The 72089-nt window shown below is 44.2% G+C and overlaps 2 protein-coding genes across 4 annotated transcripts in view; one reads left to right on the top strand and one right to left on the bottom strand.

The window, feature by feature from the left end:
- Wnt4 (Wnt family member 4) overlaps positions 1–3661 on the top strand; it is a 19570-nt gene extending 15909 nt beyond the window's left edge. Inside the window, exons 3-5 of the mRNA XM_038334581.2 lie at positions 2144–2275; positions 2363–2505; positions 3098–3661. Of these exons, the coding sequence (XP_038190509.1) occupies positions 2144–2275; positions 2363–2505; positions 3098–3565 (743 nt within the window). The 3' untranslated portion in view covers positions 3566–3661. The remainder of the gene's footprint in view (positions 1–2143; positions 2276–2362; positions 2506–3097) is intronic.
- A 22608-nt stretch (positions 3662–26269) lies between these two features.
- Cdc42 (cell division cycle 42) lies at positions 26270–64470 on the bottom strand. 3 transcript variants are annotated; one of them, XM_038333216.1, is made up of 6 exons: positions 64367–64470; positions 41056–41210; positions 38119–38191; positions 35318–35427; positions 35018–35215; positions 26270–27755 (listed from the first exon to the last, which is right to left on the bottom strand). In XM_038333216.1, exons 2-6 carry the CDS (start codon positions 41158–41160, stop codon positions 27666–27668), a joined length of 576 nt encoding a protein of 191 aa, XP_038189144.1. In that variant the 5' UTR covers positions 41161–41210; positions 64367–64470; the 3' UTR covers positions 26270–27665. The 3 variants fall into 3 exon arrangements, with proteins under 3 accessions (XP_038189144.1, XP_038189145.1, XP_038189146.1); XM_038333217.1 differs by lacking the exon at positions 64367–64470 and adding an exon at positions 54395–54436; XM_038333218.1 differs by lacking the exon at positions 64367–64470 and adding an exon at positions 42373–42476.
- Positions 64471–72089: the final 7619 nt, after the last annotated feature.

Below are 72089 nucleotides of genomic sequence, written 5' to 3'. Positions count from 1 at the left end.
CCACAGCACTCCCAGACCCACCTCAATGCACTTTTGAGGAAATTAGGCCCTGCAATGTCTTCCTCCAGAAACCGAGGCTCCAGCCTGGGTACCTGGAAAGCTATACACACTACTAGAGTCAAATGGCTGGAACCCAGGGTCAGTAAGAAAAGGATGAGTTCAAATTCTGGCTACTCCACATCCTAGCTGGGTAACACTGTGGGCTCAGGGCCTCGTTTCCCTGTGTAAGGTGAGGACGCATATCCATTCCTATCGAATTGGGGAAAAAACACCTCAGACGAGGCCTGCACACAGTAGACTGTCTGTGAGCTAGAGCTTTGGTTATTATGGTCTTGGAGAGCCTCTTCCTCAGTCACTCAGAAAATGAAGACATTATGGTGACCTCAGTCCAAGCCAACAGATGTTTAGAGACTGAGGCAGTGGTCTTTTGAGCAACCCCACAGGGAGACTAGTAACCCCAAGACTACTGGCACTAGGTGGCAGAGGTAAACGGGAGCCAGAAGTGGGCAAGGACTTCCCGAGCAGCTAAAGGAGCATAGGACCTCCAAGGGCAGATGGTTAAAGCCGCCCACCCGTCCCATCAGCCCTACCTCCTGGGACTTCCCTTCCCCCTTGGTCTTTGGGGCAAAGATTTGTGCTGGTTCAGGCCTGGAAATACCAGAAATACCAGAAACTGAAGTTGTCTCTCTTTGGGCGGCCACAGCATAAAACCAACCAACATGAGCCTGCTATTAACCTCAATTAGCTTGGAGAAGATTCCATCCCAGACTGTCGAGACTCCATTGCTCCAGCCAAGCCCCCTCTGTGCAGGCCCAAAATGGCCAAGCAGAGAGTGGGCAATGGAAAGGAACGGTGGGTGGTACTCCCTGCCTAAGGACTGCACCGAGAACAGGGTGTCCTGGGGGCTGAACTGCCTCCTACTCCAGAGCCCAGGCTGGGCTGCCTCTGTCCACAGACGAGCACAGTGGAGGGGACTGTTCTCATCTGACCATGGTGACTGCTCCCCAGGGCAGCTGGGAGCACAAGCCTGGGTGTCGCAGAGGTAATTGCCAACCATGGGGCCAAAGCCTGCCCCCACCACTCTTGTGGACACAGACCCTACATCAAGAGACAGAAGGACAGTCACAGCACACAGAGGCCTTCACAGGGTCTCGGACAGGAGCAAGACCCGCTGTCTGGTCACACACCCAGCCAGCATGCGCGCTCTGCTCACACACTGCCCCAGCTCACCCTGAGAAAGAGACTCTATAGAAGCTACACCCCCAGGCACAGTTCCTAGGAGGATAAAAACATCCATTCAGGCAAGGGAGGAGGGCAGGCACCAAAATAGAATTGCTGAGCAGCCGTGGGCAGGAGATACAACCACTGTAGAGGCTGGCAGACCTGTGTTGCAGAGGCCTGCTTCCATCACCTCCCGGCTGTGGGACGGGGCCGAAAAACTTCCCCTCCAGGAACCTGCTGGCGAGTCTCTAGACACTGGGGACAGATCAAGCTGGCAGGGGCAGAGGACTTGTGTGCAACCCACTGTAACCCCCACTCCCAGTCAGCAGGAGGGGCTCAGTGCTAGGAGCTGCCAATACTATAGTTCGTTCTTCAAGTCTCAAGGAAGCAGGAGACATTGTGAGCTGCAGGCCCCACCTCAGAGAAAGAGCTCAGTCAGGGTCACAAGTGGGGGAACTTAAAGCCCGGTGAATAATTGAAGCAGCAGGCAGAGCTGCGGTGTGGCTGTGCCCTTGGCGGCACTGTAGCCATCACTTCCCCAGACTGCCACAGGATTACACGACTATCGCTTGCCTTCTGGAGGAGGTTGTGAGAACAGCTGAACGATTGGGCCCTGAAGCCAGGCTGTCTGCTGGTTCTGCCACGTGCTGTGTGACAAGCTGGCAAGCCTCTGTAAAATGGGGATGACCATAGCTCCTGCCTCACTGGGCCTCTGGGAGTATGCACTGGTCCTCGTGTGTGAAGGGGGTTCAGTGACTGGCGACAAGAACCTACTGTGTGCTTGGCATGTAGGCTTTCCACCTGCCTTGCCCCTCCTTGGCATCCAGCATTCGGCAGCCGTCTTATACCTCATTCTTTATGCAAAGAAAGTGCAGACGTGGTGCCCTAGGGCCTAGCCCTTCTCTCCCTCTGCCTCACACAGGGACTCGGGAGGCGGCCTTTGTGTACGCCATCTCTTCAGCAGGTGTGGCCTTTGCGGTAACAAGGGCGTGCAGCAGTGGAGAGCTGGAAAAGTGTGGCTGTGACCGGACAGTGCATGGGGTCAGTCCACAGGGTAAGCACAGATGTTCCAAGGGGAGAGCAGGGGCCTAAGCCCAGGCCCACACTCACCCCAGCACTCTCTATGCCCTCCGCATACCAGGCTTCCAGTGGTCAGGATGCTCGGACAACATCGCCTACGGCGTAGCTTTCTCACAGTCCTTTGTGGACGTGCGGGAGAGAAGCAAGGGGGCCTCTTCCAGCAGGGCGCTCATGAACCTTCACAACAACGAGGCCGGCAGGAAGGTAGAGTGGCACCCATCCCATTGGCACTGGGGTAGGACTGCATGGGCAGAGTCCCTAAAATAGCCCTACAGCTACTCTGTTGGGAAGGCTCACGTCACCAGGCACCTCTGTAGGCCAAGGGCTGGGAGTGGGGGGAGCAGGTGTCATACAGCAGTGTAAGTGGCCTTGCCCATACCTATCTGCGTGAACCCCGTCCTGCCTCGGGACTGGACCCTCACGCCCACCCACACACCTGACACCAGCTGACTTCCTGATGTCTACTCCCAAAGGCTCTGGAGACTTAGCACAGCTCTGTGCTCCCATCATGTCTCCTGTCACTCAAATGCTTCCTAGAACACTGCCCTTTACTGTGGCCTTCAGCAACTCCAGCTGCCTCAAGTACAGGGACACCTCCTTGGTCTGTCCTCAGCACTGCTTGCCAACTCAGTGCAGCACCCAGCAGGTGTTTATACAAAGGAGCCACAGCAGTGAATCCCTTGATTCTGCAGCAGCCTTGGGGTCCTGGTATGGAGTATGTCCATATATTAGTCCCTAGAGGTTCCCCCACCACCTCTACTGTCCCTGACCATCCCTTTTGCCTCCTCCCTGACAGGCCATCTTGACACACATGCGTGTGGAGTGCAAGTGCCACGGGGTGTCGGGCTCCTGTGAGGTAAAGACGTGCTGGCGAGCTGTGCCGCCCTTCCGCCAGGTGGGCCACGCACTAAAGGAGAAGTTTGATGGTGCCACAGAGGTGGAGCCACGTCGTGTGGGCTCCTCCCGGGCACTGGTGCCACGAAATGCACAGTTCAAGCCACATACGGATGAGGACCTGGTGTACCTGGAGCCCAGTCCAGACTTCTGTGAGCAGGACATGCGCAGTGGTGTGCTGGGCACGAGAGGCCGCACGTGCAACAAGACATCCAAGGCCATTGATGGCTGCGAGCTGCTGTGTTGCGGCCGTGGCTTCCATACAGCACAGGTGGAGTTGGCCGAGCGCTGCGGCTGCAGGTTCCACTGGTGCTGCTTCGTCAAGTGCCGACAGTGCCAGCGGCTCGTGGAGATGCACACGTGCCGGTGATGTGCCCAGCAGTGTCCAGCACCACCTGCGCGGCCGGGGGAAGGCCAATAATTTAAACAGTCTCCCACCACCTACCCCAAGAGATACTGGTTGTAATTTTTTTTTGTTTGGTTTGGTTTTCGGGTCCTCAAGTTATTTATTGCCAAAAATAGGCAGGCAACCCCAAGGGCACCACCAAGGGGCTCCCCAAGCCTGAGCCTTTGTGTGTGGCTGCCACTGACCAAAGGGACTTTGTTTATGCCTCGGGCTGTCCACACTGACCACTGCTGACTACTCAGCTGTTGTGTCTATTTTTCTACATGTAGACTAAAAAGTGGGTAACAAGGAGTGACTGTGGACCCACTATCCAGGGAAACAGGTGGCCCTATGGCAGGGATAACAGGTTCCATCTTGGTGGATTTCTATCACCAGCAATAAAGGAACTTGAACCTCTGCACCCCACACATACATGGGGACCGCTGGTAATCTGAGCCTGGGAACCCTGACTCTTAAAATCCCTAGAAAGGGAATGGACAGGTACCAGGTCCAAGGCTAAAGGCTCCTCTCAGCCCTCCCATGAGCAGCTAGATTCCAGGTAGACACACACGTGAAGTGGGAAAAGAAGCCCACCCGAGGCTCTCCTCCTCAGGCTCCTCCTTGGAAAGGAAAACTACTCCTCCTAGGCCCTCCTAGGCAGGACAGGGCTGTCATCTTGGATCAGATCCTAGCTTGGGCCTAGCAAGTCATATCCCCATGCGAGTCACCCTCACAGTGCTATCCTCTGTGATGCTGAGAATGGAAATGTCACACAGAGACAGGGAAGGGCTGTGCAGAGATCCCACCCTGCGGTATCTCACTCACTTAACAAAATTTACTGAGCAAACACTATGCACCAGGCAGGCCCTGTCCTGGGGTATCTATCTCCCTTGGTGACCACAGCTATCCTGGGAACAAATACAGAGGCACATGCCCTCCTTACAGCAGGTAGTCATGCCTGTCAGCCTCAGCCTCACAAGACCTTAGCAGAGGCAGAGCCAGTCCTTGTATCCAAAGACAAGAGATATGACAGGTCTCCTTGGCCTGAGCAATGGGTACAGGGAGGCAGTAGGAGCCAGAGACCACAGGCTGGGCTGAAACCCACATGGTTGAAGAGGGCTAGGTGGCTGAGGCAAGAAGGGGAACAGTTGAGGCTGATTAGTGAGTTCTCAGAATCTGAGGCACCCCCACATCCAAGACCTCATGTCTCGGAAGCCTTGAATACGGAGGACAAAAGATTCCCAAGGGACATCAGCAGCTGGTGCCTGACTCAATGCACTAGTCAAACTGTCAAGAACCTACCAAGTATTCAGTACACAGGACACACACAGACCCAACTCCTTCTCAGTTGGGTGACCAATACTCAGAGGAACTCCCCAGCATGGTCTCCAAGTTGCTCCCATGTCCAGGACTCCAGGTTTGATGTCTTCAGCTCTGAGATCCCCTTAGGGACTCTGAAATCCCAAGCCCTTTGCTATTGGGTGGTGTGAATGCAAAATCCAGGCTTCCGAATATGGGCTCGGGCCTGCACAAACTCTCCTCTGGGCCTGTGGTTTGTGCCTCCTGGCATTGGCTCCCTCACGAAGAGGGTCAACACCCTTGGCCCCCATCCAAGCTCTCTGCTCACTGTCCATCTGAAGAGGCAGCCAAAACCAAGTGAGATGCTGGAACCACATTCAAATGCAGGGATAATCTTGGGCAGGCTGTCTCTGATGTGGACGAAAGCTGAGCTGACCAAGGGTCCCCACAGCTGCCCAGCTGGGCCCACTGCTCCTCTGGTAGACTTAGTTCAGAACCAGGGAAGATATGGCCCCCTCCAAGGCCCGGCCCAGACAAAGAAAGCAGGGGAGCTGTCCCTTCAGAGAATGCTGAGCCAGGAACTCCATCCAGGGGCAATTGGGTCCAGACTGCTTACTCGTTTGATGGACACTATCCCAAGAAGGAGGGTATCTAGCTCCCCTAAGATGATCCTCCCAGGGTTCTGCAGGCTGTTACCAGGTGAATCAGACCACAGGCTCGAACCACTGCCAAGGCCAAAGGATTCCACAGCCACAGAAAAAGAGCTTCGTTGGACTTGTCCAGCTCCAAACTGTCTCAAATACAAAGAGCTGGCAGAGGGCTGACATAGCTCAATACACTTGGGCCACAAAGGACCCAGGAAACTAGCCAGAAGGTCCGCATCCTACCTGAACCACCCTCCACTGTTCTTGTCACAAGGCAAAAGTGGTATTCCTCCAAGGCCAGGGCTGGATAAACCAGCTCTGGATGCTGCTACCCTACTCTGCTGCCCCACCCCATCCTCCAGTTTTTATATGAGGCTCCTTGGCATTGTGACATCCCCATGGCGTAGTCTAAGATGCACGATAAAATGGTTATTTCTTTATCTGGCAATTGTAGCTGTGACTTTTTTTTAATAGAATAGGGAGAAGAGAGAGACTTCGAGAAGGACATGGATAAAGCAGGTATTGTTGCTAAGTAAGTACTTATAAGGTGAATTCTAGGTATGGGAATATCCCACCCTTGCCTTTTTGCTTTGGAAGAAGTGGTCTGAGGCCTACACCAGGAGCTATCTATATGCTATCTGAAACCAGTCATCAACGGCAGACACACATCCACATCCTCAGCTGAGGAACCCCACAGGTCTGGTAAATTCCTCACCTTTCGCCAGCTTGTCCCCACTCACATGAAACGTAGGTGAAGAAGCCTGGGCACAGTTAGGCTATGTGTCTGCCTTTCTAAATACCTGCTGACAGTAGAGGCTGAAGGAGTGTTTTCTGGGTGGCAGGGACAACATGCATTTGTGACCAACAGGCAAGATGACATCAGGGACAGGGACAGAGAGAAAAGGACAAATCAGATCCTAAGGCAAGTAGGACTGGAGTTGTGAGGAACTGGGATGGGAGTCACTTCCTAGAACTCACTGTGTGGCCAGATCCTTAGCTGATTCACTGTCCTCTTTGGGGTTCATTTCCTTGTAATAGGAGCTTCTCACAATACACACTTCATATGGGTTATATAACAGAACTTAAAGTTAAATGAAGGGCAACTCCTAAGGAGTGTGCCCATTATCTATTTCTCAGGAACATAGGCAGTTAAGGTAGACAGATGAAGAAGGCTGAGGCAGGGGTGTGGAACAGGTGAGGGGCTGAGGCAAGCATTCTAGCCTCGGCATCCTTCCAAGGCTCAGAAACATGCCCATCTCCCAGAGTTGAGACAGGCGGGGAGCAGAGAATCCCAGACACCTGGGCAGCAGCTAGCAAGCTGAGAGCACTGAGCAGCTTAGGGACTGCTAGGAGTCACCCCACTCCACAGTGGTCAAGAAGCAGGGCCAAAGAGTATGGTGAGAAGTGGAAGTGGGAGCATCAGCACTGCAGAGTGGACAAGTGGTGGGCCCTGAAGCTCTCGGCCCTGGGCTGGGTCACATCCTAGGAACTCGGGCTCTATGGTCTCTGGGGAAGAGTATGAAAACGCCTTGAGAATAAGTCCTCCCCAGAAGTATGAAGACACCAGAGGCAGATCTGATCAATTCTGTCACACAAGGCTGAGGACACGGGACCTGTGAAAGCAGAAGGGAGAGAGGGAAATAGATGGCTGAGGGTACTAAGTTGGGCTAGAAACTGGGTGAGGAAATGGCGGGGGGGGGGGGGAGGACACAAGGGAGGAAGAAAAGCGTGAGATGGTACTGAGACCCAATGGGTGGTGGCTGAGCTAAAGCCAGCAGGTTCTTAGGTCAGAGGAGAAAGCACTGAGCTTCAGCGTTGATCATGGTGGGGTGGAGGTGTCTAAGAATGCAGGAGAGAAGGGTGAGGACTGTGGCCTGGCCTTGTCCAGGCGATGATTTCACAGACAACCCCCATTTCTTCTTGAGTTGATACTGATGACCCCCTACCCATATCTCAAGGGTCTAGGCCAAGCAGGCGTTGACAGGGGAGGAGAGAAGAGCCCTTCTGGGCCAGACCCCCAAGGTTGGCACGGTGCCTGCTTAGGGAGGAGGGGACTAAAGGCCCGGCCCTTGTCAGCATCCCGGCCGGCACTTCGGAGGCAATTAGCAGCCCAGCTGAGCTAATCCCCCGCCTGGCAGGGCCAACACAAACAGGCCCAGGCCGGGTGCACACTCGCCTCCCTGTTTGCTGAGGGGCCCGGTGGTCCGCCAAGAACAACATCAGTAACCCAGGGCCTTCTCTAGGTTAAAAGCAGGACCCGGCCTTGCTGAAGGGTTGACAGTGCCCAACAGAGCATGCTCTGGCCAGATGCCCTAGCTGCCCCAGAAAGACAGTCACTGTTCCCAAGCTTTGGGCCAGCAGGGAAGAGGAAGCTAGACATAGGGAGCCATGCATTCTGATTCAGTACACTCCTCCACCCATGCCACCTGTGAGGGAGAAGGCCTGTGCCATCTTGGCCAACCCAACAACCGAGGCCAACAGGAGCAGGACACTTTGGTCTGGCCAAAGGATGCAGGCTCCTGAAGAACTTGGGAGCCAAAAGGCAAGTCAGACCAGGCCCTTGCCTTCAAAGAGTTGTCACCGGTCTAGTGAAGGGACAGACTGGATCCTGGAGCACAGCCAAAACCTAGCCCCATCAGCTTCCTCATGACCTGGTAGGCTTAAAGGTGACTACCCAACACAAAGGGAAGGGCAATGCTAGTACATGAGAAAAAAAACAAGCAGAGACCCAAAAACTGACAAATGGAGGAGATGGTGCCAAGGAGGACAGCCACAAACTGGCCTAGACCAGGGGTGGGGGTAAGGTAGGGGTATTCTGTCAGTTTAGACAGCTCAGACAAGGTCCTCTCAGACCCCACTTGTTGATTCCAAACAAGTTCCACCTTCATCAGTCCTACAAAGCCTGGGATGTCTTCTTGGCGCCAAGCCCTCTACTTTCAATTTGGTTCCTTACCTACTCAAAGACCCTCCCGTCCCTCACCCACTGAGTCCTCATAGGGCTCCTGTGAGAGACAGAGGCTACAGATAAACTCTGGAGGACAAGAGCTCCTTGGAGCTTCCATCTGGGAAAATAGCAGCCATGCTTGAGTAGACCAGGTCCCCTGGGGTCACTGAGTGGATCACCAAGTGCTCAACACTGCAATCTTCAGAGCACCTCATCTACTGTGGATCAGGCCCATTCGAAAACCACCTACCAGCATCTGTCACAGACACAGGCTAAACATAAGGATTTCCTGTCAGACAGGCCAGCTCGGAGGCATGTATGATTTATGTGCATGTTAAAGCTGAGGAATGAGGCACCAAAAAGGAAGACACTTGCTTAAGGATAGCTTTGGCTTTCTGGTCAGATGCCAATGTGTCAGCAGGGGCCCTGCCCAGTCCCAGCAGTCTCTCCAGTAACAGCCAATGCCCTACACTTGTTTCTGTCACTTCCTAGCCAGAGGGCCACAAAGCCTGGAGTCCACCTCCTCCCCATAACACAGCAGTGTCTATGGCTATGTAGAACTTGATTGTCTCCACAAGGGAACCTGCAGTTTTCTCCTCAAGGCAGAGAGGGAAGAAGCTGGAGCAGCCCAGAGCAGCCCACAGCAGCCCACAGCAGCCCTCCGTAGTCTCTGCCCAGATGGCAGGGCAGACTATAAGCCCTGCTGCAAGCCTGCCAGATGGACTCCCAGGTTCATGCCGGCAGGATGCAGGCACTGACACCCACCATGCAATCCTCTTTGGGCTACACAACACCTGGATCCAAAACAGTAGTTTTCAACCTGTGGGTCACAATCCCTCTCACAGGGGTCACCTGAAACCATTGGAAAGTGCACACAATTACATTACAATTCATAATAGTAGCAAAATTACAGTTACGAAGTAGCAACAAAAATATGGCTGAGGGTCACTACAATATGAGAAACTGTATTAAAGGATCACAGCATTAGGAAGGCTGAGAACCACTGCTCTAGAACATTCAAGAATAAAGTCTAAGAGATGAGTCCTTTCCCCGACAGTTCATGCAAAGAAGGAGGTCGCTTTCACAACAGATCTTTCACTGGGAAACTGAAAAACTAACTATGTAAGCACATATAAACAAGCAGATCCCTCAACAGGACTGGCTTCAGCTAGCACCTAACTAGAGTTGTGGAGACAGGCTGTCTGTCCGACAGCTCCTCGGCCAGCAGCCTGCAGAACCTGAAGCAATTCAGTAACCTCTGGCTCCCTCCTGAAAACGAGAAGACCACAGAGCCAGGGCCAGAACTGGGTCTTCCAAAGTTTGTGTCTATATGCCCACTCTCCACTTTTCTAATATGAGAAGACCAAGTCAGGCTATGGTAGAGTCTTCACACGGATTGGGAAGGGCCCTAAAGGGTCCAGATGACAGTCATCAGCCAGTAAGTATCCTGACCCTTTCCTCAGGAGTCAGAAGTGTGTGGTGGGACAGGAGGGGTGTCACTGTAAGGCCTGTTCCCACAGGCTCAGCAGACACTAGGACCCACTGGGTCTTCCCTCTCTGAACCCCCTCATCCCTCCTCCTACCTTCCAGCACCTCTTACAACATGTACTCCTTCCCACATCCCTTTCTTGGAGAGAGGTAGAGCCACCTGCGATGCTTCAGGAATGGCTGATGAGTATCACAGTGGGGCAGGGCGGGTAGCTACCCGGATCACCGTGGGGCTGCAGGAGGTCTAGAGAAGTGATGCGATGAAGTGGACTGATCAAGAAGAGGCTGAGCAGAGGAGCAGTTCAGTCATTCAAATCAGAAGGGGAAAGAAGAGGGAACCTGACTCACCCTTCACCAAAAACAAAAACAAAAAACAAAAAACAAAAAAAAAAACAACCCTACAGGCTAAGAGTAGTAGAAGCAGCCTGGGAGCCTCTGCTGCAGAGATGTGAGTGTGCACCCCTTCTAGCCTATCCCCACCCTGGCCAAGTGACCTCAGACAGGTTAGCTCCTGTTGAGTCTTAGTCTTCCCATTGGGAGAACTGAAAAGCAGAGGTCGGTATCCAGTAAGTAGTTCTCTTTTTCCCTGAGCCATACATTCTTCCTTCCACCCAGGGCAGAGGGCATAGCCAGACAATGATGGTGGCACTCCACACACAGATCCTAATAGTCTCTGAGAATCTGAGATATACTCAATATACCCCAGTTTAAGTAGAGTTCCAGCATAAGGAGGATGAGAAGAAACCCCCATCCAATTCCCTCTTAGAAGCCAGAGTTCTGCAGAGCTCCCCTGCTGGAGCAAGAGGATCTGGACCTAGGAGACAAATAAACAAGTTTCCAAGTGGATATTTTAAGCTGTATATCCCTTCTGGCCATCAACTATGCTGTCACTCCCCCTCAGGGCTGTCTAGTGGGAAAGAGCTTAGGAATCAGCAAACCCCAATTCTACAACTCCCTAGCTGTGGACCTTGAAGATAAACTGTAGGAAGGATGCCCACACTGAAGATAAAAGCAAGCTAACACATCACCCGGGACACATGGGGACATGACACACTTTATTGTTTATATATTTGTACCATGCAATCCTTCAGAGTAAGATACGGTGCCTGAGTTCCATGGAGGGGAGCACTGAATAAAGATCAGATGAGCTGAGGCATGAAGCTGGGGAAAGACTGCCCAGTCAAGTGGAGCAGGACACAGGTGCAAGGCAGACTGAGCTGACAAGGGAAAGCAGGGGAGTGGGCTCTGGTCTGGCACAGTTCTGCAGTGCAACAGCCTGTCACTCTAGACCTCTCAACCTTCCTAATGCTGCGACCCTTTAAAACAGACCCTCATGTTGTGATGACCCCAGCCATAAAATTATTTCGTTGCTACTTCCTAACTGTAATTTTGCTGTTATAAATTATAATGTAAATGTCTGATATGCAGGATATTTGATATCTGACCCCCCAAAGGGGTTTCAACCTATAGGCTGAGAACCACTGCTCTAGACCTTCTTCCTCCAGAATATAAGAATCCACTCATCACTCTCCCTGAAGCCCAGGACCCCATAATTCCCCCTTCAGGGCCCCAGAAGAGAACCTTGGCCTGGGTGGTGACCCCTGGTCCCTGTGTAAGGCCTCCCTGGAGGGCCAGTCCACATGGCTTTATTATAAATGACGCCCTGAATGGCCATCTGACCCATCTTGTCTCTGGGCCTCCTCATCTCCAAGTCCCTGAAGCCTCAGCCAAAGACAACAGTGTGGGCTTGTTTCTTTGGGGCCTAGAATAGAAGGCTCCTCAGCACCTGGGAGCAGCTGGACATTGGAACTCAAGAACTATGGCTGGTCTCCTTGTCCTATGCCAAGTGCATCTGTAAACATGGCTTTTCAGTGGCTCCCTGCAGCTGCTCCCAAGGGGTCAAAAAGGGGGAGAAACAGACTAGAGTCAGGGCAGCCTATAGCTTACAAGTGAGAACTGAGCTGGCAGGGTCTGGCCTTAAAGGGGACCCTGGGTTCAATGAGGCTTTTCACTGCTGGCCTTGTGCCTATAGCCTCAGATGGGTTCACCAGTGCCCAGGACTGCTGTCTCGTGCCAAGCTGCTGGGACCCCATGAGCCATGGAGCCTGTGTCACTGCTGTAGGTCCCACTGTTTTACAAGTTGGCGGGGAGAACTAGCTTGCTAGGGTGGAGATGCCTGGATGCTGGGCTGTTGTGCGTGATCCCGTTTGCTATAAAACAGCCAGACATTCCTAGGACCTGGAATCACGCCGAGGCCATGGAGCTAGTCTTCCCGGCCATATATCTCCAGGAGGGGGGACAGGCCTGAGACATCTGAGATAATAAAGACATGACTGTCTCAGCCCTGGGGCTTGTCTCCCCTTTGTCCCAGGGTTCAGCAGCCAGCAAGTTTAAAGACATCCTCCCCCTTCTCCTGGGAAAGTACAGTTTCATCAGATTCTACAGCCCAAGGGGTTAGCTTCCCAAGAGCCAGGCCTGGGCTGGACTCCTGTTCCCAGCTCAGCAGAGCACGAGGTGATCAAAGACCCAGCCTTTAGCAATGCACAGGAAAGGGTGGCTAACTAGGCAGTGACCACTCATACCACAACTGTGGCATGACAACCATTCTCTGCACACTAGTCTCTAGCTCTCAACTGCCCTATAACTTTTAGGATAGAAAACAAAACCCCCAGGAGGTGGACAGGCTTTTCCAAAGTCATACCTACTGGACGGCAGATACCTAACACTATTCTGCAGTAAGTTTTGAAGCTATGGAATCATTCTTCCCATGTCTGTAACTCAGAAGCCTGGGACTCCTGAAGTAACTCTGATGCTGTTTTCTCTTCTTCCCAATGCTCTCTCTTCCCTAACTTCCAATGTCTCAACCCCAGTGGGAAGGGAGGCTCTCCTTTAACATCTGAAGGAGAAAATTAATACGAGAGAGGCAAATCTAGAAGCCAAAGCCTGGTTGCCCATGACTCATTTCCACCTCAATCTGACCAAGTAATGGCAACAGCATGTCACTAGGGTGAGTGACGAGTTCGTGAAGGGAACACGGGGCCATGAGAGGAACTAAGGATGAAGTTGGCACACTGCAGGTGAAAAGTTATGCCCGACCTTTCTAACCTCAGAGGCTGGAAAGTGGCATCACACATACATATAAGCAGAGGAAGCATTGGGCACAGAACCTACAGGCCCAGATTCAACCTGTGAAATCCTGTAAAGCTCAATTCTTAAACCAGTTTTCTCATTTGCAAAATAAACACCTGTTCCATTGGCCGTATCGGCCCTTGCAAAGATGAACATGAAAACGGCCTGTGACAGCTTCATAAACAGATGACATCACAGCCCACATGTGCTTTTTCCTTGGTTTTCTTTTGCATTCCTGGTGTCCCCCTCTCCCTTCTTTTCTTCTTGTCAAACATCTGAACTCACTATGTTCAATATCACATTAGCTCAACATGCACAAAAACCTGGGAATGATCCTCCTTCTCTACAGCCATTAAAAAAAAAAGTGCCAAGGAGACGCTCAAACACCTGCTAAGACAACAGACATAGCACACAGCATGAGCCCAGAGCCAGCTGGTTCCTGGTGCACTGCAGGAACAGACCTGCTGAGGCACAAAAAGGGCCAAGATCTGTCTACTTCTGTCAGTCTAAGCTCCAGGCCTGCCCAGACACTCTCAGTTCACATGACAGCTGAGCCTCAGCGGGAGAGATTTAGTGTCTCCCTAATCCAATCCTTCTTCATGGGACCACTGATATCTCGAGGCTGCTTCCAGCTGCAGAGCTAGCAATCTAGTCATCCCTGCTCTCCTCAACCTCTATCTATAGTGCTTTGCAAACTAGGGAACGTCCACTCTATTAGGTATACAACTGCCCTCCTTGAGAGCAGAAGGCCACTAAGAGAAAACAAACTAGGAAATCCTGGGTGGCCCAAGAAAATGCTAAGCATTTTCCTTATTTCCCCATTCTGGCTTTGAACCACATGAGAACATGGAGGCTGTTAGCTCCAAGGATCCGAATGTATGCTCTCAAGAGTCCTGCTTGCACATTCTGACCAGCTGTGAAATAAACCAATTCCTCCTAAATCCCCACCTACATTTCATTATTCCTCTGTCTACAACAGAAGCTGTCTCAGGCAAAAAGCTCCCCAGAGGCAGTCAAAATCAAAAACTTAGCACGACTCAATTAAAAAAAAGATGAACCTGGTTGAAGGTTACCTAAAAGGCAAACAAATTCACAAAAATCAAGCAGACTGGGGACTACGGGATTGGCAAGATATGTTTGAGAACTGGAAACAGGATCTTTGGTTTAGGGGGCTAGTGGAGCTTCTCAGAATGCAGGTGACATGGCTGTGAGCTGGGAGCTGTTTTCAGAGCAGTTTTGGAGTGTGTGCTCTCATCGGAAATGAGAAAAACAAACTTAAGTCCTAGGCATCAACTGCCAGCCTTTTCTTATTGTTTCTCTGCCACCTAGTGGATATTCTGCATCATAGCAGAGCTACTTCAAGGCCACTTTCTTTGGTCCCTGCTGCCATTCAGACAGGAACACTGAGGGATGTTTGACTTCATTACTTCACAACACTGCAAGGCAGGCAAATATCCTTTTTCAGTTAAGGTAGTGGCTCTCAATAGTCCTGCAACCTCTTAATAGTTCCTCATGTTGTGGTGAACCCCAACCATAAAATTATTTTTGTTGTTACTTCGTAACTGTAATTTTGCTACTGTTATGAATTATAATGTAATCTGATATGTGACCCCAAAGGGGTCTCTACCCATAGATTGAGAATGGCTGAGTTGGGAAAAAGAAGCCATCCCAGGCTGTATAAGACAGCAGAAAACACATGGCCAAAGTCCCTCAGGCAATACAATTTTTTCTGATGAGACAGAAGGCTCCAAACTCAAAGCAACTTCAGCTTGTCTCCAAGTCTCTACATGTTGAATGCTCCCTCTGGCCAGTTACCAGCCAAAGCAAACAGATGGCACCAGTCTCCTCAAGCCCCAGACAGACATATGTTCATCGCCCCACTCAATTTCCCGACATTTGAAAACTACAAGGCCGTACAAAAATGTGTACTTGGGTTTACTGAAGGTATAACAGGTAGAAACAGTATTACCAACTCATGGTCAATAAGCAAAATGTGACAGTCACAGGACAGACATAAAGTATGAAGCAAGCAGGGGCCAGGGCTTAGTAGTCACACGTTACAATACACAAGGTCCTTGCAAACATGTTAAAGGAAAGAAGCCACACACAAAATACTACATAATATATCACTCTGTATACATAAAACTGAGAAAATTTACAGTGAGAGACAGCCCAGTGGCTGTTTAGGACTAGAAAGAAGGGGCAGGGGCTTCAAATGGAACAGCTCAGGGGCTTGGGAGTTTCTTTATGAGGTACAGTGTTCTGGAATACTTGTGGGCTCCAGAAGAAAAAAGAGAGCAGAAGTTGAGGCTTGCTGCCAGTTGATTCCTTTAAAGACAGGCTGTTGAGGCTCCAAAGGCAATGGGGTAGACTGGGGGATGTTTCTCATGATTATATGATTTTATAATTACTACAAATTTTTGAACACTAGCAGATTAAACTGTTTATTTCCCCTGGTCTTTCACTTTCTTGAAGGTGTGTTCAGAAGTACTGTGTACCAGTGGAGATAATATCTGAATGCATTACGTCAGGCCAGAGTGAGCCATTAGAAATAGCCTCAGCACTCAGAACAATAGCAGTCCCAGCTCCTGATTCTCCTCTTATCTCAGTCTTCCAAGGACTTGGGTGGAATCTAGCTGGCCTGCACTGTCAGGGAAAGTTCCCCAGAGTTTCTGTTTCCTGTGATATATTTAAATTCTATTAAGTTCTTCTTCAATAGCAAAACTTCCTTCAGGAGAACCTGCTGTCCTGTCCCCTAACCAGGGCTGTATGAACCAGGTTAAGTTAGTCCTAAATGAGCATTATTCAAATTCAAGCTGTCCTCTCAGAAACAGAGGAACCAAAGGTAAGCCTGGATCTCTTCTAAGTGTATAAAACCTTCCCTAACAGCTGTGGTTGTATTCTCTCTCTCTCTCTCTCTCTCTCTCTCTCTCTCTCTCTCTCTCTCTCTCTCTCTCTCTCTCTCTCTCTCTCTCTCTCTCTCTCTCTCTCTCTCTCTCACACACACACACCCAGACACACACACCCAGAGTGGTGGGAAATGCAGGTCAGCTAGTTTAAGTATGTGCTTCTCTGGCATGTAGCAAGCCCTAGGCTTGGCTCCCAGCACTGTATAAACCGAGCATGGTAGGACCCTCCTGCTTAGAAGTAGATGTATCAGTGTCAGAAGTTATCTATCCACAACTAGCAAATATTTCTTAGGGCTTCTGGGAATGGTGATTCTTTCCTTTAATCCCACCATTTGGAAAGCAGAGATAATTTGAACTCTGCAAGTTCAAAACCAGCCTTCTCTGCAGAGTGAGTTCCAGACTAGCCCAAGCTATTAAAAGAGAGGTTGGGGGTAGCTAAGCAGCTAGAGTAAAGCCTACACAATGTTAAGTCTAGTTGCAACATGCACAGGAGCACACAGCTCAATTTGGCTGGAGCAGTAGTGCAGAGCAAAACTGCTGAGGAGCTGCTTCACACTAGCTTTTGTTTCTATAATAGGGCTCTACCACACAAATCAAATACCCCAAATAGAACCTGGGTCTCCAACTCCCAGAGCGTTTTCCAGTAGTACTATCAGGACAGTGGGAGAAGTGAAAGGAACATAAAAAACCATGCAGCAGAAAGTACACCAGGGCTCAAGGCCCACAGGGGACTTGGAATAATCTGGCAGCCAAGACAGAGTCCTTACAGCAGCAAAAGCAATGAGTGCAGACTCAGCTACTGGCAGTAGTTCCCACCAGAGGCCAAACAAGTTCTGTACACTATTCAGGTAGAGGGATAGCTCTAACTCCAGTACCCCTATGCCCTTAGCTATCAAAGAGAACACTTCCTTTTTGAAGTGTTCCAGAAAGGAAGCGCCAAATCCCCTCCATTCAGACCAGGACAGGGCAGTCCTCTGATGTTACACAAAGGTCAGATGGCTGCCATCAGGGCTCCAGGGTAAGTCTAGAGCTTCAAGCACATTCCCCACACCTTCAGAACTGGCTAGAGATAGGATGGGAGGGAGGGAAAGAGGGAGGGACGGACGGACAGACGGACGGAGACAGAGACAGACAGAACATGGAGGTCCCCTCATTCAGGGAGTAGTCAATCAAGAGATCTCTTTGGCTCTGCTTGACAATGACAAGAAAAATGATAGTGCTACCCACCCTTTCCAGCCTTACATACAGCAATTCTCTACTCTCAGCAAAACATGACTACTTCCACTTCGCACAGGGAGATGTTTACTTGCCTCAGAATAAGATCGGGGGAGTGATAAAGCCAAACTCGAGCCCCAAGCCTCTATGTGCAATCTGCACAGTACTACAATCCAAGTTGTCTGACTTCACTCTCACCAACTATCCCTGCCTCTCTCCTCAGGGATGTGACATAGTCAAGCAACCCCCAAAATGGCTGAGACCCTTGTTGGGAAAGATGCAGCTAAGTTCAACTGCCAACCTAATCTGGAGGGGGGGGGGGGTAGGGAAGCAGAATTTAGGGCCACATTTCCATTCCCAGCCTTGGGCACTCACCTAGGCCCAGCCTGCTCTTGCCCCTAACTCACAAATGCTAGGATTACATGTCTGTACCAAAGTCACCTCAGGATGCCAAAAAATTGAAAACTCGCCCTCCCCCCCCCCCCCAGTGCTGAATCAAACCCAGAGCCTTGGGTAGGCTGGGCAGCTGCTTTCCACTCAGCTACACCCTCTGCCCTTTCAAGATCCTCTTGTAGGGGTTCTCAACCTTCCTAACACTACAACCCTTTAATACAGTTCATGTTGTGGTGACGCCCAACCATAAAATTATTTTCCTAGTAACTGCGCTACTGTTATGAACTGTAATTACTTTGAAGACAGGTTTGTCAAGGAGGTCACTACTCCAAGTCATGCGAGGGGTACCTGACTCTAGTGCTGGCCCTAAAGCTTTTTCTAAAATGCTGCTTCCCTTTTTCAGTACTGTTGGCCCTAACCACTGAGTTACTCAGTCTACAATGTTCAGCTGTGTGATTAGTCACACAGATTTTATTTCCACAGAATATTAGTCAAACCCACAGGTTCCAAATCAGAAAGATCTAACTGGCTGCAGTCATGAGGAATTATGAATCAGAGTCCCTCTCCAGCCAATGACTGTATTATCAACTATTACTCCAACAGCAAACAGGTGCTGTTTCTTTTATGATCCTGAGTGTGAAACGCCACCCCCCCCCCCCCCCCCCGCGCTTAATGGCCTTTGAGAGCCAGCTCTTCCCACTACACAGACCTGTCCTCACACTGTGGTGGAGCAAGACTCTTGGCTACCCCTCAACATGCGCAGGCTCCCATATTTATAGTCTCCCACCCAGAAATTTTCAGCTCTGCACCTAACTCATACACATACACACTCACACATCACATTATTTCTGCATGTCAATTAATTAAAAGAACAACTAAATGTCATTGTTGGGAGCAGTGGCACAAGCAACAACTCTATCTCCAGCCCTGACACTTTGGTTTTTTGCAGAAGCCTTTCCTGGTTTATCTTACCCCCCCCCCCTTCCTGTGTATCCACAACTATAATGTCTTCTGCAGTGGTCAGTAACTCCCCACTTACTTTCATCCTCTCTATGACAGCTTTCATCCCGGTTTCTATCTCAAAGATGACCTCTCAGCAATTTTTTAAAGTGAAAATTGTTTCTACACATAAGCCATTTGGGATATGTGCGGTTTTAAGCATTTCTTATTCCTTCTAGTAGGATCCTTGTGATAGCCAACCTGAGGACAATCCTTACCATTCTGAGACAGAAAGCCACAGAGCCTGTCTTATCTTCAGACATTAATTATCCAGGGACATCAAAAAGGACAGAAGCCATTTCAGAGAGCAAGATCTCGTTAGCTCTCAGGAACTAAATACTGTGCACATTAAGTACTTCTATGAAATTAAAGAGCTGGCGAGAAATATCACCTCTCATCAGGTTCTTCCTAAAGGAAGTGGAACTTCTTGTACTACTAACATTCTTCTCAAAAAAAAAAAAAAAAATACTGAGGGTGTAGCTCAGTTGGCAGAGTGCTTGCCTACCATGTTCAAGCCCCCATGTTTGACCTCCAGCACTGTAAACAATGTGGCAGTCTATGTCTGTAATCACAGCATGCAGGCAAGCAAGGTCTTTCTCGGCTATATAGAAAGCTCAAGGTTAGCATAGGATACAAGAGATCCTGCCTGGAGTTCATGAGCTTCTGTCTCAAAGGAGAACAAGCAAGTGACTCTATAGCTGGCTAGAGAAAATATGAAATCTCTAACACACACCACAGTGGCGCCAGTCAAAACTTCACACACCATGTTTTCCTTGCAATGCAAATCTACAAACTGTTAACACTGCGCAGCAAGGGCTATGATCTTATTCAGTCCTCACACTCAGGTGCAGATTCAACCATTATTTCCAACCTACTGAAGTATGGGGGCATTCATACACTGTCCCAAGACTGCACAGCACAGTCAAGGCTCTGAAGTTTCCCGAAGTTAGAAATTCCGTGGATTTTACATTTTGATTGCCTATGAAATTTCTAGACTTTTTTGTTTTTCGAGACAGGGTTTCTCTGTGTAACAACCCTAGCTGTTCTGGAACTGACTTTGTAGACCAGGCTGGTCTCGAACTTACAGAGATCCGCCTGCCTCTGCCTCCCAGAAATGGGATTAAAGGTGTGCATCACCACCACCCAGCTAGACTAACTCTTGACCTCTTGAACAATTCACTAGTCTTTCCAGTCCAGCAGGGTACTAAAGTCAGCGCTATTACTTTCTGTCACTGATTGGAGGGAGGGAGGGAGGGAGGGAGGGAGGGAGGGAGGGAACTCACTCTGGGGTCAGAGCCAAAAGTTTCTCTTCGAATCATTATATAAAGAACTAGACAGGTTAGTGTTAACATAGGCCTGCCTGCCTTCCTAAAGCTGCTCCAAAGCTCACAATCAGAACTAGCTCAGTAATATCCTCCAGTTCTGCCTCCAAGACTGGCCAGATAACCTAAGTTACAGTTCACCACAAGTCAAGACAGAACAACCAAGACTCTGCCATAATCAATATTGATTGATTGATTGTCAAAATAATCCACAAAAGCAGGCACTACCTGCTCAATCCTTTACAGCTAAAAATCAACCCTAGCTGAGGTGGCACACACCTTTAATCCCAGCACTAAGGAGGCAGAGGCAGGAGGATCTCTGAATTCAAGACCAGCCTGGCCTACTGAGCAGAGTTCCAGGACAGCCAGGGCTACAGAGAAACAATGTCTCGAAAAAACAAACAAACAAAAATCAACCCTAAATAAATAATCAGAAAAAAAGTCAATCCACTTACACTTTCCCACCAACTGGTAGAACAGGGAGCAGCAGTAACATTGGCCTGACACTGTGCCAAGGTGAAGTGAGACAGATAACAGAGGTGAGGATATCTTTAAACAAAGGAACCACTGTTTCTATACATTTCCTAGAAGCCCAACTCAGCCTATGAGAACAGCTTTAGTTCACATTTATTTCCAACACTAATTCACACAACCTGGAATCAGCTACTGTGTTCCCTCTGGGAAATATTCCTGAGGAGAAAACACACCAACTTTCATGAAAACTCATACAGCACACTGTCAGGTACTAGAAAGTGTTTTTGCTTAGAGCACTTAATTCACACTTAACTAAAACAGGACAGAAGTCTGCTTGCCTTCGGCTGTTCGAGTTTCTAGGTCAAAGTGATACTCTGCTACAGACATTAAATCACTGACCTGCCAGCATACCTATCTCACTCTCCTTTGAGGCTAAAGACACAAAAATAAGAGTAATTGAGGCACCTCACTGTCAGCTTTTAGTGTCCAGGTTCCAGATCCCCATTAAAGGTACCTGGAAGACTTCAGTGCTGCTGTCTTAAACCTGCAGTTACCTTGGATTCAGACCATCAAAGCCCCCAAACAGATCACACCAGATGACCTCACTCTCAGCAGTAGCTGTAATCTCCTGGGAACCAGAATAGAGCCACAAGCAGTAATTTCACCAAATCACCCTGCAGAACCTGAGCTGATTCACTGACCAAACAGACCACACCTTGATCATGGTTTAATTATACACGCCTCTAGACCCTGCCCAATTCTTCCTCTATTTTATAAAGCTTAAGTCATTACCCCCAAAGATGGACTTCAAGTCAATATATCCCTTTTTCAGTACTCACCAACATGGCCTTGCTAGCTAAATCTCCTAACTTGGCTATTGGCACTATTCACACCTTTTACTTGGTATACTGGGGGTGAGTAGCTAAGATTAGCATGTTGAGGCTCCTGGTACCTGATGGTATACGCCAGTAAAAGTAGCAGAATAAGCAAAGAGCCCAGGCCAGGAACTCAGAAGTCAGACAGCAGCTCAACAGGATCAACACAATAGCTTTATTACAAGGGATACTAGTCTGCCTGTGGGTCAATGATTCCTACAGAGAGCAGACTGTGGCCAGGGCCCAGAGTTCAGAGAACGCTGCTAGACAGAATGTGACAGAGCAGCCAGGGATGTTTCTGATGTGTATTCTAATAGGTAACAGAGTACTACACTCACCTTTATCTTCAAAACCTGTCCCTTTTACTTCCGAAAAAGATTACAATGAGAACACCATGACACCACAAGCTACAGAGCTTTCTTTATAGCCTGGCCTCACTAATCTGCACAATTATTTTAAGCCTCCCCTTTAGACATATATTTCACTCTTCCTGCAACCCAAGACGCTAATATACCTTTAATAGTATCCACTGTCACAAAGTTTAACAATTCTGTCAATAGCTAGCACTACTGACCACATTACCCAAAGGCACCAAGATAGTAGAAAAAAAGTCTAGAAAAAAAAAGCAGAGATGGAAAGCAGTGCTCAGTGCTAGGATGGGGCCTTATCACTCAAACCTGGGGCTAATAAATTGTAGGCAAACACTTTTAAGTGAAAGCCAGGGATGTGGGCCCAGCTTTCATACAGCTGTGTAGGAAAAAGATGTCTAAATTGCCTCATTTTCTTCACCACACAGAATTAAGGGATTATATGAACAACTCTCAATTTTGTGATTACAAAACACAAGGACTATGAAAGGACCACAAAACTATTTGTTTGCCCACCCAGCTGTCTTAGCTTGTTTTAAATTCTCCTACCTAAATTTGACAAAGTAACAAACCACTTCAGCAAGGTAGAGCACTGCTCAGCACTAGCTACCCCTCCAGGAAACCCAGGTTCATTTCCCATCACCCACATGGTGGTGCACAATCACCCTTTCCTCCAGTCGCAGGGGATCTGACCCCCTCTTCTGGCCTCCCCAGGCACGTGCAGGTGGTGCAAAAACACGTGTAGGTAAAACACACAAACACATAAAAATATAATGAAAAGTTGAATGTGGTTGTGCACATCTTTAATCTCAGTACTTGGGAAGCAGAAGGCAGATTTCTTGAGTTAAAGCCAGCCTGGTCTACAAAGCAAGTTCCAGGCCAGCCAGAACTATATAATGAAAACCTTGTTTCAAAAAAAGAAAGAGAAAAATACTGCTAGTTACCCAATGTCTTTTTGGGGGGAGGAGGGAGGTTCGAGACAGGGTTTTTCTGTAGCTTTGGAGTCTGTCAGGCTGGCCTCGAACTCAAGAGATCCGCCAGCCTCCTCCTCCCGAGTGCTGGGATTAAAGGCATGTACCACCACCACCTGGCAAAAATTTGGTTTTTTGTCTTTCAAAGTCTTATGGCAGGTTGATAGGGTGCCACATAACAATTATGGCCTCCAGAGTCCTATGGGTACTGAAGCACATGTACAGCAAAGAGTGAACAGAGCAACCTACTGGGAACTGAGATCTTTACCCTGCCTGCTTACATAGGCACCACTTGACACTCTTCTCTAGTATCTCCAGTTCCCCACGAGACACATCCTCACTAATACTGGGAAATGAATGTGTCATGGTATGCACACAGTCAAGCCTTTGACTGTCTTGGGAGCAGTTCAAAGTAGGATGTGACCACACAGTTATTCAAGAAGGGGCAGCTGTCAAAACCATAAGGGAAAGAAACTTCCAACTGGATGGCAGGTGTTAGCTACTTGATTCTCTGTTATATTCTCCAGTGTATTAAGTGTTTTTCATTTTTTTAAAGACAAAGTCTATATAGCCCTGGCTGTCCTGAAACTCTGTGTAGACCAGGCTGGCCTCATACAGAGAAAGTCTCCTGGGTGGTAGGATTAAAGGTATGCACCATTACACCAAGCTTTCATGAAGTGCTTTTAAATATACTCGTTATTAAATTTACCAATGACGGCTAAGAATGAATCATAGCACTTTTTGAGCTGGTTTGGCTCATGCCATCCTCCAAGCAACAGAATGAGAACATTTCAATGTTCTTAAATGTGGCCCCCTCCACTCCCACATGCAGCCCATGAGAAGTCATTCATAGGTAGTCACTGCTCTCTAGAGCTAGGTTCTGGAATAAGAAATACAGAGCCCAACTGAGTACAACCTGAAACTGGAGGTGTGTGCAAATGATCCAACTCAAGAAAGGAAATACTACAGTTATCCACTGTTCTTGTGGTTTACAGCACACTATCATGGCATGGCTACTAAATTGAGGCTTTAGCAAGAGGTGAGGGCACTTCTAAGAAACTCACAGCAACACCTCAAATGGTAGTGGCAAGAAAAGAACACACTTGGTGAGGTCTTCAGTTTCTCTGTGTAATTCTGTCATTATGCTCTGAAGTTGGTGGACACAGGGAATGATTTACAGAGAACAAGAAAAGCTAACAGAGATTGTGATTGGAAGCCCTTTTCCTCCTACTCAGGGATAGTTTTTCATTCCTGAAAGATTACAGTTGTCATTACCAAGATGGTACCTTTCCAATTTATGTCAGACTTCCATCTGAAAGCCAGGACCAGCAAGGATCAAATTTCAAATTGTTTTTTGTTTATTTATTTGGGTATGGGAGGCTTAAGGTGTAGTCCGGGCAGGAGTGAGACCTCACAGCCTCATGTTGCCCAAATGTTGCCCTCAACTTCATATATAACCAAGGATGATCCTGAACTTCTGATCCTCCTGCCTCTACCTCCCAGGTGCTTAGATTACAGGCATGTGCTATCATTCTTAATTTTCAATCTTTAAGTAGGGCCACCGTATACAGAATATTTGTTTTTGAGATGTCTCAAGTAACCCAGGCTAACCTGGAACTCGCTATAGATAGGTGAAGATGACCTTGAACACATCTTCTGACCTCTACCTCCCATGATGGAGATAGAAAACAGGGTTTCATGCATACAAAGTAAGCACTCCAATCGAACTACATCCCCAGCCCTAGTAACCTGCTCTTTAGAACACCAGTGATGTGTTAATATTGTAAACTCTACAACAAGCTAAGTCTGCTAATATGTATCCCAGGGTATCTATGAATTTGGCCAACATATTTGTAGATGATCAAGCCATACTGTCAAAAGATTGAGCATTGGCTGGAAAGGTGACTCAGTGGTTAAAACAGAGTACTGTTCTTACAGAAGAACAGAGTTCAATTCCCTAAGCCCGTGTTAGGTAGCTCATAACTACCTGTAACCCTAGCTCCAGGGAATCTAATGCCCTCTTCTGGCCTAAAGAGGTATCTGCACTCTGCACGTATAGCCCTACAGAGACAGACACAGTCAGACACACACACACACACACACACACACAAATTTAAATTGTCTTTAGGGTTGAAAACACCTGAGTCTAACCCACACACACTACAGAGCAGTATCACTAACCTAACAAGTCAAGACTATAAGCAAATTTCTTGAGTCAAAGAAAACAGTATTTAAGTAAAAAACCACATTACCTCCATCCATTTGCTACCCATGTAGGTCTTCTGCTACGAAGAAGTAGTAAGAATGAAAAATATTTAAACTTAACTTCAATTACCAGTCACCCTTCTTCTTGTGTATAAATACACCATCACTGCCAAGAGTGATGGTATACACCTTTAATCTCAACACCCGGGAGTCAGAGACAGATGGATCTCATTATATATCTCTGAGACCAATGACAGCCTGGTCTATATAGCAAGTTCCAGGACAGCTGGGTCCATATAGCAATACCCTGTCTCAAAAAAGGAAACCAGGAAAAAAAAAAAATGCTGAGATGATAACATGGCCTGCTTTTATGTATTCACTCTTAAAATCATGTGCTTAATTCAATAACTATTCTCAGCCAAATGTTGGGCTAAGCACTGTTCTAAGACAGGCATAGAGCCACTAAGATGTTGGGACACACATCTCTGCTCTCCAAAATATCATGGCAAGATCCAGTTGCCTCTCCCTAGAATGGTCAAAAAGCAAGATGCACTGGTTAAAACATGTAAAGCAAGGAGCCAACAAGATAGCAGCTCAAGGCTCAACTGTTTAAGGTACTTAGTGCCAAACCTGACAACCTGAGGTTGGTCATAGGTTCCACCTGCTGAAGGAGAAACAAGCACATGTGCCATGGCATGCTCATACAAACACTCACAAAATACTAAAATTGTAATTAAAAACAAAAACCAGTAGAGCTTGACTGTGCTTCTTTCAAACTCCTTCCTACCCAGCCCTGCTTAGTTCTAACAATACAATCATGCCAAACTTAAATCCCTATGGAAAAGTGAGCCTACACTGAACTAGACTAAGTTTGAAGCTTCTCAAACACATTGGTATAATGCAATTAAGTAAATATATCATTCTTGCTGATCAAAGAAAATGAATCATATTGACAAAACAAAATTTTGTAATGTGAGAGGAACGACTGACTACCTTGGATCTCAAACTTGGGTGCTTTTTAGAAATGCCTGGGAACTATTTGTAGATTTTGCTATGCAAACTGCACTTTTTTTAAGTATTCAAATTTGAAAGTCACCAATGCAGACAGGCTGGGACAAGGGGTCTACTTTCTCAGTGTACTATAGGAGTATGCTAATGTTGCCTTCCAACAACATGAGACGGGAGCTTCATAAATACATCTGCACTAATAACTGCTCTGACCTACTCAGCATACAAAGTAAGAAATTTCTGAGCTAGCTTTCAAATTTAGGAGGAAAGACATAAACCTGAACATATGGACAACAACACAAGCTTACTGCCAGAAAACAAAAAAAAAGTTTTAAAATTTTATCCCAAAATTTGTTAGATACTGATGTCATGTAGTAGTCATGTCCTCAGTTCTAAATACCTGAAAAGTAAAGAGACGAAGGGAAAACAACGACCTTCAGGCTGGCTTGTGAAGGGTTTTGTTTGTTTAATACATCTGAAAAGAATTCATCTACAAAGAACTGAGACACAAGGAAGCATTGGTTCAGCACTGACGAATCCACAAGATTAGGACTGGGAAAGTAGAAGATTACCTAAACATTTTTTTAAGACTAGAACCTGCAAACAAAATAATCTGATAAAATCTATTAACACTTATGACAATTCGTGAGACTCTTGACATTTTTCTTGAATGAGAGAGCTTCAGTCCGTGGTTCAAAAGTTCCTCACAGGCATGGAAGAAAAAAAGGGGATAGCCCTGACTGGTCCCCATGTTGGTTAAGTATGCTCCCCTCCCCACATGCTCACAGCTTCTTAATGAAGCTTCTTAAATGGCCTGTAACCTCATCATCACCTGAAAGGAGATGGCAAGCATCAGTAACCATTGTCTTCTAGCACCATCCCTTAAGGATGCCTATGTACCAGGTCTTAAGCTGAATCTAGGAAAACTACAGTGAGTTATAAAATACTAAGCATATAAGAAAATGACAGGGGCAAAAGAACTTTCTTTAATTAGGAACTCAATCCATTTGGTGTATTTCAAAAGGTTCAATACTTTTTTTTTTTTTTAATCAATGAAAGAGTTAGAAATTATCCCCCCTCCCCAAATCAGCAAATGGAAAACAAATACCCTTGAAAGTCACAGTCACATACAGAGTGCATCCTAGAAAGAGGGGTAAGACAGCTTCCATCCACCTTCATGAGTTTCATCAAAGACTAGATCCACTCAAGGGTAGAGAGAAAAGGCAACTTTCAAGAAGGAGCATGTTATTAAACGAGGCATTTCTACACTCCTTCCTAAGAGCACCAGGTGGGGACACATTTGCTAAACTACACCTGGGGAGTGGAATGTGGAAATAATCTGTCCTCCTCCCTAAGGGCTGTCCACTGGCTAACAAATTTTTAAAAAACAAGACTAAGAAACAACCCCACACACACCCCAAAAGGAGAGAAGGGCTGGGGGTAGGGAAACACAAAATGCCCCAGATTACTCTCCAAAATGGAACCAGGGAGCAGCTTTGACAATTTGAATTAGTCTGTTACAAAGTCATCACAAGCATGCCTTGCTTTAAAAAAAAAAAAAAAAAAGTGGGTGGGGATTTTGTTGTTGTTTTTTAAAACAAGGAAACAAAAACTAGCACTCATCACTTTTCAGACAATACACAATTATTCAAAATTAACTGTTACTGGAAGGGCAGGGAGCATACCAATGGGCCTTATCTCACATGAATGCATGTAGGTAGGTGCAGGGCATCTGTCATTATTGCAGAAACGAATTTTAATTTTTAATCTTTAGTTTGATTTAAACATTGCTTTTAGTATGATGACAACACCAGCTGTGCAGAAAGGGCTCTGGAGAGACGTTCATAGCAGCACACACCTGCGGCTCTTCTTCGGTTCTGGAGGCTCCAGGGCAGCCAATATTGCTTCATCAAACACATTCTTTAGGCCTTTCTGAAAAGGGGTAAGAAAGAAAAAAATGGGCAATCTGATTTTCAGTATAACAACAGAGCTGGAGTTCATGTTTACAACAGTTAAGCCCCAAAGACAGTGGGCAAACAAAGAAACATTAATAACCCTACAACTTGACCTAACAATCTTGCCTCACCCAACTGTCTCTTCAGGGTACAGGAGAGATTCAGCAATGCTGGCACAGGAGCAGATACTTGTGAGTAGTTCTCTGAGGTAAGTTTTGCAAATATACACATACACACACACACACACACACACACACACACACACATGCACAAGCACACACATATATCACAAGAAGCAAACAAGCACATATCATAGGATCATTCGATGAGTTTTGTGATGTAATGCTAGAATAGTGTATGTAGGAACAAGGAAAACAGCTCTGCATTCAAATGGAGCAGCAGCATGTAAACAGAGAATACATTTGGGCAGTGGCATCCATGTTATATAGAAGGCAGGGGGTAGGCAACAAGGGTATGGCAGCTATAAATATATTCACTCTGAACTCCCTTTATTCCACTAATTAATTAGACAGAGCCAAGGAGATTCAAGGAAGCAGACAGAGGTGAGTACCTGATAGAAAAGTGAAGTTAGAGCCAGTCAATGTAATAGGAATAAGGCTTCACCAGGCATTTATACAAACAATTGTATATTTTTAATTTCAAAATGTAAAGATAACCACAATTGTATGTTTCCCTCACAACAATAAAATCAAAAGCAGGAAAATATAAAGGCAGTAGCTATACATTTCAACATCAGCAAACCTTAAGTTAATTGTTAAATGGATGCTAGGCTTAGGAGATAATGTATAACAACAATAAACTCATAAAGCAGTAGCAGATACATGAATACCTTCCCCATCCCAGAATGACAAACACCACCTACAGCACAAACAGCCAAAGCAAGAGCAGCACAATGTTTCACTGCACACAGAAAAACCATAGGAAAATCCTCCCTTCCCCAATACACTCTACTAGCAAGTCGACCTTTTCATAGTTTGTCATGCAATTACAATTAACAATCAGTAATTACTGAGTAAAACGATGTTTAGCAATACTTTCTCCATCTAGAACTAACATCTAGAAGTGTTAAAACTCTTATTTTCTCCAAGACATCATTCTTAATGCCAGACCACATTCCTTTTTGCAGTAATAATTCAAAACAAAAGCTCTGAGCATCAGGCAACTCAAGCAGCAGAAAATTAAACAAGTCTAATGTGACAACTGATCACAAAAAATATTCTAAGATTTTGCATTCATGATCAAAAACGAATACAGAGTTTGCGCTAATGTGTTGAGTAAGAAGACGCAGAGGCTTTCAAACAGGATGGTTTTATTCCTTTGTTTTAAATGATCTTTCTACAGTAGTGGGACAGGAAGCAGCAGCAAAGAGGGGAAGGAGAAAACAGTTTAGAATATACAGCACTTCCTTTTGGGTTGAGTTTCCGGAGGCTCGAGGGCAGCTAGGATAGCCTCATCAAACACATTCTTCAGACCTCTCTACAAGACAGAGGGGAGGAGAGAGAATAGCAGCCAGGTTAGAGGATTAGAGACTAGCAGATATAACAGCAGTCTGGGTTAAAAGAGCTGAATTCACAGAAGCAACATGCTCAAGGAAAGGAGACACTAGAATGCTCATTCGTAAGTGAGAGAATACTGAGAGGGTAGATAACTGGACAGAAATTTCACCTCAAAAAAGTTAACTAAGCAAGAAAAAAAACTAATGAAAAATGCAGTATATTAACGTCTAAAGAATCACATACTGAAATCTAGTACTACATTTTGGTATAAAATCCCAAAAAGAAAAAAAAATAGCTATGTAAACACAAGATAGATGTGTTAGAAAATGCAAGATTCCCCCAACATTACTACTAATGCTGACGACATATTTTGGAAATAAACCTATTAGAATTCCAGGCTTTTGTGAATTCAGCCCTGAATAACTGAAGGACACAAACAGCAACTAACAGGCATGCTACATGTTTCGATGGGATAAATCGAGATTTAGCAAGTCAGTTTCCCAGGCACTAGGATCCCTGTGCAACATTAGCAGCAACTATAGGAATTTATAAAGAATCTACCCCAGAAACAGCATGCACTTCATGTACTCAGCAATGTTATTAGAGCAAGGAACCACCACCCAGGTCATAAGGAAACAAAGAATGGGGTCTCAGAATGATGGTCAGCAAGCAATTCAATGCTTTCAGATTGTCTGCATGGGTCCAGCGCATGTAGCATGGAATGAAAACAGAACATCCTCACATCTAAAGGGACTAGACTACAAATACACTTACAGCTCTGCCAGAAACTCCAAGGATACTACAATTGGCAGCAGAGGACTTCTCAAGCCCAGACAACTCACCTACCCTTGAGGTCACAGGTTTACCACCCAGAGCAGTTTCACATGTTTTTTAGGTCAGTTTGATCTTAAGTAGAAAATGTCTCAAAACTTCCAGAACATAGATAGCCCCAGTGGTGTCATCCACTGGACTACCCCAGGCATTGCCCTCCTTATACCCTACATACCCCCAAAGGAACCATACCCACACGATCCATCTGATACAAAATAAATGAGAGCAATCAAAAATTGAGATTTAAAAGTTTTCTTCTTTTACATCCTTTTTCCCCAGCAGAAATATTATGTGAACACTAAAGTACCTCTGTAATCTGTCCATATATCTGTATAAACACTCACAGGCAAATAAGAAGAAATGAGAGAGTAGGAGGGAAATACTTTGCAAGGACTATAAACAGAGGAAGAGGACTGCTAGAAATAGGGTATATAACCCACTGAAGAAGGAACTAGCCAGGTGAGGTGATTTAATCCCAACACTCAGGAAGGAGACTCTTAGCTGGGCTACAGACTGAAAATTGTCTCAAAAAAATAATTTTTTGTTGTTTTTGTTGTTGTTGTTTGGTGGTTTGGTTCAGTTTTTCAAGACAAGGTTTCTCTGTGTAACAGCCCTGGAACTAGTTCTCTATCCTGCCATATTTCTCAAGGGATAGTACTAGAACACTATTTGGTTATTGTCTCAGTCTGTGCTATGTGAAAAGGTTAAGTTCTTGTGAATTTTTAAATACTTGCTTCTACAATGAGAGCAACTGCTAAACTGGGCTAGGGGATGTGAAACTAAGAAACTGTGCCTTAAGTTATCCTACAGAAATCTGGTTAAGTACAAAAGCTTTCATACACAACAAAGCAAAAAACTAGGAGTTTAAATTATGCATCTGATCCTACATACACTAAATACCTCATAAAAATCTCACTATGTATAATTATACATATATCACTGACATACATTGGATCAAGAACCTAACATATGAAAAAATGAACAATAACTGAAAAGTAAAATAAATATAAAATAATAAAATAAATAAAAAATAAATATAATTGGATTTAACATATTAGTGACCTCTATTTTAATTAGGTATGTAGATCAGTGAGTCCAATGCTAATTATTTCCAACTTCTTTCCTTTGTTCCTAGAATCGTACTCAAAACAACGTATGGCTAGTAACTATAAACTTAACAGAATCCAGATACACCTGGGAAAAGGCCTCTGAGTATGGTTGTGGAGGATGAACTTGATTACATTAACTGATATTGGCAGAACCTTCTTAAATGTGGGTGGAACCATTCCCTGGGCAGAAGAGTTGGGACTGGGTAAGAACAAAGCAAGTTGAGCACTAACTAGCACGTTCATTTGTTCTGTCTCTTGACTAGATGAGTGTGAGCAGCCGCTTAAGCTCCAGCACCTTGGTTTCCACCAAGATGGATTGAACTTTACACTGTAAGCCAGAAGAAACCTTTCTCCTGTATGCTGCTTTGGTTGGGGGTATTTTGCTAGAGCAAGAGGAGAAGGAACTAAGACACAGTGCTATAAAGCCCCAGAAGACTTAAGTCACAAACATGTTAAACTCCCTGAACTCAGCTCCAAGAGCACTTCCAGTCACATCATTCAGAAATGTCAAGAGGAAAATTCCAAAAGGGAAATAATACCCTTAAAAACACAGGACTGGGGGCTGGAGAGATGGCTCAGTGGTTAAGAGCACTGGCTGCTCTTCCAGAGATCCTGAGACCAATTCCCAGCACCCACAAGGCAGCTCACAGCCATCTTTAACTATAGTGCCATGGGATCACATGCCTTTCTCTGGTGTGAGATGTACATGCAGACAAAACACCTGTATACATAAAATAGATAAATAAATCTTGGGGGAAAAAACACAGAACTGAAGATAATATATAATGTATGATCGAGGACTAAGGCAAAAGTAGCCCACACAGTAGCCTCCTGTGACTCAAAAGTACCAATTATTGTCTATCCCAGGTGAATTACCCTAGGAATTGTGTGATATAATTTGTCAGAACTAGCAAGAAAAGAAAATTTTTGCATCTAAAAACAAAACAAAACAAAAACCCATATCAAACCAAAAAAAAAAAAAAAAAAAAAAACAACACTCAGCCAGGCAGTGGTGGCTAATCCCAGCACTCGGGAGGCAGAAGCAGGCAGATTTCTGTGAGTTTGAGGCCAGCCTGGTCTACAAGAACTAGTTCCAGGACAGGTACCAAAGCTACAAGAAACCTTGTCTTTAAAAAAAAAAAAAAAAAAAAAAGCCTGGCGGTGATGGTGCACGCCTTTAATCCCAGCACTTGGAGGCAGAGGCAGGCGGATCTCTGTGAGTTCAAGACCAGCCTGGTCTACAAGAGCTAGGACAGGCTCTAAAGCTGCAGAGAAACCCTGTCTTGAAAAACCAAAAAACAACCAAACCACTTAGAAGTCTGCACTCATCTGGACCCCACATCTGGAACTCACCCAAAGGTTTACTAACACCATCTTAACTATCCACATCATTTAGTAAGAATACAACATGGAAGGGAAGTAATGCCAGACCTTTAAGAGACTAACAAGGCTCTCCATAAACACAGTCCTCTCACAAAACATCATACTGAAGCAAGGCCTATTCTTCCTGGACAGCTTTGAGGACTACCGATCACTGAACACCACCTCTGTAAAGCCAGGTTTGGTGGTACAATCCTGTAACCCCAAGATTTAGAAGACTGAGGCAGAACTGTCACAAATTTCATACTAGCCTGGGCTACAAAACAAGTACAAAGTTAGTTTGGGCTACATAGCAAATCACTACCTCAAGAAAGAAAGGGGGGCAGAAGAGAAGACTCAGTGGCTAAAAGAGCTTACAACTCTCCCAGAGAACTGAAGTCATATTCCCAGCAGTTCACAATACCTGTAACCCCTATAAGTACAAGCTGTAAAAAACTGAGGATGTGAAAGCTTAAGTAAGTGGTGAGGGTCTAAAAAAGTGATTTAAGGTGTGTAAATGCAAGTTGTAAAGGTTTGAGGAAGTGACTTAGGGTATGTGAAAATGAGAGATGTTGCAGAAGTCTTTCCCTTTCGATATACTATTGTTGTATAAAGACTTCAAAAATTTGGGGGCTGGAAAAGATGGTTCACCAGTTAAAAGCACTGGCTGCTCTCTCAGAGGGCCCAGGTTCAATTCCCAGCACATGGCAGCTCACAGCTGTCTGTTTTGAGGGGATCTGATACCCTCATACATAAAAGAAGTTCAAGTTTAAAAAAAAAAAGACTTCAGGCTGGGAGGAGATGGTGCACACCTTTAATCCTAGCACTCGGGAGACAGACGTAAGTGGATCTGTGAGTTAGAGGCCAGCTTGATCTATAAGAGCTAGTTACAGGACAGGCTCCAAAACTACACAGCAAAACCCTGTCTCAGGAAAAAAACAAACAAGAAAACTTCAAAAATTTGAAATTTTAACATTAATCAGTGGAGTTCTGATAAGTTAGTAATCTAGACCTGGTAGAGCACTGACTACTATTATAGTCGCTGGCTCATTTTTTTTCTTTTGGTTATTTTCTAAATATAGACTTAAAAGTATTTCTCACTATACTGAAAACAACTTTGGTTTACAGATATTTGTTAACTGCTTTTTCTAAAATGAGGACTTCAGTGCAGATTACAAACAGTAGTAATGCTAAACCTTTAATCTTTTTGTAAACTTTAAGAAAAAATTAATGTAAGTTCAGGAAGTAAAGACTTGGATCCACCTATTAGAAGTAAAACAGACTCCAGGTAAGTGCCCCTGCCTACTGCCTATCCCTGAGAATGAGCTCTCTCCTTCCCCTGGTCTTCAGACTCCTTCCACTGACCACCCCTTGACCCCAACTACTAGGACCATAGCCCTCAAGTTTCAAGTCTATACCCAAGATAAAGATTCTCCCCTAAGCTCCTTATCTTTACCTTCTATTCCTGTCCTGTATCTGTCCCTGCAGATTTCCAAACAACTGTAGAATGCAAAGCACTCCAAACATGCCAGCCTCAAGTGGTCCTTCAGAACCAGCAAGGCCTGGACTTATTGAAAGCTAATGTAAACTAGATGCTCTGACAGAATTTCTAACAGGCTTGAGCCCCTGCTTTGGACTAGCATTCTAGACTACTCCAAAGCAGCCTATCCTCCCCACCCCCATCCTTTAAACCAGCATTCTAGCTTTCTTGGGCCCTGACAGCAAAGTCCTAATTTCAGTTAAGAAGCAGTTGCAAGAGATTACACTGCCATTTACCACAAACAAAAGGTGGGAACATCAGGTCCAAATTCTGACAGATCCCTCTACCAAAGAAGCCATTTCCTTATCTCAGGCAGAAGGAACAAATGGCTACCTCCGGTGCTCCTTAGCAAGCACATGCTGACCTCCAGGTTCCCTCAGTATCATAAGCACCTGCTATACATTTCAGAGTGTGTGGCTCTTCTCACCCCACTCCTTACCCTAAACTTCTCCAACTCAGATGCTTCCCTCCCCTCAGCTTCTCATTCCCTTATAACTTTGCTATTTTCACTAGTCCTCTCTTGGTCATCTTTCTCTTCCTCTCTCATTCTACCCCTCTCTCTCTCTTCTCGTGACCAAGTCCAGTCTGCTGGCCATGCCCAGCCTACCTACTGTTTTCTCTCTCTGCTCTGGATCCATCGAGATGCCTATTTACACTCTCCCTCATATCTACAAAAAAATCTCCCTCTCAGTTATGCCTTGAATGGTCATGTTGTCAGTTTACACACTCTGCAGAACTGCACTCACGTATACATTCACAGACATTTTTTTAAAATTTTTAAGAGAAAAAGAATAAAAGGAAAAGAGCCTTTGTTATCCTAATGCTAAAAAAATAATAATAATTTTAAAAAACTATATAGAGATAAAGGTTCCAGAGCCCTTACCTGTGTGAGGGCAGAGCATTCCACATACTTGACAGCCTTCAGATCCCGGGCCAGCTTTTCAGCAGTCTCTGGAGTAATAGGCTTCTGTTTGTTCTTGGCAAGTTTCTCAATAGTAGAGGGATCATCTCTGAGATCAATTTGGGTCCCAACAAGCAAGAAAGGAGTCTTTGGACAGTGGTGAGTTATCTCAGGCACCCACTGAAAGGAAGGTTTTAAAATGCTTGTTACTCCACAAGCCTCTTAAACTAACAGGGCAACAGAACATCTGTACAGGTTTCAAGGGGAAAGAGTCTGACTGACCTTTTCTTTCACATTTTCAAATGAGGATGGAGAAACCACTGAAAAACATACTAGAAAAACGTCTGTTTGTGGGTAACTCAGCGGTCGTAATCTGTCATAATCCTCTTGCCCTAAAGAAAAAGTTAGGAGACATTAGCAACTAAAATCTGATGGCCGCATGGCATTAAAATCGCAGGTCAAGGGCTAAGACTATAGCTCTTTAGAAAGTAATGAGTACCTAGCACACATAAAGCCCTGGGTTGAACCCCCATAGCACATTAAAACCAGGCATGGTTGGCAAAGACTATAATCTCAGTACTAGGGAGACAGAGGTAGAAAGGCTGAATGACATGAGACCAGATATCAAAATTAAAAAAAAAAAGTCAAAGATAGGTAATGGTGAAGCTAGCAAGATTACTCAGTAGGTAAAGTTGGTACCATGAGTTAGGCTCTGCCATGCCTAACAACCTGATTTCCATCCCTAGGAAACAGATGGCAAAAGGAGCAAACCAACTCCCCCAAAATGACCCTCTTGACCTCCATACACACATGCAACGGCATGTGTTTTCACATATATAAAGAAAAGGGAAAATTTAAACTCAGCACTCAGTAGGCAAAGGCAGAAGAACCACAAGTTTGAGACCAGCCTGATCTACAAAGCAAGATCCAAGCCACTCAAAATGACACAGAAAAACACTTATTTCAAAAGGGGGGGGGGGCGGCCACAGCTCTGTCAACACTTCAAGAGTACAGTTCATAGCACACTGGCCATTAGCAACAAAGCAAGTTATCTACTCAAAGGTATGGCTTAATATTACATGCTGTTTGGACAATACTTTCTGAGTTAATTCTATTTACATATGTCAATAACTTACACAGCAAGAAAATTGGCATATTATTTGTTTTTTAGTTTTTGGATCTTTGTTAGTAACTCAATAATAATGTAGTAACAATAGAGTACTGCTACAGGTATGGTTTTTTAAAAAAAATAATCAAATCTACTTCTGATTATGTAACAGTCACAGTAAAACCACCTAATAGAATACTAATCTCTGTATTAGTAATCTTCTTAGGGAGACAGCCGCTATCCATAATAAATACCATGATGTGGGCGGGTCTTCTGTTTGAGTTGATTTCACTGGTTAATAAAGAAACTGCCTGGCCCATTTGATTGGCCAGCCCTTAGGTGGGCGGAGTAGACAGAACAGAATGCTGGGAAGGGAAGTTAATAAATCACCATGCCTCTGCTCTCTGGGTCAGACGCAATGAAGCTCCAGCCCAAGATGAATGTATGCTAGAATCTTCCCTGTAAGGCACCACTTCATGGTGCTACACAGATTATTAGATATGGGTTAATCAAGATGTAAGAGGCTGAAACTAATGGGCCAGGCAGTGTTTAAATGAATACAGTTTGTGTGTTGTTATTTCAGGGCATAAGCTAGCAGGGCAGCTGGGAGCCGGGCGGGACGAAAAGCAGGCCTGCCCTGCCCGCAGCCCCCCACTACACTACCAAATTTGGTCCACATGCACATGTTAAAGCCAATATCTGAAACCGGAAAGGCCTCAGAAAAAAATGAACTGAACTAGGCAAGAATCAATGGCTGGCTGGCTGGATATAGACAGATATAGATGATGTAAAAATAGACACATATACAAGGTAAATATATTATGATAGAGGTCAAAAAAATTCACCAAGCCTAACATTTTACCAAAACAAATTTTATTGTTATACTCTTTTTATCTGAACATACGCATAATATCAGAAGTCAGGAGGTTGAGGCAAGGAGATTTTATATGCAAGACTAACCTGGACTACGTGAAGATACTGTTTTAAATAAAATAAAACACATTTTGAAGGACTGATTTAAAATGTTTACAACTGGCCAGGTGTTGCGGCACATGCCTTTAATTCCAGCACTGGGAAGCATAAGTATGTGGATGCAGGTGGATCTCTGTGATTTCAAGGCCAGTGTGGTCTACAAAGTGAGTTCCAGGACAGCCAGAGCTACACAGAGAAACCCTGTCTTGAAAAACCAAATAAATAGATGATAGATACATAGATAGACAGACAGACAGACAATAAAAATAAATATGAAGTTTACAACCTTAGTTATATTTAGGAAACTAAGATCATTCATTTCAGAGTCTTATATATTCTACCTCGCCTTGAATTTGCTATATATGACCTTGAGCTTCTGATCCTCCTGTTTCTATCCAGGAAAAGCTTCTGCTTCTGTGATTACAGTAGTAACCAATTTTCGTGGTAATGCTGGGGATTGAACCCAGGGCCTCATGCATGTACAGAAATATGCTACCAACTAAGCTACACCTCTAGTCCCCAACTATAAGATCTGAACAAGGGGGTAAAATGAAATGATCAGCAGATATGTTTTCTGACCTCATTCCCTTAGTCTCTCTCCAGTCTCCAAACCCACTGGAGTTCACCTAATGAGTCTCAGACTATATTGCATCTTCTACCATGCCATCCACCCAGGGCATTCCACACTCACTACTATTAGCCATCCAGGATCCACCATCTTTCTGTGTGTGTAGATTTTTTGAGCAAGGGTCTCTCTACAGCCCTTGCTGTCCTGGAACTCACTACATAGACTAGACTGGCTCAAACTCAGAGATTTGACTACCTTTGCCTCCTAAATCCTGGGATTATAGGTGTGTGCCATCATGCCAGTAACCATTCATTATAACCCTAATAACAAAACATAAGTGAATTACTAATATACTAATTTCATGGTGCCCAAAAGACATGCAGTAGCAACTGTTACAGTTACAGATCAAAATATTGTGAGACATTAAGTTTTCACCTGCAGTATCAAAAAGTCCAAGAGTATATGGCTCTCCACCAATCATAACTGTAACTGCATAGTTGTCAAAAACCTAAAATTAAAACAAAGAAATACAACACTGTTAGTGAGATAGTACAATTCGTAGTCACTTATTTCCTTCCCAAGAAGGAAATTCATCTTCCCTTAGTTCGAATCTTTTTATGTAACCAATCTCATCAACTATGTCCTTGCATGAGCTGATGGTTCTTGGGGAAAAAAAATTGGAAGACTGTGTCATGGGATGAACTACTACATGAGAAACACAAAATCCTAAGTGGTATCACAGAAGCCAGGTCTCTCACTACAAAGAACCTTTCCATCTATCTTCAAGGGGGTTGGGCAGGAAAAGAAAGGTGATATCCACTCTTTCTGACAACTAGTGGTATTGAGAAACTTTTGAATAAAACACTTGGCTAAATGAAAATAAATCAGCTTAAAACAAAGAAAAAGAAGGGGTTGGAGAAATGGCTTAGTGGTTAAGAGCACTGGCTGCTCTTCCAGAGGTCTGGGATTCAATTCTCAGCAACCACATGGTGGCTCACAACCATCTCTAATGGGATCTGATGCCTTCTTCTAACATAAAGGCATACACACAGATAGAGCACTCATATATAAAATAAATAAATGAGAAAAAAAGACAGGAAAAGGAAAAAACAAACAATATGGTAGAACACCCCATAATTCCAACACTTAGGAGATAGAGGCCAAGGTCACTCTGACCTACTTACGAAATTTGAGGCTACTCTGGGCTGTCTCAAAATAAATAAGACTGTCTCAAAAATAAATAATAAAAATTTTCAATACTCCCCTTCAAGTCTAAAAAAATTAAGACAGTGCTTTGCTTCCAAAATGTTCAATCTGATTTCTAAAAAAACTATTAACAGACAGCTCCTTTTAATTCAGACCTGAAACTGGGCTGGAGAGATGACCCAGTGGTTAAGAATTTGTACTGTTCTTTCAGAAGACTGAGTTCAGCTCCCAATATCTACATGAGGAGGCTCACAACCACCTGTAACTGCAGCTCCAGGGGAATCTAACACCTCTGGCCTCTGTGGGCACCTGCAGGCATGTGAACATTATCCACACACAATTAAAAAATAAATAATTAATTAAAGAGAGAAAAAAAGGGGTTGGAGAGATGGCTCAGAGGTTAAGAGCACTGGCTGCTCTTCCAGAGGTCCCGAGTTCAATTCCCAGCAACCACAATGGTGGCTCACAACCATCTGTACTGAGATCTGGCGCCCTCCTCTGGTGTGCGGGCATACATCAAGGCAGAATATTGTATACATAATTACATAATAAATAAATAAATAATTCGAGAGAGAGAGAGAGAGAGAGAGAGAACAGAAATGTGCCAGGTACATCTATCCAGATTAGCCACTTCGGAGTATAGGCAGAAGGGTCACTTGAAACCAACATTAACAACATAATAAGACCTTGCCTCGGAAGGAAGGAAGGAAGGAAGGAAGGAAGGAAGGAAGGGAGGGAGGGAGGAAGGAAGGAAGGAAGGAAGGAAGGAAGGAAGGAAGGAAGGAAGGAAGGAAGGAAGGAAGAAGTTCAGAATCGGGAAGCATTAGACAAAGGCAGCAAGCAGATCTCTATGAGTTTAAGGCCAGTCTGGTCTACAAAGCAAGTTCCAGGAAAGCTACACAATTGAGACCCAGTCCTCAGGAGGAAAAAGAGTATCAGAAAAGCTTTATTACCAAGTCTCATCTGCAAGTTGGATCTGAATTTTCTCTCCCATGAAAGAAAAGGTGATGTATAAATTTCTTCAACTCTGATCTCTATCCTCTAAATGGTAACTCAGTCCACAGATGGGCATAAATATGCACTGTATACCAAATCCGTTTCCATACCGACATAAACACCATAGATACATAATTAACCTAAGCAGGCCCATTTCAAAACTTATGCCACTGCTATTCTTTCCCCAATGATGCACAAACATATAAAACACCCAGAAGCTCACAGCAAATAGTCATGAAAGTCTTGGAAATCACATTTACAAGTAAAAACTGAGGCACAGATTTCCCAGTGGCTGTCTCACCTTCAGACAAGATCTACAAAAGCCCCCTGTAACTTCAAAATATCTTCTGATTAAAAATGTAGTTTTAATCAGACTCAAAAATGTAGTTTTATTACCAAATTGCCCTTTTTTTTGAGACAGAGTTTTTTGTGTGACCCTGGCTGTATTGGAACTAGTTTTGTAGACCAGGCTGGCCTCAAACTCACAAAGATCCTCCTGTCTGCCTCTGCCTCCTGAATACTGGGATTAAAGGTATGTGTCACCACCACCCAGCTATCAAATTACATCTTAAAGTCTCACCCCCTCAAAGAAACTTCATCTTTTTTCTTAATGTAGCTTTAGTCTAAGTCCTACACCAGCTGTGTCATCACAGAAGCTAACATCAACATGTTAACCTGATAACCCTATTTATGTTTCTGAAGATTAACCTAAGATTCCAGACTCTTTTTGATCAATTCCAAAATACACTAATCAAGCCAGGTGCAGTGGCTGGAAATTGAATCTGAGTCCTCCAGAAAAGCAGCCAGTACTCTTAACTGTGGAGTCATCTCTTCACCCTCAGCTATTTAATTTTAAAGTGTAAGTAATTACCTATGAGAAGCCAAAAACTGGGGCTGGTATAATAACCAAGCTGGTGAGGGCACTTGCTGCCAAACATGACAACCTGAGTTCAATCCCAGAGCCCATATGAACTCCTTCAAGTTGTCCTCAGTCTTCCATACATGCACAAAGGTGGTATGTACATACAGACACACACCCCACAAAGTAAATAAAGGTAATGAAATTGAATGTGTTTTTAAAGGGCAAAGATAGACAAAATATTTCAGTGCAGGTAGGCAAAATTTTTTCAATGGACATCCCTTTTACTATCAGAAAGCCTTTATACTTACAGTTGGTACATATTCCGATGGAAATTTGTTTGTTGTATAGGATATCAGGAGACATGTTTTACCAACAGCACCATCACCGACAACAACACACTTAATTGTCTGCATTGCGGAAATAGTTTTGTATCCACTTTTAATATTTCAAATTAGATGTTGACCTAAAAAGAAATTAAAGACAATTATTCTATTGACTTCTACTTATATACATATCTTTCTCTCTTAACAAGTTTAGCCACTCAAAGAAGAGAACTAGCATTACTGATACGGCTAAAAACCTCTAAAAAGAAAAATGGCAATTGCTCAGAGCAGCAGTTATAAGGGTCCATTTGCTAAGTTTTTGGATCTGATTTTAAGTCCAAAGTAGATCAGTATATTCTTTTTTTTTTAATTACCTTTTTTTTTTAATAACAAAAGAGAGGAGATATGAGAGCAAGCCCCATGTGGTATATGAACTTTGTGAAAGCTTGCTGTAGAATGAACACACATGTATTATATACAAGATCAACTGCAACACAAACAACACTGTAAACAATGGTTCATCACCCAGCCTCAGGGCTGTAGCAACTCAGAACATAACAAGCAGCACAACCCTTCTCCACCACCCCCAGTATATGTGAGAAGGAACTGGACAATGATCAGCAGCTATGGTAGCACCAGTTAGCCTAGCTATTATTACTCACAGCTTAAAGAGTTTCAACGTACATTTTTAAAATGAAAATATCAGCTCTTCTAACCATAAAGATTTATTTCAAAATATAATTACATGAGCTGGGGAGATAGCTCAGATGTCACAGCACTTTCCCAGACAGCTTGACAACCTGAGCGCAGATCTCCAGAACCACATAAAAGTCAGGTGTAGTAGTAAAACTGCCAGTAATCCCAGAGTGCCCCACAAGTAGGTGGGAAGCAGAAGCTTGCAGTGAACAAGAGAAACCCTGACTCATACATAACCTTGCTATGCAAGGTTGTCCTCAAACCTCCAATAGCATACTACAGCACATGCAGACACACAATTACAAATACACTGAGAATTTACTGTAAAAGGGAAACAAAAGATTTGCAAATGGCTATGGCATTAAAATTTTGCCAGGCAGTGGTGGCACACACCTTTAATCCCAGCACTTGGAAGACAGAAGCAAGTTCACAAAGTTCAAGACCGGCCTGGTCTACAAAGCTCATTCTAAGACAATCAGGACTACATAGAGAAACCCTGTCTCAAAAAACAAAAAAGAATTTGTTGTACTTAACTTTGAAATACACTCAAAAAAGTTTAAGTTATATGTATGAGTGTTTTGTTCATCTGTATGCCTGTGCACCTACCATGTGTGCTCCTGGTGGCCAGAAAAGTCAGACAGTTGTGAGCTAGAATGGAAGCCAGATCCTTTGCAAGAACAAGAGTTCTTAACTACTGAGCCATCTCTTCAGCACTCCCTCCAATTTTGACATCTGCAAAATTAAGATATGAAATCTTTGTATGTCTGTGTGTGTGTGTGTGTGTCTGTATATAAGTACACAGACACTGTGTGCAAAAGTGTGAAGGCCACAGACAGTCATTCTGCAGCTGCCATCCAGCATGTTTTTTTTGAAACAGGGTTCTCATTGGCCTGGTGTTCACCAGGTAGAAAAGATAAACTGAGCAAGCATCAAGTACCAACTTTTTTATGTGGGTTCTGGAAACTGAACTCAAGTCCTCATGTTTGTACTTTATCAACTGAGTAATCTCCCTCAGCCACAAAGGAACAAATGCTCCTAACAGCTTTGAGAAAAATAAATAAACCATCTGCATAATCCCTGGGAGGTGGGGGAGCACAATTTCTTGCTGGTTAGAGCTGCCATTTTATTCAACATGAAAATATAGTCTTTGGTTTGGCCAAAGAGGATACCTGCCACCAAGCCTGATGACCTGAGTTCAATCCACAGGACCCACATGGTAGAAGAAAACTGACTTTCACAAGTTGTCATCTAACAACCACATGCATACTATGCATGGCACATATAGGCCTATCCTCATAAATCAATGTAAAGATACAGAGAGATTCCACTAAGTCAAATATAAAAATATAAACCCAAAGATAGGATGTTAGGCCTATATATTTCTAAAACTAGTTCCCTTCACAACATTTAATCACAATTTATAAATGCTCATTAATACCTCTGTATAGGCGCCTACAGCACTGCCCACACCACTGTACTTTAAACACTTAGACTGGCACGCTGTAAGGTGCTGAATGAATAAAAAACTCACAGAATATAAAACTATATCGCTAGTCACAGGAGATATAAACTCACCCATTACATAGAAACTACATGGTGACAACAACTATAATCTCAGCACTTGAGAAGCAGAAGTAGGAAAATGTTGAATTTGAGGCCAACCTGGGCTACACAATAAATTCCAGACCAGCCAGAGATACATAGGCAAGACTGTCTCAAAAGATAAAAGGCTTGGTCATTAAAATGCTTGCCTAGTGCTTGTAAGCACTAGGACCTGAGTTTGTTTCCAGAACACACCTAACACAAACAAAGGTTGGGGCCTGCAAGATGGCTCAACAGCTTAAGACAACTGCCACCAATTCTAATGACCTGAGTTCAACACTGAGAACACATAGAAGCAAAGAATCAACTTCCAAGTTCTCCTCTGACCTCCACATACGATATGACACTCAATGAAATCCCAAAGACAAACAGACACACACACACAATGAATAAATGAATGAATGAATAAATAAATGAATGAATAAAAAAAACTTTTTAAGCTGATGTGCACTTGTAATTCCAGAGTTAAGGAAGTAGAAAAAGGCTTACTAACTAGCTATACTAGCCTATTTGGTGAGTTTCAGACATATGTACTCAAAACACGAAACCATGGTGACCACCAAATCCATAGTCAAATGAGAAGAGGTGAATAGCCTTCGAACTCTTTTGCAGCTAGTGCTGGAGGTTAAGGTCAGTTTTGAGAATTAGGTTAGTATGCTGTCAAAGTTACCACATTAACTGGCATGGTGTGAGAAAAAAGATTATTACATTCATACAAACCCAAAATACTATTAAAGTTGTTTTCATTTTAAATGCACTTGACCCTAAAGTACTCCATTTTATCTATGATATAAGGAAGAGGAGACTCTACAGGAAACCAGAAAAGAATTACTCAATTTTAGTGGTCTTCCTTGCCAATTCAACAGAATGATTAGCCTGCCTACCAGATTAGATAGAACACATAAAAGGAAGACATTCCCCCCTTTCCTTCTCTTCCCCTTCCCCTCTCCCCTGTCTAATCGCTTACCTTGGAGTTGTAGTTTACATAACCTTAGCATAAATTGTAGTAGATTATCTATATATAGCTTAAAAAATTGTAACACTTAAACTAGGCATGGTGGTGCACACCTTTAATCCCAGCACTCGGAAGGGAAACAGAGGCAGGTGGATCTCTGTGAGTTCAAGACCAGCTTGGTCTACAAAATGAGCGCCAGGACAGTCAGAGCTGTTACAAGAGAAAAACCCTGTCTCGAAAAACAAAAACAGATGGAAAGAGGGGAGGAAGACACCTGACATCGATCTTTGGCCTCATATATGTACACATTAACAAACACAAAAACTTCTCATACTAAAAAACAGCACACATTTACATGCATGCATATTGTCCTGTTTGGTTCTACATCATACAACACATGGGCTGATGCAAATATTCTAAAAATGCAATACTGGTTAGGAATTCCTCCCCCCCCAAAATTTCGATGCCAGGAGGTAGTGATGACCACCTTTAATTCCAGCATTTGGCAGACAGAAGAGACAGAGATCTCTGAGTCAGGGGCTACCCTGGTCTACAGAGTGAGTTCCAGGACAGCCAAGCTGTTATACAGTAAAACCCTATCTTGAAAAAATAAATAAATAAAAAGTGTGACAGACTCTCACGTATCCTCAGCTAGCCTCAGAGCTAGGGACAGAAGTCAAAATTTTGTACATGCAAGACAACTGAACAACATCCTCAGTTTCCAAAAAAATTTCTTCTATACCTCAACCATAGCTACCTTTTTCCCCAAACAAGAAAAACATTCAAATGTTTTTGAATGTTGAAATAAATATTTCAACTTGTATTAACTCTCCAAATATTACTCAAAACAACCAAGAAAAATGAGAAAGTCAGACATGAAGGGTCTTCTAGTAAACTAATTTCAGCCAACCATTTTATAGGTAAGAAAAGTACGCACTGAGTGAGGTAGCTCACACCTACAGTCCCAACACCTGGGACAAATTCCAGGAAAGTCTGTCTGTATAACCCTGAGGCAACATGAAGAGAAAGAAGAAAGGAGAGGAGTCTGACTTGAAAGACTTCCCTCAAAACCAGAAAGCTAGTATACATATACATGTATCACAACATTCTTTTCCAACTCTAAACTTTACACAAATAGTGGTACATGCCTGTCATCTCAGCAAACGAATCGTGAGTTCCATGCCAACCTGGGCTATATAATGAAAACTTATCTGTGAGTGCACATTCATGCATATATATGTCACACAGAGTTGTTTTGAACTTTAGTTTTCAGAACCATCAGTAAACAAGAATTATACTTCTTCAAAAGTCAAATTAAAAAGGTGGGCATGGTAGCAAATGCCTGTAACCCTAGCACTGAGAAAACAAAAGCAACTGTAGCAGAATTTCAAGGCCATCCTAACCACATATCTGAGGCCAGTCTGTGCTACATGAAATGGGGGTAGAGAGGGTGGAGACTTGCTCAAATAAATAAGGGGATCGAGGTATAGCTTAGTAATAGACAACGTACTTCACGCAAAGCCTTGATTTCAATCCCCAGCACTTTTTTAAGTCAATTGATAAAGATTTAAATAAGCTATTTCAAAATAATTTGAAAAAATACACAATAATAAATGAAAATACCATAAAACATTTTATTAGGAGAATGGAGATTAAAATTGTCCCTCTATAATTTTTTTCACTTATTCAACAAACTTTGAGAATCTGATATGTGCCAAACTTTGTACCATACAAAGCCATCTCTAATGTGTGGAACAAAGTTCATTCCCCCTAGAGACAACAAGCCTACTGGGTACAAATAATATGCATTTATCAACTCTATATATTCTTCCTTCCAGACATCACTGATAACTGATATCTTTCTAGGCAGTTTTTTAGAAAAATCAACGTGAACTCAGAACACTGCCCTAATTTGCATAGTCTCAGGTTCAATCCACACTAAGCAAAAGGGGGAAGGGAGGCAACAATTCTACTCTCTTAGGAAGACTTGGGCCTGGTTTACTTATGGTTCTGCACCTTATACAGGCACCACTCAGAAGTGAACAGTTAGTTGCAACCCTTTCTGGAGGAAATCCTCACATTGGGCAGAACTTCCAGCAGTATACATGGTCATACATTTTGTTTGGAATGAAAAATGGCCAGGTGTGTGATTATTCATTGGCTAAAGACAACAGATTGGCTGGCTGGTCAGAGACTGGAAAGAGAATGATTGGAAAATTGATGAGAAAACATCTAGGGAAGATACAGACAAATTTCTCCAGATGAGCAAAGAATATGAAGATACTTGTGTCCCATATAAATGCTCATCAAAAGGTGACTCCAGCAGAGGATAAATAGTAGATAGAATGACCCATTCTCTGGACAGTCCTTTTTCTAACCATCCCTGTCATTGCCCAATGGTCCCTTGAATAAAGAAGCCATGGTGACAGAGACAAGAGTTATATATGGGCTTGACAACATGGACTTCCACTCACCAAGAATGACCTGCCTATTGCTGTTGCCGAGTACCAAATCTGCCTACAGCAGAGACCAACACTGAGCCCCAGATATGGCATTATTCCCCAGCTGACCAACATCAATTATCCCAGCAAAACAAAGGTTTTTCTTTAGGGGGTCTACTATCTTGATAACCACAGCTGATTCTTCAGCCCCAGCTAACCAGAACCATTGCAGGTCTCTCAAACTTCCGGTCTCTCAAACATGCCTCTGAAATTTCACAGGTCAGGCCTCCATTATCCGCACTGCTCTTAACATTCTTATCTTCAAAGCTTTTACAGAACAGCTCACCAAGCTCTTAACACTTAATGGCTTTTTCCAGCCCAATGTTCCAAGCCTTTAATCTGATTATAGCTCTAGAGGCAACAATTGGTAGGCCCTAAAGGACATCAGTATTGTCTTGCCGGGCATCTCCTTTGTAGAAAGTCACTGCTGATTTAGCAGACAGTGACAGATTAATTTCCCCAGTCAAAAGTGGAAAAGGCAATATTTTAGGGGGTGGGGTGTGAGTACATTTTCTGATGAAGATGGAAAGACTATTTCCTCAGTTGAGATAAACCCTTAAGAATCTGAGAATTTGGGCTGGAGAGATGGCTCAGCGGTTAAGAGCATTGCTTGCTCTTCTAAAAGTCCTGAGTTCAATTCCCAGCAACCACATGGTGGCTCACAGCCATCTGTAATGAGATCTGGTGCCCTCTTCTGGCCAGCAAGCATACAGACAGACAGAACTTTATATACAGAGAGAGGGGGGGAAGGAAGGAAGGAAGGAATCTGAGAATTTAAAGTTCTCAGCCTCACTAGAGTCCTCACACACTTCTCCATCCCAAACTACTAGTCTTACAATAAGGGTTTGGGTTTCATTTTACACAACTTGGGCTCTGCTGGGGAGAAGATTCTCTTAGAATACTTAGAAACCTTTAAACTATGCACATCTGGAGCCCATCACTGAGTACATTGTTGTCCTTGATCATATTCTGAGATGTTAGAAGTTAACTTTTGTTTTTGTTTGCCAGCGAAGGAATTGCCTTGCCAGGAAGAGCACACAGTCAATGAGCGAGAGCTTCTTCCATGTTCTATATAAACTATACTAGAAGTTGTGGCCCAGAACAAAGATAGAGCTTCCCACTCCAAAAATATCTGGATTAAAGGTTCATCGTCACACAATTCATCTAAAAAAACAGATAACACACACCAAGTAACACCTGCATTACCTCAGCTCTGAGACAGAGGGCATCAGGGCTATAATCTTTTTTTACTTTGCTTCTAAAGATCTCACAATGCCAAAATAATCTGTTAATCCATGACCAACAGCCACTTCAATTGAACACTATGATTTGTGCTTATTCAAAGTCTGTCTTTATTCAAATCATCACCCAACCTTCCACCCAAAACCTCCCCTACTTATTCTAGATTTCAAAAACTGCCAGCTATCTGACCTCCTGCTATGTTTTAAATGCTGGAATCCCTCTAAATCTCATGACAAAACCCTAAATCCTGTGGTAATGGCAACAGGAGGGGCCTCTGAGAAGAGGAGTAAGCACTAACTGGGGTATAAGAGCAACAAGAAAGTACCACCTGTCTACTCAGCCCCACAGAAAACAGTCTGCCGGCACCTTGATCTTGAACATTCCACCTTCCAGACTAAGAAAAATTAGCTTCCGCACTACCTAGTCCTCGGTATTTCACTATCACAACGCAAAGACAGCTTCCACAACAAGGCCAACAAGGCCCTTCTTGGCTCTAAATCTTTCCCGACCCTCTCTGGTCTCCTTGCTTTTAGGCCTCACATTTCTTCAAACATGCCAGACTGCCTATCTTCAAGTCTCTAACAAAACTCCCTTTCTCGCTGTTCTCTTAAAAATAACATAAATTACTTTTATATATACATGTTTTGCCTGCATTTATGTATACCACACGTGCAAGTAAGTACACACTGGCACTGAAGCAGAACACTGAATTCCCTGGGACTGAAATTACAGGTAGTCATAGTCATGAGTCACCACATGAGTACTGGGAATTGAACCCAGGTCCTCCACCTGGGCAACAAATGCTCTTAACCATTGAGTCAACTCTCCCGCCTCCTTCCCACTCTTCTGGGCAGATGATTCTCATCCCTCACATCTCAGTCTAAATCATGTACTCAGGAAATTTTCCTGACCATCCAATCTGAAGTCACAGTTTCCTCTGGTGGTGGTTTAAATGAGAATGACTTTCAGAGGCTCAGAAATTTGAAGACTTGGTCCCCAATTGGTGGCACTGTTAGGGTAGATTTAGAAGGTGTAGCCTTGCTGGAGGAAGTATGTGGGGACAGGGAGGGAAGTTTTGAGTTTCCCTAGTTTCTCCCTTCTCTGCTTCCTACTTGTGGTTTAAGATGTAAGCTTTGAGCTTATTTTTCCAAATGCTACTACTATGACTGCAACTGCCATGCTTCCCAGTGGACTCTTTCTAGAACCAGAAGCCCAAATAACCTCTTTCTCCTGTAAGTCATCTTGATCATGATGTTTTATCACAGCAATAAAAAGTAACTAATATACCACCTTACACTCTATAGCACTTTTGTTTATTTTCCCTATAAAATGGTTGTAATTTTTAATTAGCTCATTTACTTGTATTGCTACAGTAAGGGAGACAGATCCAACAAAATGGTACAGTAAATGTGGTTTGTTACCAAGCCTGACAACTTGAGTTCCATCCCTGGGATTCACACAATGGAAGACACGAACTGACTCCTAGCACTATGCTGGGCAAAGATTCACTCCCCACTAAAGGAAAGTACTAAAAATAAGATGCTTCCCAATAAATCCACAAGGAAAGGATTCTGCTCTTGTACAGATACCAGTTACATGGTAGATATTCACCCATTAAATCAATCAAACTACCTTATCCCCAGGCACTTTCATTCATTCTAATACAAGTTACACTCTCTTTGTCTCCCTCTCACAGAATCTAATGCAATACAGAGCAAGAAAAAAATGTTTTATACCTTCGAAATGTTTGTTATCTAAAGTATTAAATATTGGGGAAGCATGAAATTTTCAAAGCCAAGTAATATTAACTTTTTAAATTTGTTATTATAATGTATATATGTGTCTACAATGTGTTCATGTGCCATGGTGCACATGAGATCAGGACAACTTTTCCCAGTCAGTTCGTTCCTTCCACCATCCATTCTAAGATCTAAACTCATGTGTCAGGTTTGCTGAGCCCACCTTACCAGTCCTTTTATTTTTCCCGAGATAAGGTCCTATATATCCAATGAAATTACTTCACAGAATTGAGAAACAAGCTAATGCATATAAAGTAACTAGTATAGCACCTAGCACAGGGCTGAGCAACTGGCACTTTACAGTTGTCCTCAATTGAAACTTGTCAAAATCAAAACAGTCCTATGGTATACCTGTAACTACCAATAAGGAGAACTCAAAACTCTCCTTCCTTGTACTTGCCAGAGTTTCAATTTGATCAGTCCTTTGGAAAACCTCATTCTGATCTTAGACACAATTTAAACATTGGTCATCTGTAGCCCAATGACCAGGAGTGGTACAGAAAAGATTATAGCACACCTCTATTTTACAAAAAGACAACAGTATTAATTAATCATAAAATAAGTATTTATCTAGTCCCTATATATGTGCAAGAACAGTCTAATCCTGAGTGGTTTTCTCTTTTATTTTGTTTTGAAAAAGGGTTTCTCTGTGTAGCCTTGGCTGACCTGGAACTCACTCTGCAGAAAAGGCTGGCCTCAAAAGATCCGCCTGCCTCTGCCTCCCCGAGTGCTGGGATTAAAGGTGTGTAACACTTAGCAGCTGCATCGTTAGTTTTCAAACCAAATGGCATAAAACCATTAACCACATGTGTATGACTGTGCAACTTCATCACTTCATGTGTGACAGCAGTATCAGCAGCCACGCAGTCCGTGAAAACTGGATTACTCCATGTACAGTACTTAACACTCAGGTGTGCATGCCCATTACCCACGTGAAACAAGAGCAGACATGGTGGCATTCTATAATCCACCAGCACTTGTGAAGGTGAAAGGAGGGCAACACTGTGAATTCTAGGATAGCCTGGGCTACAAGTAGACCTTGTTTCAGCAGCTGAAAAGATGTTTGGAGTTTAAGAACACTGACTGCTCTTCCAGAGGACCCAGGTTCAACTCCCAGCACTTACATGGCAGCTCACAACTGTCTGTGAACTCCAGTTCTAGGGGATCTAGTAACCTCACACAGATGCAGGCAAAACACCAATACGCATAAAAAAATTTTTAAAAAAATAAGTTTTTAAAAAAAAGACCTTGTCTCAATAACAAACAACAACAAAAAAAACAAAACCAAAAACAAAAAAACTGGGCAGGACAGTGGTGGAACACACCACCTTTAATCAGGAGGCAGAGGCAGACAGATCTCTATGAGTTGGAGGCCAGCCTAGTCTATGAAGCAAGTTCCAGGACTGTCAAAGCTGCTAAACAGAGAAACCCTGTCTTGGGGAAGAGGGGGCAAACTGGGCCTAGAGATGTCTCAGTGGTTAAGAATACTGGCTGTCAGGGCTGGAGAGATGGCTCAGAGGTTAAGAGCATTGCCTGCTCTTCCAAAGGTCCTGAGTTCAATTCCCAGCAACCACATGGTGGCTCACAACCATCTGTAACGGGGTCTGGTGCCCTCTTCTGGCCTGCAGGCAGACACACAGACAGAATATTGTATACATAATAAAGAAATAAATATTAAAATGGCTGTTCTAGAGGACCCAGGTTTGATTCCCAACACCAATGTGATTGCTAAAAAGCACCTATAACTACAATTCTAGGGGCCTCTATAGGCACTGTACACAGACACACAAGCTAGCAAAACATCCATACATATAAAATAAAAATAAATCTTTAATTTAAGAAAACCAACCTAAAAGATTCTTAACTAAGCAATCTGTCATAGCAAGAAGTATTTTATACCATGAAATAAAAGCCAAATACACAGTCCTGGAAACAAAGTAAATATTAACAAACTATTTGGTAAGAAAGGAGATTACAGTAAGAATTGCCCTCAAACTATTAGGACCTACTACACAAATACTTGCTTTAAAAAAAAACACAGCAGGACCAGACTTTAGCTTCTCAATCATCTTGGCAGCTGCTCTTGATTGAAGGCCATCCAAACCTAAGGAGGAAAATGGTGGCCACAAAGACAACAAAAAAGTCTATAGAGAGGGTCAACTCTAGGTTCCAACTTGCTATACAAAGTGCAATGTATATGCTGGTACAGGCAACTCTGAAGACAAACCAGAAAGGGCAGAGCAAGCTTGTTCATTTTTGCCAACAAGTATCCCAGCAGTCAAACCAGAAAGGGCAGAGCAAGCTTGTTCATTTTTGCCAACAAGTATCCCAGCAGTGAAGAAATCTGAAATAGAATACTAAGTTGCGCTAACCAAAACTGGTGTCCATCACTACAAGAGCAATAATACTGAGTTGGGCACAGTATGTGGAAAATACAACAGTGGGATCACACTAGCTACCTAACTGGTCCATTCTGATAAGTGAAGCATACTAAAACAGATGGGAGAAAAATAAACCCAGGAAACGTCTTAAAATAAAAACTGTCAGAACTTGTTTTGTTACTGTTGCTGGTAATGGTGGTACTGGGTGTTGTTTGGAGACAGGCTCTCACTATGAAACCCTGGCCTGCAACTCAAGAGATCTGCCTGCTGGATTAAATGCTTGTGCACCTGACCCATGTTTATTTTTAAATTATTTGAGAGACTGAAAAGATGGCTCAACAGTTAAGAGCACTGGTTGGTCTTCCAGAAAATCTGGGTTCAATTACCAACACCATCTGTTGGATTCACAAGCACCTATAACTCCAATCCCTAAGGATCCAATGCCTTATGGACTCTGTGGGGCACCAGGCACATGTGTGGGACACAAACATACATGCAAGAAAACACTCATACACCTAAAAGTAAAAATAATTTTTTGTGTGTACATGTATGTGTGTACATGTGTGTCAAAACTGAAAAGAAATTTCCCATGCCAGGGCAAAAAAATTCAAATTTTGTGTTTTTGACCTGGCAATTCCATTGTTAAGTCTATCTAAACTAAAAAAAAAGAAAGAAAGAAAAAGAAAAAACAAGACATTCACAGTAACCTTGCTAATGGGAGCAAAAGACAAGACTGACGGTACACCCAATAGAAAACTGTAAGGAAGTTATAAAGAAATGCCATGAAAATATTTTAAAGCATGAGCTGTACTGCTGCCTGCTATGGGAAAACTAGGTCTTCACCATGTTGAAGTTTTAACCTCTAGTACTTCAGAATTTTTTCTGTGCAGAATACAGTGGCACACGCCTTTAATATTGGCATCAGGAAGGCAAACCTGTTAATTCAAGGCCAGACTGATGTACAAAGTAAATTCATGCCAGTCAGAGAGATACACAGTGAGACTTGGTCTCGAAAAAAAAGGGAAAACAGTCTTCAGTGTCATTACCTTTGAAGAGGTAATAGAGGAAAATGAGGTCATATGGGTGAGCCCTATCCACGATAGTATAGTTATAAGAGAAGATTAGGAACAAGGTTATGATGCAGTGACAGCATTTGCAGAAGCAAGAGTAAGTATGATCCCTGGGACAGACACCACACCCCTCAACAAAACTGGAGTGGTAGAACACATCTATAATCCTAGCACTTGGTAAGCTAAATTAGGAAGATCACTGCAACATCAAGGTCAGCATGAGGAACAGAACAATAACCAGGCTAGGCCATGATTAAGAATAAGACTGTAACTTTAAAATGATGGACAACACCTTTAATTCCAGCACTTAGGAGTTCCAGGACAGCCAGGGCTGTTACACACACCCTGTGTTGGGGGAGGGAGTAATGAGGAAATGGCTTAGTTTATAAAGTGCTTTGTTGTTCACACATAAGGACCCAAGTTTAGATTCACAGAATCAACATTAAAAGCAGTACATTTGGTCAAGCAGTGGTGGCGCACACCTTTAATCCCAAGACTCGGGAGGCAAAGGCAGGTGGAACTAAGTTTGAGATCAGCCTGGTATACAGAGAGTTCCAGTGCAGCCAGGGGTACAAAGAGAAACTCTATCTCAAAAAAATAAATAGGCCGGGCAGTGGTGGTGCGTGCCTTTAATCCCAGCACTCATGAGGCAGAAGCAGGTGGATCTCTGTGAGTTCGAGGCCAGGCTGGCCTGTAAGAGCTAGTTCCATGTAGAAGGAATGGTGGGCTGTGCCCAGCCACCCAGCTCCCACACGGCTAGCTTTACACCCGAAATAACAACACACAAATTGTTTTCATTTAAACACTGCTTGGCCCATTAGCTCTAGCCTCTTACTGGCTAACTCTCACATCTTGATTAACCCATTTCTATTCATCTGTGTAGCACCACAAGGTGGTGGCTTACCGGCAAAGATTCTAGCCTACATCCGTCTAAGGTCGAAGAATCATGGCATCTGACTCACTTCCCTTCTTTTCAGTATTCTGTTCTGTCTACTCCACCCACCTATGTTCTGACCTATCAGGCCAAGCAGTCTTTATTAATTAACCAATGAAAGTAACACATAGAAAGAAGACCCACCTACATCAGTTCCAGGACAGGCTCCAAAGCTACAGAGAAACCCTGTCTCGAAAAACCAGGGGGGGAAAAAAAAAACAATGAATACATTTGTACTTCCAGTGCTGGGGATAAGAAACAGGAAAATGAGGTAGAGTGGGAGTGGGGCGTCACAACTTGCCTAGACAATCAGTGAGCCTCAGGTTCAGTTAAGATCTCTGGCCTCTGAATACACATACACAGGAGCATGTGTGCGCATGCACACGCGCGCACACACACATACACACACACGGGAAAGGGAGAGGAAGACAGGGAGACCACTGTGTAGTAACACTCAAAGTTGGTCATTTATAAAGGAAAAGAAACTCTCAAAAGAGAACATCCATATCAACACAATCTCCTCCAGAACTGTAATTAAATGATAAGTCTGTGATATTTTTATGACAGTCCTTGAAAACCTTTACAGTGCCATTAGAGATTTCTTAATACATAAAATTTTAAAAAGCAAGTGGCAAGGGCAGTCCCTGAAGATATCTTAAGACCCATAAAAAAATTCATTATTTCTCTTAATAATTTTATTTCAGATCATTTTGCCAAAAGGAAGAATAGTTTATCAAGAAACAAGAGGGAGCTGGAGAGATAGTTCAGCAGTTAAGAGCTCTGGCTGCTCTTCCAGAGGACCCAGGTTGGATGCACAGCACCCATATGGAGGCTCACAACAGTCTGTAACTGCAGTTCAAGGGGATGCAACACCCTTCTCTGGCTTCTGCAGGCACCAGGCATGTGCACAGTGCAGACAAAACGCCCATACATACTGAATTTTTAAAACATAATTTTTTAAAAAGAGACAAAGGGACTGGTGGTGAGGGTTGGTTGGTAGGGTATCTAGCATGCAGAGCTCTGAATTCAATCCTTAGAAGGGTCAGTGGCACACATCTGTAATCTTAACACTCCAGAGGTGAAGAAAGGAGGATTAGATTAAAAATTCAAAGCCATCATGTATGACCCTTATGCTAAACACACACACTTAGAATGGAATACTGTAAGATCAAGAGAGTTGATGCAACAGAAAAGTAAGGATACACCACAAGATTAAATGTTATACATTTTTAAACTATGAAGAACATCAACATGGTAACACAAGCTTACTATTAATGACCCATAATTTTAACTCCAGATCTCTGATGAGTATGGGACAGCCTGAGCTACACAGCAAGTTCCAGGCCAACCAGGGCTATGCAGTGAGACTGTATCCAAAAAGAAAATTACAAAAACAAAAACAAAAAATCTAATAAATAAGCCAGACAGTGGTGACGTGTGCCTGTAATCCACCAAGGAGGCTGAGGCAGGAGGATCTCAGTGAGTTCAAGGTCAGCCTGAAGTACAAATCAAGTTCCAGGATAGCCAGGACTGTTACAAAGAAACCCTGTCTTGAAAAACCAAACAAATAAAATCTAAGCAACTAAGAGATCTGACCTAGCAGGATTTAAGTTAGTAATGCCAACCTCTATTGTAATGGGCTTCTGTTATATTAACTATGAAAGCCAGCAAGATATTTAAATGCCTATTATAGCAGTATACTGAGTAAGACAAACTTCAGAGGCCTTCAGTAACTTACTGAAAAGATACACTGCACTTTATATAATGCTAGAATGCTCAAAATATGTCACCTTTATTAGCTTCAAACAAAACTGTTAAATTATGATTCTCAGATTGCTAAAGATTTACATTAGAAACAAGTGCCAACGGTATTCAAAACAGTAGTAAATACAAAAGATAGTCTAGAAAGAATAAATCTCTAGTTAGATGAAATATCGGGTAAAGGCTGCAGATAAAAAGAAAACTAAGGAGCGGGCGGTGGTGGCGCACGCCTTTAATCCCAGCACTCGGGAGGCAGAGGCAGGAGGATCTCTGAGTTCGAGGCCAGCCTGGTCTACAAGAGCTAGTTCCAGGACAGGCTCTAGAAACTACAGGGAAACCCTGTCTCGAAAAAAAAAAAACAAAAAAAAAAACAAAAAACTAAGGGTTGAGGAGAAGGCTCAGATGGTGCTTGCCTAACACACACAAAGCTTGAGTTCAAGCTCCCTAGCTCAAGCACCACAGAAAACCAGCAAGATTGAAAAAACCTGCCGGGCGGTGGTGGCGCACGCCTTTAATCCCAGCACTCGGGAGGCAGAGGCAGGCGGATCTCTGAGTTCGAGGCCAGCCTGGTCTACAAGAGCTAGTTCCAGGACAGGCTCTAGAAACTACAGGGAAACCCTGTCTCGAAAAACCAAAAAAAAAAAAAAAAAAAAAGATTGAAAAAACCTGAAACCCGCCACTCAGGACGTAGAGGAAGCAAAGTCAGATGTTCAAGTTCAAACTTGGCTACACAGTGAACTTGAGAAGAAAGACAAGACGGGCTGAAGAGATGGCTTAGCAGTTAAGACCTTTGACGGCTCTTCCAAAGGACCCAGGTTCAATTCCCAGCCCCCACATGGCAGTTCACAACTGTAACTCCAGTTTCAGGGGATGTGGCATCCTCACACAGACATACAGGCAAAATCCCAATGTACATTAAAAAGAGAGAGAGTGAGGAAGGGAGGGAGAGAGAAAGAGAGGAAGGGAAAAAAGGAGGGAGGGAGGAAGAGAGGAAGGGAGGGAGAATATACTGGGACCTAGGAGATGGCTCAATGGGTGAAGGCACATGCTACCAAGTCTTAGCTACTTCTTCATTTTCTCCAAATCCTTATCTATAACTCCCAGGTAAATTTTATGACAGATCTGTCTTGGTCTTTTTTTAGTCACTGGTCTACCACCAATATTTGGAACTGTAATTTTCACAAAGCAAACACTCAAAGGGCATTGAAGTTCCTGAATTAGTAAGACAATGAGTGTGGTTTAGATATGCATCAAGTCAAAACTTGTTCTTTGGACTCAAAATAAACTCTTTATAATATACTCCCTCTAACTTCCTGATGTATTATTGTCTGCATAAAGAATCAAAAAGAACACAGACACAGAAATTAGACACAGGACACAGCAATAAAAAAAATTACCCTCAGATAAACCAAAGTCATTCACACATCCTGTGCTCAACACTGACATCATGGTGTTGCCCAAACAAAGGCTGATGGGAATGTTGAAGGTGATAAAACCAAAGTATGAAAGGTGAAAAACAAAAGCTAGAAGACACAGGGCTATCTACAAGGACTCTACAAAAAGTGGAGAAGGTACCTCTTTGCATTAGAATAAAAACAGTGCAAAAAATTAGATGTTAAACAGACCAAGCACAGAAAGCTGAAGGCACTGGAGATGGGAAGTGTGTGCATTTTTTGGTAATGTGTACTTCTAGTGACTTGTCATACCTTATTAAATTGTATAAAAATGCAGAACTTAATTTTGCATTTTTCTTTTTTTTTTTTTTTGGTTTTTCGAGACAGGGTTTCCCTGTAGTTTCTAGGGCCCGTCCTGGAACTAGCTCTTGTAGACCAGGCTGGCCTCGAACTCAGAGATCCGCCTGCCTCTGCCTCCCGAGTGCTGGGATTAAAGGCGTGCGCCACCACCGCCCGGCTGCATTTTTCTTAAGATATGTTGACAGAACATTGTTTTGGATGGAAAGAGGAGCATGTGTCACTTACAGACTGTTTCCCAAACTTTACTGATGTGGGAGGAAAGCACTGTTCTCTGCTGGTTCTCAGGAGGAGGGATTCCCCGATGTTCACACAATGCCAATCTCAGCACAAACGCCTTCCGACTTGGGAAAACCCAAATTCATTTCTATCTTCCTCCCTCTTCACCATCAACATATACTTAGCTCCCTTTTCTCCATTTAATGTATGTACACATGTGTGTATGTATGCTCCATGTGTATACGGGCACTTGAGGTTGTTATCTGGGAATCATCCACCTTCATACACTAAGGCAAGATCTCTCAGTCAAACACAGAGCTTACCAATATGGTTAGTCTTGCTAATCAGCTTGCTCTGGGGAATCCCACCTCTTGACTTTTCAAGCTGGTATTATTAGGTGGGATTATCATGAACACTGGCTTTCCTCACACTTGATTTGCCCACTGAACTATTTGCCCAGCCCCTAAATCCCTTTTAAAATAAACACATGTTGGAACCCGAACCCCTAAATCTTTTTTTATATTTATCTTTGCATGTGTGTTTTGCCTGCACCATGTGTGTTGTGTCCAGCACCCACAGAAACCTGCCTGTCTCCAATTCCCAAATGCTGGGATCAAGACTCAAGGCATGGGGCAGGGCAGTGGTGGCGCATAGGAGGCAGAAGTAGGCAGATTTCTGTGAGTTTGAGGCCAATCTGATCTACAGAGCGAGTTCCAGGACAGTCTAGGACAGGCACCAAAGCTACACAGAGAAAGCCTGTCTTAAAAAGATTAAAAAAAAAAAAGGTTTGTACCACCATAACCAGTAAAAATGTTCGTTTTAAAGATGTAGCTCAGTTAACAGAGTTCTTGTCCAGCATAAGGAATTCCTGATCTCTAATGCCCACATAAATCTAGCATGCCTCTCATCCTAGCACTTGGGAGGTAGAAACAAGAAAACTAGAAGTTCAAAGTCATCCCTAACTACAGAGTTCAAAGTCTGCTTGGGATTCATGAGACCCTGTCTGGGGGGCAAAAAAAAAGGAGAGGGAGGACTGGCTAGATGATGGCTCAGAGGAAAACAGTTTCTACTATGCAAACCTAATGATTTGAGTTCAATAGCCAGAACCCACATTAATGGTCAAGAATAGACTCGACAAAGTTGTCCCCTAAACTTTACACGAGCTGTAGCAGGAGTAAATATGCACAATTTTAAATCTCTCTCACACAGGTACACAGATTTTAAGTTATGTTTATGATTTTGTGTGGGGCCATACAGCCAGCCCCTGGGAGGATTTGGTTCTGTGACAGTAGGGAAGATAAAAATGTAAATGAGACAACAATCTCCACCTGGATTTCTTTTAGGATTCATGAGATTAGTCTATGGGAAGGACGGTTATAAAAACATTTACATGTGAAATAAACACAGCTTCTAAGGTCAAGGGGTGGGGCCTAAGAGGTAGTGAGAGCAAACACCTACACAGCTCTGCCTGCAGGTGACTAGTCTTAAAACATTTCATATACATTAACTGATACAATCTTCCACACTGTGGAGGTGCTGTTACTGGCCTCATTTTTTGTTTTGATTTTTATTTCAAACAGGTCTCATGTAGCTCAGACTGGCACCTAACTCCTATAGCCAAGGCTTATGAATTTAAAGCTCCTGTTCTTCCAACCCTCCTTCAGGATTACAGGCCTGAGTTACCTGATAAACTGAAGTCACAAAGCATGACCTAAGATTGCACATGGCTAATAAATGACAGATCGAGGATTTCAACTCCAAAGCCTAGGCTTCTAAGCACTCTAAGCAGCAGCATCTCCAGAACGCAAAGCAACAGAACTAAAGCAGCAGATATGAATAAGGAGAATCAAAAAAACAAAATGTTTTAAACTAGAAAGTGTTAAAAAAAATAATGAACAAAACAGTCAAGTCAAAGGTTCTCTTCCTGTGACAATCCACCAACACTGCAACATAACAACTAACACTAGGTACTAAATTTAAAAAGAAACTTACCAGGCTGGAGTAATGGCCCAGCTGCTAAAAGCACTTGCTACTCTTGGAGAGAACCCAGGTTGGTTCTCAGCACCCACAACCAGCCCTAACTCTAGTTCCAGGGGATCGAACCACCTCTTCTGACCTTTGTAGACACCAGGCATGCACACAGTGCACATACAAACTCACATGCAGGAAAAACACTCATTTACTCAAAATAAAATAAATCTAAACACACACACACACTCTAAGCTGGGTCTGGTAGCTCAGGTCTGTAATCCTAACTACTGAGAGAAACTGAGACAAGAGTATAGCAAGTTCAAGGCCAATCCTGATAACTTAATGCGATTCTTAATCTTTAAAAATTAAAACCTGAATTTTTTTTTTTTTTTTGAGACATGATCTCACGTAATTCAGATTGTTCTAGAACTCAATGTCACCAAGGCTGGCCTTAAACTTCTTCCACATCCTCCTGTATTCCCCATGTGTTAAGATTATAGAAATGTGCTACCTTGACCAGCTTAATTTTTCTCAACTACAAGGAAGGACATATTTCCACAACAAAACATTTGGAGTCTCTGCACGAAATAAACAGTCTGAGACCACCAATGTCCCAAGGTAACTAACTAATAAAGAGGAACTCTGACACCCTGAACTTACAATACCAGCAGTGGCAGACAAAGCTGAATGCCACTAATAAAAACACTTCAGTAAAATATTTTGGACAGAAGAGATGAGCAACTAAAAGTAGAAACTCAGGAGGGACAAAACATCATGTGATCAGGAAACCTGACACTGCAAGAGAGAAGAAGGGAACAGAAATAAGCTACTGCTTGCAAACAAAGAAATACAGGAAGATGAGGAAATAGACTTTAAGTCTGAATTCATTTTAGGAGAGTAAGAGAATAATTACCAGATGATTTCCTAATTGGTGGCAAACTTTCCGCAGCTGCACTAAACAGACTGATAAGGTCAAGCAAGGAGCTTAGCTATAGTTTCAGTGAGTCCAGATTTGAATATGGCTGGCCAGGCAATAATCTTAAAACAGAAGGCCTATAGGATGCCCAGAAAATGAGAATGGTAAGCCTCAAACATTACCAATTCATTAATCCAACAAATATTTATTAAAGGAATACAGATGAGCATGTCAAGTCAAAGTCTTGGATTCACAGGACTTATGTTCTTTCAAGGGAAACTGACAGCAAACATTTTGCAAAGACTGAAAAGGCACTATCCAAGAAATACAGAATAGCCCTTTAACATTGAGGGACACAGAGAGCTGTTTATAGGAGAAAAGTGCACCCAAAATGAACTGTTCCCCTTCATAAGAGATCTTGTGGCCTAAAATGATGTTTTTTACCCTCCTTAAAAAAAAATTAAAATGAGAGAACTCCATTTAAATTGTAGCACTATAAATCAAAGCAGTTTGACATGAGGTTCCAAGCCCTATCAGTGCTCCTTCCCAAAAAAGAGTACATAACTTTACAAATTTAATGGCTTTTAAAGAAAATATTTTTATCAATGTACACATAAAAATAACTAAAAATGTTTCTCTCATGGATCATAAGATGACAACTGGGGCAGCATTAACTGGACTCCGCATTACAAAAGAGGACAGAGTTGGGAGGGAAATATGTTGGAGACAGGATTGGGTAGCAGAGGAGGGAAATAGGGATGAATATGATTAAATATATATGATTAAAATATATAAAACTTTGTATACATGTATGAAAATATGAAACATTTCAAAAATATTTCAAGTGCAAAAAAAATCCTAAGAAAACAAATCCTGACATTTTTTAAACTTTGTAATCTTCAGGATTAATCCTGATGGGCTTGCTTACATTACTTGAGAGGGGAAATATGTTTACTAAGCACAGGGATTGCTCACAATATGAAAACACCTTAAGAGAATTTAACAAGGCATCTTTGGGTCTTGAACAAATTACTGTGTATATATAAATGTGTATATATACATATGTGTGTACACATGTGTGTGTGTGTATATATATAGATATATATATATCTATATATATACCTATATTTAAAGTTCCTTTTTAATACTCAGTTAACTACCTACCAATCTCTTATTTCCTTGCCTCAGTCTAAAAGGTAAAAATCCAAACTAATTGTTTATTTTTATTCATTATTACTGTGTGTATTTATAAGTGTGTACACATGCATGATGGCAAAAAGTGTGAAGATCAGGGGAAAGCTTTTGTTTTGTTTTTTTCAAGACAGGATCTCTCTAGCCCTGGCTGTACTGGAACTCTCTATGTAGATGAGGGTGGCCTCAAACTCAAGAGATTCTCCTGCCTCTGCCTCCCAAGCTCTAGGATTAAAAACATGGACCACTAAATGTGGCTAGATCACAACTTTTGACAATCAGGAGTCTCTCCCTCCAACATGGGTTCTAGGAATCCAACTAAGTAGTCAGGCCTGCCTGATAAGTGCTTTTATCCACCAAACCATCTCACCAGCCCAGACTACTTAATTAAAAAAAAAAAATGCAAACTGGTGCACATACAAACTTTTTAAATAGATACAAATTCGCCTATATAAACTTTTTAAATACAGAATGCTAAAAAATACAGTAGTAGATAAGTGCTCCAATTTTATACTCCTATGTCACATTAAGGATAACTATGTATTTTGGAAGATTCAACACCATATCGATGAACTACATGAAGCCAATCTGAATGCACCACTCTGGTGTTTTTTAACAAGCAATGCTACTTTCTATATAAATAAACAATAATGGGAAAACTCTCCAACACGAGCCACCCTTACAAGGATGCATTACACAATTGCATCTCATTTACTTTGCAATGTTAATATTCAACACTGCTGCATTTTATAATCAAAGGACACAATTCTAGTGATACAAGAAATCTAAAAATATTACTCAAGTTTTGGAGGTTAAAAATGAAAACCAAGGGTGTAAATTAAATAGCTCATCCCTGTAATCCCAGCACTGGGAGACAAGACACTTAATCTGTCGGTTTCCCCTGACAGAACATAAAAAAAAGTCCTGTAAAGAGAGACTTGGAAGGAATGTCCCTTTAAGTTCAAAGCTAGCCAGGACTAAATTTGGAGACCCTGTTTCAAAATAAAAACTAAATCCAAAAGCCATTTTTAAAGGTAAAACTAAAGCATGCAACTTTAAGTTGCAATCCTAACAAAGACAAATCAGGAGTCTAACTAAACTCTCTTTGCATTTCACTCTAAGGTCACCATGCACTGAATTTAGGTTCCTTGACTCACAATTAGTGTGGCAAAAAACTGCTCCCACAACAAAGTTGACCCGAGTACAGCAAAGGGGCCCTTTAAAGTTCATGCCTACCCAAGTGGCTGCAGACAGTGTATCCCCTGGTCAAAAATAACCCAACCCTAAGATTTTTAACCTTCCCCATATTTAGGTGCATCTCGGGTAGCCATCAAGGCAACATGATTTCAACAACAACAACAAAAATAAAAAAATAAAAAAATAAAAACACACCATCTTACTCTGAACCGATGTGCTGAGTGGAGTGACCCACTAAGCAAGATGTTGTCTTAATTTGGTGAGCCCTGACTTGTAGGAGTTAAAACTCTCACCCCTTATGCTGCGATGACGTAATCTTCCACACTACATTTCTCCCGGACTTAAAGGGGAGAAAAGAGGAATTTTTCAAAAACCAACAAAGAAAATTTCCTGCTAGTAATGAGGAACCGAGCAAGAGGCCGGGCGGGGTTTCGGGAGGTGCTTAGGCAGGTCCCGGAAGGCGAGGAGGCCGGCCCAGTCGTGGGAGCCCAGGGACCCGCGGGGCAGGAGAGGACAGACACGGCAACGCGGGGCTGGGGACCGCCGAGGGGCGCAAGCGCAGAGGCGACCGGTCCGTCACCACGGCCCCGGCCCGGCCCTGCGGCCGCAGTTCCGCTCCCCTCCCCCGCCCGCCACAACGCGTCCACGGCGGAGCCCGGGAAGCAGGAAGTCGAGGCCGACAACGTAGCGGCAGCCCCCGGCCTCCGACCCGGGACCCGGCCCTACGTCCGCTGTCCCGCACCCCGGCGTCCCCGGAGCGGAGCCCGCGGGTGGAGGGAGGGGGGAGGGGAGCGGGTGGGATGGGTGTGCCTGGTCCTCTCGCCGCCACTGACAGCTCGAACGGGTGGCGCCCTCGGCCGCCGCCGTCCCCGGCCGCGCCTTGCCGCCATTCCGGCTCCATGCCCCTCCGCGACCCCGCCTCGTTCCCCTCAGAACCCGGGCCCGCGAGCGCACGCGAACCCGGCAATCCCTCCCTCGAGGCCCGCAGGCACCGGGATGCCCCCGACCGCGAGCACCCTCGTGGACCGAGGGAGGACGGTGGGCGCGCGACTGGGACCGGGCGGTGCATAACACACTCCCGCGGGGAGGCTACTCGGGCCCCGCACTCACCTCAGCTTCTCCGTCGGGGCGTTGGCAGCACTGCGCGGGGCCTCCTCGGCTGCCGGACAGGGGCACGCGCCTGATGTCAGCACGCAGGGGACGCACGGTTGGGTGCCCGCGGAAGTGGGAGGGACAAAGAGGGAGAAGGGGCTGGAATGGGCCCCACCGGTGGGCAGGGCTTAGCAGCAGCTCCGCCCATGCTGCGGACGCGCGGGCTGCGTTCCGGTACTCAGGATTGGGCTCTGCACCTTTTAGCAGTGATTTTATTCGTAATAAAACTGAATAGAAATGTTCACAGTGTTGTCACTAAAGCTTATTTTTATCCTTGAAACTTTGTGAAAAAGAGCATTGTTAATATATCTTATTTTTAATTTATTTTGAGACAGGGTGTCATTATGTAGCCCTTGACGGGCTATATAGCCCTAGACGGCTTATTTAGACCAGACTATACCAGAACTCACAGAGATCCTCCTGCTTCTGCCTCCTGAGTGCTGATACTCAGTACCATGCCTTGGTTGTCTTTTTGTTTATTTTTTGTTTTTCAAAACTGGGTTTCTCTAGGTAGTCCTGGCTGGACTGGAACTTGTTATGTAGCCCAGGCTGGCCTGGGACTCAGAGCTCCGCTTGCCTCTGCTTCCTGAGTGCTGGAATTAAAGCTGTGTGTCCCCTTGCCCAGGATACCTTTTTTTTTTTTTTTAATAACTTTTGAATCAGGGTCTCATGTAGCCTAGGCTGGCTTTAAGCACAAGTAAGTAGCAGAAGTTGACCTTGAACTCCTGATCCTCCTGCCTCCACTTCCCAAGTGCTAGCATTGTAGGTGTGTGCCACCACTGCCCAGCTCCTTTTTTGCTTTTCAAAGAGAGGTAGTGACTTGCTGTGCACAGCTTTCTGAAGCCCACAGGCCTCCAACAACCTGCCTGTCCTGGTGTGAGAATAGAATATAGCCCTGGGTTTTATTCAGAACTAGAGACTTGCCCCCTCAAAAAGGCCCTCCATTTAATCTGCCTGGCTCCTCTTCCCTGGCCCCTCTGACTGACTCTTGAAGGGACTCCAGCCAGCTGAGCATGGCAAACATGGCTCTGGCAGGCCTTGCCCTTCTCCCCATCCCCTCTATCTTGCTAAAAAAAAAAAAACCGCTAGATTACAGTCCTAAAGCTAGCCACCAAGATCTATTCCCTTATTTGGCCACTTCCTCCTCCTGAAGCTGACTACCAATGTCCAGCTATCAAAATACTGTAGTCCAACAATCAAAAGCCCCCTTGTGGTTGCACTAATTAACCTGTCCAACCAAAATTAAACACCTCATGCTAACACAGGGTTTCCCCTTTTACCTTGATAAATTGTCATTTGCCTATGGGCCATGTCTGTCTCCTCTCTATCCAGAGGCAGAACTTTGTCCCTCTGGGACAAATACCCTTTCCCTTGTTCTCTTTTCCTTCTCCCTGGTTCTCTATCTCCTGTCTTTGTCTCATAGTCTGCTCTGTCCCTCTGGGGCAAATAAATCTCTTTTGTGCTGAGAACTTGGTCTTGGAGCGTCTTGTGCCGAATACTAGCCCCTTCAGCTCTTCTACCTTTCCTGTCTTCTTGGCGCCTGTTTATTTGCTTTCTTCCCTGTTAGTGTGCACGCTGCTAGAGAAGAGAGATCCTAGCCTAGCCTCAGATGCTTCCCAATATTGAAAGAAACTTTATCTTAATCATGTTCATTTGCTGGCTGGAAGTGTAGCCAAGTCAGCAGAGTACTTGTCTAGCATGCACAAAGCCCTGGGTTTGATTCTCAGTACCACTTTAATAAACCAAGCATGCAGGTGAACAGCTGTGATCCCAGAACTTGGGAGGTAGAGCTCCCAAGCAGGAAAATCAAAGGTCATCCTTGGTGGCACATGGAGTTCAGTCTGTCCATAGCACCCTATCTAAAAATAAAAGAAAAAAGAAGTTCACTTAGCTGGGCATGACTTTGTATCCAGAAGGGTGTGTCATTGCATGTCCGTAATCTTAGCACTTGGGAGGTACCGCTCTGAGCTTACAGATATGCCACTGAATCCAGCTTTATGTGGTCCCCGGGGATTAGAACTCGAGTCCTCACACTTGCACGGCAAGCACTTTCCCCACCAAGGCACCTCCCAGGCTGCAATCTACTTCTCTCAAAGCTGCCCTGTAGGGGCCGGAGAGATGGCTTTGTGGTTAAGAGCACTGACTGTTCTTCCAGAGGACCCAGGATCAATTCCCAGCACCACATGGCAGCTCACAACTGTCTGAAGATCCAGTTGCAGGGGATCTAACACCTTCACACCAATACACATAAAATAAAGTTAAATAAACCATAAAAATATTAAAAAAAAAAAAAGCTGCCCTGTAAACATCTCTCCATGTCAAATGAAGCCCCTCTTACCGAGGCTACTTTCTACCACGTGGCCATTACCCCAGTGGGCAATCCCACCCTGCTGGAATTTAGGCTGTCCTGCCTATTGTAACTCTTCCTTTAGTGCCAGAATGGAAACGAAGGCCTACCAAGTGCCAGGCAAGTGCTCTCCCACTCAGACTACCACAATGTCAACTTTTCGCTACACATCCATTTCTTCAGCCCGAGAGAAACTGCTGGTTTTCTCTGTCTCCACGGCTGGTTGGCTATGTCCTTTCTTTCTTTCATTCTGCCTCACAGTCCCATGAATGTCCCTAGACAATGCCTGCCCTTTCCACCAGCTGCCCTATCTTGATGGGGTGTCACCCAACTGTTTGACCTTGCCTGCATTTATTCTGAGGACAAGGACTCACTCAGCAGTGGTCTTTTGTGTTAGCTTTGTCAGAAGGCCCCCTTGGCCTTTCCACCACCCCAAGTTGGAGTGGGGTTACTCCTTGACCCCAGTCTACCCAGTTCTTGTTGCCAGCCGAGACTCCAGTCCCTTGCGTCTCCTTTTCCTAGGTCTCCTGACTCTAGATGCATCAAATTAACAGGAAGGCAGCCTGTAAGGTTTGTCTTAGGGTTTCTACTGCTGTGATGAAACACCGTGAGCAAAAGCAACGTGGCGAGGAGAGGGTTTATTCGGCTCACACTTTCACTTTGCCTTCCATCATTGAAGGAAGTGGGGACAGGAACTCAAACAGGGCAGGGACCTGGAGGAAGGAGCTGATGCAGAGGTCATGGAGGGATGCTGCTTTGACTTGTTCAGCCTGCTTTCTTATAGAACTCAGGACCACCTGCCCAGGGATGGCACCACCCACAATGGGCAAGGCCATCCCCCATCAGTCTCTGATTTAAAAATGCCCAACAGACTTACTTACAGCCTGGTGTGAGGGAGGCATTTTTCTCAACTGAGCCTCCCTCTTCTCCAATGGCTCTAACTTGTGCCAAGTTGACATAAAACTGGCTATCACACTCTCCTTCACCGGTAGTTGTGGTTCAAGCATGGACTCCTTGTCTCTCTGGCAGTGGCAGCGTGGCCATTTCTACTGAAACAGCCTCAACTCCAGCTTTCCTGTGACTCTGGAGATGAACCTGGAGCCTATAGGGATAGACGGGTAGTCCAGGCTTGACCAGTCTCAGCATGGCAGAGGGACCTGCTGCTGAATCACCAGCAGGCAGGGGACCCTGCAAGATTCTCTTCTGGAACTTGGTGAGAACTGTCCAGTTGAATGAACGGATTTAATTTAATGTAAAGTGTGCCACAGGATGGCTCAGTGGGTAAAGCATTTGCCACACAAGCCTGAGGACCTAAGTTCAAACTCCAGAACCTACACAAAGGTGGAAGGAGAGTGCTGACTCCTGCAAGTTGTTCTCTGACCCCCACAGGGGCACCTCAGTGTGTGAGTGTGTGTGTGTACACACACACTCAATAAATGTAAATTTTTTTCATGTTTAAAGTTCAAGTTCAGCTAGGTGGTGGTGGCGCACACCTTTAATCCCAGCACTCAGGAGGCAGAGGCAGGCAGATCTCTGTGAGTTCGAGGCCAGCCTGGTCTACAAGAGCTAGGTCCAGGACAGGCTCCAAAGCTACAGAGAAACCCTGTCTTGAAAAAACCCAAAAAGAAAAAGAAAAAGAAAAGAAAGTTCAAGTTCAGCCTAAGCTACATGAGATTTGGTCTCAAAAGAAAAATAATGCAATAAATGTGGTAAAGGTTTTAGCTAAGAGGGAGATTATTTGCCTGCAATAAGCTTTTACTCTCATAATACTCCACACACACACACTAAGATTGCAAAACGACACATGAATAACCATCATGGTACTCCTTCCACAAAGCCAGCTCCCACCCTGCTACTGCCAAAAGTGATCCTTGCCTCTTTCAAAGCCCCAAAGCACTATGGGAGTCCTTGGATAAGCCCTAGCCTCTCCTACCAGGACTACCCAGGCTGCTTCTGTCTGCTGTGTTGCCCCAGCGGCATGCAGATGCCTTGAACATGAAACATGGGCTGAGCAGACTGGGCAGGAGGAGCCTGGAGACTTTGAAGGAATCCTCCCTGTCCCCAGTGGCTGTGGAGAGGCAGGAAGATCCAGGCCTTGCGCGAAGGAGACTGCACTGTGCTTATGGGAGTTACCCAAGTGAACCCTAATTGAAAACTCTTCCCATGACTTACAGTTAGTAAAAGTACAAAGAGAAACAACAATTATCATAAAAACACAGCTACTGGCATTGTCCAAGGGGCTTCTGTCTACGAGGGGACAAGGGATGCAGCAGGATAATTCTTAAGGCTTAAGGACCATGCATGGGTACTTGCCTCATGATCTTCCATTGTATTTGTCTATCTGTTTTATAGGTTTTCCTCACAGGTAATATTTTATAAATTTCATTTCATAAAAATTATGTTAAAAAAATCTTTTGGCCAAGCACAATATCACATACCTTTAATACTACACAGGGGAGGCAGAGGCAGGAGGATTTCTGCAAATTCTAGGACAACCTGGGCTACACAGCCAGACCTGTGCCTTTTTTAAAGGGTGAGGAAGACAGATAAGTGTAGTCTCCACCGCCCATCAAAGAGACTTCTCTTTGCTAGTGGAAACGGCTACAGAAAGCCACAGCCAATCAAAACGCAGAGTCGTGCTGCCCCAGTGGATACATCTATAAAACCCTCCCACACCTAAGGCTCAGGGCACATTGCAGAAGAGTGGGTGGAAAGAGTGTACGAGCCAGGGAACAAGAGCAAGGAAAACATCAGTGAACATTCCAGACTGAACCGGGAAAATCCCATGAGGCCTTGACCCTACACAAGAAGCTGCAGGCCAATGAGTCAAACTGGAGTGCGAGAGGTGGTCCTCCTAGGGAAGGACACGCAGACTGGTATCCGGGCGCCAAGTGGCCAGCACTAAAAACATGCATACTAATAACATTACATGGACTCAACAGGTTATGTATAGAAATATATATATATATATACATATATATACACATATATATATACATATATATGCATGCAATAGCAAATAATGAAAAAAGAGGCTATAAGATTGAAGGCGAACAAGGAGGGGTATATGGGAGGGTTTGGAGGGAAAAAGTTAAGGGAGAAATGTTGTAATTAAACTACAATCTCAAAAATTAAAAAAAGAAGAAGACTAAAAAGAGAGGGCGGGAGAAATAGAGAGCTCAGGAGTTAAGAGCCCAGCACCCACATGGCAGCTCACAACTGTCCGTAACTTCAGTTTCAGGGGATCTGACACTCCCTTCTGGTCTCCTGAGGCACTGCACACATGTGGTACACAGAGATGCATGCAGGTAAAACCCTTAAGTACATAAAATAAAAATTAATAAATCTCAGTTTTTAAAAAGGGACCTGGGATACGCCTCAGCAAGCAAAGGTGCCTGCTGCCAAGTCTGAAGACATGAGCCCACTCCCTAGGAGCCACACGGTGCAAGGAACCAACTGGCAAACTGTCCTGTGACCTCCACTCTTGAGTTTCAAGTCTACACCTCACCCCCAAAAATGAATAGATAACTGTACATTTTTTTTAGTTGCCAGGCATGATGCTGATGCTGCCTATCTGTGCTTCTAGCACTTGGGAGGTGGAGACAAGAGGATCAGGAGTTCCAGAGCATCCTTGGCTACATACTCACATAGCAAGTTGCAGACAGTCTGAATCTGATTTCCCCCCCCCCCCCGCCAAAAAAAAAAAACATAACAGGGGAGATGGTTCAGAGTGGCAATACTGTATCTTAGCACTTGGGGGGGGGGGGGTAGTGGAGGTAGGAAGACCAGAAGTTCAAGGTTATTCATGACCACCCAGTCCAGGCCTTGCTAGGAGCCCCACCCTGCTGCTGGACTCCAGAAACCCTCCTGGGATGGCCTGCCACCCCACGTGAGTATGCAGCTGCTGCTGTCATAGCCTGCTTCATGACCCAGGTACCCACGCCCTGGGCAGCTCCTCCTGCTATCCTCCTCCTTTGGTGCCCACATCAAGAGGCTTGCCCAGGGACCTGGATCTCTCTTAGGAGTCAAAGGCTCACTGAACCTGCTCTCTGACTTGACTTTCCTTCGACTGGCCCAGGCTTGCCTGCCTCATCCAGATACACATCTATGGTGGAAGTAAGCTAGGTGGCTGGAGACAGGCGACATGATAGGCAGGAGAAAGAGGAAAATGCAGGCATCTCCAAGCATCCCTGCCTTCATCCTTTAGGGTTCAGGGAGACCCCACGCATAGATCAAGTTCTAAGAGGAGCGCAGTCTGAGAATCCGGGGCCAGTTGTCTTCCTATTCTGACACTTAGTTCCTCCCGGCCTTTGTAACAAAACCCGGAACCTGTAATTTACGAGACCCTCGATGGCCGGCCCTGTCTGTCTCTCTGCCTCATGTGGGCCCACACTTGATCACCGAGCTCCAACATTGCTGCTGTCTTTGCTGTTCCCCACACAGCCAGTGTTTATCAAGCCTGCTTCCCGGTGCCTTTGTGCTTGCCCTGTCTCTCAGTCAGCTCATCCCCACCCCCACCCCCTAGAGTCTTGGCAGGAAGCTTACCTCTTTAAGGAGACCCTCCCCTGACTGGGTTTAAGGGGCACCCAGCCCCATTTCACTCCCACTGCTTCACTTCCTTCTCCGGGCTTATCACTATCTCGTGATCTCACTTCTCTAGTTTTCCTCTGCTCTGTCTCCTCCTGTTAAAAAGACTGTCCAACAGGCTCCAAAGCTATAGAGAAACCCTGTTCTCGAAAAACAAAAACCAAAAATCAAAACAAAACAAAAGAAGACTGCCCAAGGACTTCCTGCCAGGGTACAACCTCCATGCCAAAACACATCACCATGTTTACTGATGCTCTTTTCACATGGCAACATCATGGAATCAGTCCAGATGACCACTGGCCAATGAATGGATATGAAAATGTGGCATGTATAACCAACAGAATATGATTCCATCATGAATAAAAAAAATGTAAGAAGTTATACTGAGATAACTCAGACTCAAAAGAATCCCACTCAAAAGGGTACCATTTGCTCCCCCTTAAATGCAGATCCTTGCCTCTAATTGTTATATATGTGTATTCATGTGGGAATAAAGGTGGGTGAAGGACAGGAAACTAGTAAAGAACCTTCGAGAATTTAGGGAGAGGGTAAGAAAGACAATAGAACAAAATAGCAGGGAGAGAGGGGTGGAGGGCCAATGGGATGGCACAGTAGTAAAGGCACTTGCTGCCAAGTCTGACTACCTGAGTTCTATCCCCAGGACCCACATGGTGGACGGAGAGAACCAGCTCCTGCCTGCTGGCCTTTGGCCTCCACACATAAACTGTGCAATACTAGCTAAGTATG

The sequence above is a fragment of the Arvicola amphibius genome, chromosome 6 (assembly GCF_903992535.2).
Source record: "Arvicola amphibius chromosome 6, mArvAmp1.2, whole genome shotgun sequence".
Taxonomy (NCBI): Eukaryota; Metazoa; Chordata; class Mammalia; order Rodentia; family Cricetidae; genus Arvicola; species Arvicola amphibius.
Note: the sequence above shows the minus strand (reverse complement) of the source record. Positions and strands in the feature narration are given on the sequence as shown.

Bases quoted from the DNA above. Each gene is read 5' to 3' on its own strand.
- Cdc42 (XM_038333216.1), bottom strand. From the start codon at position 41,160: ATGCAGACAATTAAGTGTGTTGTTGTCGGTGATGGTGCTGTTGGTAAA. The intron at 35,428-38,118 runs GTGAAAACTTAA...CTTTTTCTTTAG, and splicing joins TGGACTTTTTGATACTGCAG to GGCAAGAGGATTATGACAGA. The intron at 35,216-35,317 runs GTCAGTCAGACT...CCTTCCTTTCAG, and splicing joins TTGAAAATGTGAAAGAAAAG to TGGGTGCCTGAGATAACTCA.